At 37.8% G+C, this 72,089-nt stretch overlaps 2 protein-coding genes across 2 annotated transcripts in view; both read right to left on the bottom strand.

The window, feature by feature from the left end:
- Nucleotides 1-24,081: 24,081 nt before the first annotated feature.
- Nucleotides 24,082-25,737, bottom strand: LOC142623800 (uncharacterized). The gene is made up of 3 exons (XM_075797256.1): nucleotides 25,414-25,737; nucleotides 25,174-25,303; nucleotides 24,082-25,046 (listed from the first exon to the last, which is right to left on the bottom strand). Exons 1-3 carry the CDS (start codon nucleotides 25,547-25,549, stop codon nucleotides 24,251-24,253), a joined length of 1,062 nt encoding a protein of 353 aa, XP_075653371.1. The 5' UTR covers nucleotides 25,550-25,737; the 3' UTR covers nucleotides 24,082-24,250.
- Nucleotides 25,738-71,845: 46,108 nt separating this feature from the next.
- The window catches only part of LOC142625331 (secreted RxLR effector protein 161-like), a 501-nt gene continuing 257 nt past the window's right edge, over nucleotides 71,846-72,089 (bottom strand). The window contains exon 1 of the mRNA XM_075799009.1: nucleotides 71,846-72,089. This exon is cut by the window's right edge and continues 257 nt beyond it. Coding sequence (XP_075655124.1) covers nucleotides 71,846-72,089 — 244 coding nt within the window.

The following is a 72,089-nucleotide window of genomic DNA, read 5'->3' as shown; positions in this document are numbered from 1 at the left end:
ACCCAAACGAGTGATGGGCTCAGGCCCAAAGAGCCTTATACAATGAAATTTGTAGAGTATGGGTTTGAAACCTAGGTTAGGGATATTGGAAAGTTGATAAACAGGCTAGAATGCCGCAGTTTGCAAGTAATAGATGAATATGACAAAAAAACCCTCCTCGGACGTAAGCCGAGGACAATTCGTATAGCCTTTCTTTCTCTAAGCAAAAGATTACAATTTTTTAGCTTCTGAAGGAGAGATCCCCTTCTTCTTTCCTTTCTTGTCTTCTTATATCCTTCTTCTTCTTCCCTATTTCATCCACGTGTAACACAGATCTTCTTCTTAGATACTTGTCTCATCCACCACCTTCTTAAAGTCTTCAAATAATAGTTGGAAGGCTGAATACTACTATTCAGAGGTCATTTCTCCATTAATGCGGCCAGGGAGGTAGATGCAGGTCCTTTAATGCGGTGGTAGCAGCTTTTTCCTTAGATATTTCTCACACATTCTTGCTTCTAATGGGTGCTTGGATCACGCCTTTACCCAGTAGATCTTCTAGAATTCTGTCTCTAAACCCTTTAGCAAGTCCCATGACCTCTTTTGGGCCTATCCGAGGAGATACTCCACCTTGGACAACTCCCTCGGTCCCTTGTAGTACGAACTAGCCCGTAGGCTGAGAAGACTCTGATTGAACAGCTTTGTACCCACTAACCAGGCCCAAGGCCCAAACGTGCATTTAAGCATTTTTTTTACCCCCCACAATAGCCCCTCAAAACTTCATTTTTCCCCCCCATCCGAGGAGAGAAATGGAGTTTTGAACCAACAGCACACCCTCCACACACTTTGCAAACCACCGCACATGTAGGGGTCCTTTCGTTCCTTTAAAACCGCCTCTGACGCTTTGAAACCCGGAACACTCGCATTAATGACTGCAAGTTACGTCTTGTTCCACACGTTCAACGGTGAGATACGCATCCAAAGGTCTCAGTTTGTTTTGAAAAATTGGGCAGGATAATTCTGATTTGAGGCTGCCTCCCACACGCCAAAACGCCTAGGAAACCGTATCTCCGTCCAACCTTTCAGAAATCAATCAAATCCAAGAGTTAATCACAATCTTTTCTCTCAAGAAGCTCGTGAAGAATTGCCTAATTATTTCCCGTAAGTTTTCAACTCCCTTTACTCATTTCTTCTTGGCTTCTGTCCTCGGCCAACATCTAGACCCCTCCCTTTCTCTAAACTTTCATTCTCACTCCCACCAAATGGGTATATTTAAGTATTTAGTAGATACCGACGCCGGTATGGAGGGTTTCCAGGCCAAATATCAAATTCCCCAAGATGTAGGCTTAAGATACTGTCCTGTAGAAGCCATAGGTAACGCTAGGAGAGAGGGAGAAGTCATCATCCCCATCATCGCCTTCCTAGAAGGTGGGATGACCTTTCCCATGAAAAACGTAACCAACGAATATCTTCATAACCATAGGTTATGCCTAGATTAGTGCACGCCAAATGTATTTAGAGTCTTAGGTTGTGTCGATGCTTTAAACGAGTAAATGGGTCTGAACCTCACATGGCACGACGTCGTTTACATGTATGAGTGCCATAAGCTTAAAAGCGTAGGATACTACCTTAAATCCAAGTCTAGCATTGTTAGGCTTATATCCTATCTTCCCAAGTCCAACAAAGGCATGAAAGACGACTATCTCATTGCCTCAGGAAACTGGTCTGATAGTCCTCACTGCCCAGTTGAATGGGGAGACCCAGGTGTGACTCCATAGGAGTTAGATTCCCTAACCCATGACTTAATCCCATTATCTTTACCGCTTTTGATTACATTGCGTATTATTGCACTTTCCTTTGATATTTATCGCTAATCTAACCAAGCTCGTCTCCTCGGATGTTTTTCATAGATAAACAACACGTACGTCCGCGTCTAAGCCTTTAAACGTCGCAGACCTCAATCGTGTTCTTCGCTCCGAAGTCTTTGTTAGCGAAGACCTACAAGTGAGAGCAGCCCACCTGATATTAGGATACGATCCTTTGTCAGATGACTTCCAGGAGATTGACAACGCGATCACCGTGGGAGACAAATGACGCAGAAGGATAGACGTTTCTCGACGAGGCTTCCTTTCTGACCATGAACTCCCAGAAGACCCCTCCATCATTCTATACTCTCGCCCCATCGCAGTAATTCCTCTCTCAGCACATTCCCAAACAACAACCGTCCAAGAAGAACCTGCGTCCTTGCAACAATCGCTGGACGAGGAGATTGACCAGTTTTGCCTCGAAGAAGCTGAGAGACCTCGAGAGGACCAACTCGTCATCCTCTCGGACGAAGAGCTCCTGCTTGCAGAAACGTCGGGCATAAAAGGTCTGATAATTGTACAACCCGACTCTAGCTCCGAAGAAGACGATATGTCCACTCTTAGGAAGCTGATGTCGAAGAGGGGCTCGAAAGGCTCTAAAAAGGACGCACGTGAGTCCCAGATCCCTCCATCTTTGCCATCACCCCTTCCTCCCTCCGATCCTAAGCTTCCCATTCCGGAGCCTAAGAAGAAGAGGAAAAATGAGGCTGAGGAGGCAGATGTGGAGAGGCAAAAGAAACTAAAACAGCAACAACAACAACAGAAAGCTGGCAAAGGTAAGGGACGTGCCTCTTCAGTGGAAAGTGGGGAGAACCGTGACTTGGCCGAGGTACGTCGTACACCGGCTAACTGGTCTCCCGAATTGAAGCTAGATGGGGCACCAATCTCTTGCCAATCCAGCATCAGGGCGTTCCAGCAAGGTCACACCCACCACCTGGCTGAGGCTTTGGAACGACCTCTTCTTCTGCCAAAGGACATGGACGCCCTAGACAAGATGAGCCAACTGCATCTTTTTCTCTTGCTCAAAAAGGACTTAGCTTTGGTGAGTGTCTTGCGTTTACCCCCACCTTACTGCTTTCACTACACTTTAACCAAAAAATCGTTCTCATGTACTTTGAATTTGCTTTAACAATAATGCATTTATTTTAATATTTTAACGCAGGCCATTCAAGAAGTCTTTGCTGCCAAGAAGTGGGTGGAAGACTTGGAAGAAAGCTGCAGCCAAACTTGAGGTCAGGCAGGGGACCGAGAAGTCCCTAGGCCAAGCTCTTGCAGAGAACGAGAACCTAACTAAGCAGTTGGCAAAGCAGAAGAGGGAGAGGGATGGTGCCGAGGCCAGCTTGAAGACGATGAGAACCCAGGTGGAGGGGAAACCTAAGCTTCTACGTCAGAAGGACGAGGACTTGTCCAAAGCCCAGCAAGAAAACTCCGACTTGAAGAAGGAGCTTGCAAAAATGAGGGAAAAGGCTCGTACCTTCAAGGACAGCATGGAGGCCACGAAGAAGGCTGCTTACATAGAAGGGGTGGAGGCGAAAGAAAATCAACTGACAGAGGAGTTCGCCAAGCTCTGCCAAGAGTACTACCAGCAAGTGTGGGTGGAAGCTCTAAATGTGGCAAGGATTCCCATAACTTCTGAGTTGAGGAAGCCCAAGAACATTTGGCTTCTGCAGGACATCCAAGTGCTCGAAGAGCTTCCTCTTGTTGCACCTACCCCCGAGGCGGCGCCTCCAACGCACCCGTCCATGATTCCAGAGCCCATTCCAAATCCTAAAGAACCTGCAGGTTTTGACAAAGAGAAGGAACAAGGCGACAGAGCCGAGAAGCCCATGAGCCAGAATGCCGAGCCCAATGTTCCTCCACCAGTGGCAAGAGACAAAGGGAAACAAGTCCATACCTCGTTCGAAGCGGAGCTGAAACAAACATAGGAGGACAGCAAAGCAAAAAGGGCTGCCAGCACTTCCAAGCAGGACCTTCCTACTAAGGCTTAAGGCTCAGGCCACTTAGGACCCCCCCTTTTTTTGTGATGAGTTTTTTTTTTTTTTTTTTGTATTAGGACTTTCATTTTAACTTTTTTATTTCAAAATTTTATCTCCAATGTATCCATTGACAACAATTAATGAGAAATTTGAAAGATTTGATTTTCCCCCAGCTTTTAACCTTCAGTACAACTATACTAATTCGCTTCTTCTTAGCGCAAAATTACACGAGTGGAACAATTAACTCTACCCCCTAATACATAGTAAAGTCTTTACCACATTTCGATTAGCAGTAGCTTCAAATAAAAGTACATACACTTAACGTATATATGTAAATCATGCCTTAAGACCATAATACATGTAGTACAACAATACACAATCTAAAACTGAACTTAGCATTTAGTTTGGGGCATAAAACAATCCATCAAACTTACCGCAGCTCATCAACACATCAATTTCCACGAGGTATGTGGTCCGAGGACCATGCATGACCAAGCATCTGTTTGATATTTAAAAATAGTGAATTGAAATGTTAATTTTCCCAAAGTAAAAGGTCTGAGGACCCGACATAACTAAGGTTCTGTTTAACAATTAACAGGATATCAAATTCCACAAGGTATGTGGTTCGAGGACCATGCATGACCAATTTTTTGTTTGATATTTAGAAATAGTGAATTGAAGTGTTAATTTTCCCAAAGTAGAAGGTCTGAGAACTCGACATAACTAAGGTTCTGTTTACCAATCAACAGGATATCAATTTCCACAAGGTATGTGATCCGAGGACCATACATGACCAAGTTTTTGTTTGATATTTAGAAATAGTGAATTGAAGTGTTAATTTCCCCAAAGTAGAAGGTCTGAGGACCCGACATAACTAAGGTTCTACTTAACAATCAACAGGATATCAATTTTCACAAGGTATGTGGTCCGAGGACCATACATGACCAAGTTTCTGTTTGATATTTAGAAATAGTGAATTGAAGTGTTAATTTCCCCAAAGTAGAAGGTCTGAGGACCTGACATAACTAAGGTTCTATTTAACAATCAACATGATATCAATTTCCACAAGGTATGTGGTCTGAGGACCATACATGACCAAGTTTCTGTTTGATATTTAGAAATAGTGAATTGAACTGCATAAGGATAATTTGAACAACGAACAACAAAAGTGCTTTTTATTAATAATAATACTTTCGTAGGTTGTTTACATTCCAAGGGCGTTGTACAATTTTTTCATCTAGATCAGCTCAGTGATATGACCCTATGCCCGCTACAAAAATGATCCGATATGGTCCTTCCCAATTTGGTGCTAGCTTTCTCCACGCTGGATTTTTGGAAGTACCCATGACTTTCCTTAACACCAAATCCCCTAGCGCTAGTGGCCTTAGCTTCACATGAGCATCATATCCTCGTTTGAGCTTCTGCTGATAATAAGCCATTTGGACCATGACGGCCTCTCATCGTTCCTCAACCAGATCCAAGCTTCTTTCCAAGAGGCCATCGTTATTTCCCGGGCTGAAAGAACTCGTCCTTAATGTGGGAAACCCAGATTCCAAAGGTATCACCGCCTCGGCCCCGTAGGTCATGGAGAAGGGTGTTTCTCCCGTGGATCTTCGTGGCGTAGTCCGATATGTCCACAACACGTGTGGCAATTCCTCTACCCATCTACCCTTTGCGTCATCCAGCTTCCTCTTAAGTCCACTGACTATAACTTTGTTAACAGCCTCGGTCTGCCCATTTCCCTAAGGATAAGCGGGAATGGAGTATCTATTTGTGATGCCCAAGTCATTGCAATATTTCCTGAAAGCTTTATTATCAAATTGCACGCCATTATCTGAAATAAGTGTGTGAGGTACCTTAAATCTAGTGATAATATTCTTCCAGATAAATTTCTTGGAGTCCACATCCCTAATATTTGATAAAGGCTCAGCTTCAACCTACTTGGTGAAGTAATTAGTTCCCACGAGTAGCCACCTTTTGTTTCCCACAGCCCTCGGAAAAGGCCCAACTATATCCAGTCCCTATTGAGCGAATGGCCAAGAACTAGACAAAGGATTAAGGACACCACCAGACTGATGAATATTGGGAGCAAACCTCTAGCATTGGTCACATTTTTTTGCGTAGTCCTGAGCCTCTCTCTGCATATTGGGCCACCAATATCCCTGAGTCAGAGCTCTATAGGCTAAGGATCTCTCCTCAGTATGGCTTCCATAAATTCCATCATGTAATTCTTCCAAAAGTGCCTCCGTCACTTCAGGATGTACACACAGCAGGTATGGTCCGGAATAGGAGCGTTTATACAACTTCTGATCCTCGGACAACCAGAATCGAGGCGCCTTTCGACGAATTTTATCTACTTCAGACTTCTCCTCGGGCAGTACATCGCTTTTTAGAAAAGAAACCACAGGGTCCATCCAGCTAGGTCCGGGCGTTATCTGATGGATATAGACGGCACCTGTGATAGTTGAAGTTGGTTTCAACAAGTCTTCGATGAGGGTAATCCTAGGAAAACACTGAGCTGAGGACGTCGCCAAAGTGGCCAACGAGTCTGCATGCGTGTTTCCACTTCTAGAAACATGCGAAAGGATAAAAGAATCAAACTTGGATTATAAACATTTGACCTGGGTCAGGTACTCTTGCATTCTTGGATCCCTAGCCTTCATGGTCCCCGTCACTTGGCCCATAACTAATTGAGAATCCGAGGACATATGAACTGCCTTTCCCCCCATTCTCCGTACCATGTCCATATCGATTAAGACAGCTTCGTACTCAACCTTGTTATTAGTGGCCGAGAATGCTAATCTCAATGATTTCTCAAAGATAATTCCCTCAGGGGATACCAAAACAAGTCCAACGCCAGATCCCCTCTGGTTTGCTGCCCTATCAACATACGCTTTCCAAATCGGAGGCCCTTTGCCTGTGATCACGCCAACTGATTTTTCATCCATGTGCGATTCCTTCGCAGTTTCTTCTAACGATGGTTCGGCGAATTCTGCCACCAAATCAGCGAGAACCTGGCCCTTCACTGAGGTGCGCGACATATATTTGATATCGAAAGCTCCCAGAATAGTTACCCATTTGGCCACCCTCCCCGAGTAGTCAGCACTTCGCAATACTGACTTGAGAGGCAGTTGAGTCAGAACCACGACAGTGTGGGATTGGAAGTAGTGAGGAAGCTTTTGTGTGGCATGGACTACGGCCAGAATTGCCTTCTCCAAAGGCAAATAACGCACCTCAGCTTCATTCAAAGATTTGCTAACATAATAAACCGGTCTTTGTACCCCACCGTCGTCCTTTATCAGAACCAGGCTGACTGCATGGATAGCTACAGCTAGGTACGCAAACAGGATTTCATCGACTTCTGGCCGAGACATGATGGGTGGCCGGGAAAGATATTCCTTAAGTTGTTGAAAAGCTAAAGCGCACTCCTCGGACCATTGGAATCCTTTCTATTTATTTAACAGTTGGAAAAAAGGTCTACACTTGTCAGCGGACCGAGAAATAAATCTGCTGAGAGCAGTAGTTATCCCGGTTAATTTCTGAACTTCCTTTGGATTCCGAGGTGGTTGCAAGCCCTGAATGGCTCTGACATGTGCCGGATTTACCTCTATTCCTCTATGAGTCACCATGTAACTTAGGAATTTTCTAGAGCCCACCCCAAAAGAACACTTTGAGGCGTTGAGGTGCAGCTTGTACTTCCTAAGTGTTTAAAAGGTGTCGTCCAAATCTTTCACATGCATTGGTACTGTCTTACTCTTCACTACCATATCATCCACATATACCTCAATGGTCTTCCCAAGTTGTGATTCGAACATCCTGGTCATCATCCTTTGGTAAGTAGCCCCTGCATTTTTCAAATCGAATGGCATCACTTTATAATGATAATTCCCCGTAGGAGTAATGAAGGCAGTCTTCTCCTGATCGCCCAACGCCAATGGTATTTGGTGATAACCCTAGAAGGCATCTAAAAAACTCATCCGAGGATGCGCAACCATAGCGTCCACTAGCTGATCGATACGAGGCATCGGGAACGAGTCTTTTGGGCAGGCTTTGTTCAGGTCTGTGAAGTCCACACAAACTCTCCACTTTCCGCTCTTCTTTTTTACAACGACTGTGTGCGCCAACCATTCTAGGTAGAAAAATTCTTTAATAGCCCCAGCTTTTTTAAGCTTAAGCACCTCTTTCTTGACGGCCTCGGCATGCTCTTTCGAAGAACACCGAGGTGGTTGCCTCCTGGAAGCAACGACAGGGTTGACGTTCAAATGATGGCAAATGAAACTTAGGTTAATCCCTAGAGCCTCATAGGGATCCCAGGCAAAAACATCGATATTTTTTTTCAAAAACATCACCAATTCCATCTTCTCTTGGTGTGGTAGCCATATCCCAACTTGAAAGAACCTTTTGGGGTCATCATTTATGAGAAATCTTTTCAAATTTTCACACGTGGCCTCCTCTGCTGTCACCGTACTGGGTGCATTCAGAGTTGTTAATTGCTATAAGTCTTCGACAACCGAGGCCGAGGATTCTGATTTGGCTTGATGCAGCATTGCGGCCGATATGCATTGCTTTGCTACTAATTGGCTACCAAGAATTTCTTCAATCAATCCACTCGAGGGAAATTTTACTTTAACATGTAAAGTCGAGGAGACAGCACCCAGAGCATGCAGCCAAGGCCTGACGACGATGGCTGTATTTGGAGAATATGCGTCAACCACAATGAAATCTACATCGACCGTTTCCGAGCCAGACTATACGGGTAACCGAATCTATCCCTTTGGTATAACAGTCTTCCTTTCGGTATAACAGTCTTCCCTTCAAAGCTTATCAACGGCGAGTCATAGGGAGTGAGATCCTTCAGCCCTAACTAAAGCCCCTTGAATAAGTCAGGGTACATAATATCCACACCACTACCTTGATTGACCATCACCCTCTTGACATCATAATTCCCTATCCTCAATGTGACCACCAGGGCATCGTTATGTGGTTGAATAGTCCCAACCTTATCTTCATCGAAGAATCCCAAAATAGGCGTGCTCCCCTTGATCCTCTTCGGCCTCGAGCCAGACTCCTCGGCCTGGGAATGTGACACCGCCATCACCCTTGTAGAACAGGAACCGGTCCTGCCAGGTGCAGCGAAGATGACATTAATCATTCCCAAGGGCGGCCGAGATGAGTTATTCTTCTGATTGTTTGAACCCGAATGATTTCCTTGTCCGTTGGGTTGATACAGGTGTTGCTTCAATTTTTCCTCACTAACAAGCTGCTTTAAATGGTTCCAAAGGGTCCGAAAATTTTTGGTGGTATGACCCACATCCTGATGATACTGGCAAAAAAGATTCTGATTCCGTTTCGTAGGGTCCCCCGCCATCTTACTAGGCCACTTGAAGTAGGGTTCCTTACGGACTTTCTCTAACAGTTGGTGCACTGGTTCTCAGAATACGGTATTAACTACTTGAGGATTGGCTGAACCAGATTGCCCAGAGAAATCTCTCCTCAGCTTATTATTAGGTACCTGTCCGACCTGAAATCCCTTCTCTCCAGCGGGATAACCTTCGCCTTACCCTTACCTTGTTGTTGATCTTCCTCAACCCTTTTGTACTCGTAGATGCGATCCATAAGGCGACGTACACTTCGCACAGGCTTTTAGGTCAGAGATTTCCTTAAATCATGATCAGTTGGGAGGCCCACTTTGAAAGTGTTAATCGCCACTTCATCAAAATCTCAGTCAATTTCGTTAAACATTTCCCAGTACCTGTCAGAATATGCTTTCAAAGTCTCACCCTCCCTCATGGCCATAGATAACAATGAGTCCAAAGGCCGAGGGACTCTGCTGTATGTAATGAATCGAGACGTGAATGCCCTGGTGAGTTCCATGAAAGAATCGAGAGACCCCGGCTTTAGTCCGTTAAACCATCTCATAGCAACAGGTCCCAGGCTAGAGGGAAAAACTTTGTACATCAAGGCTTCGTTCTGAGAATGTACCACCATCCTCTGATTAAAATGGCTCACGTGTTCGACTGGGTCTGTCCAGCCATTATAGATGGTGAAGGTGGGCTGAGTGAACCGCCGTGGGAGCCTTCCCTTCTTGATCCTGCGTGAGAAGGGGGACTTAGAGGGTTGGTGCAACGCTCGGCTCATAGCATCGTTCCCTAAGCCCCTGGAGGGAAACTTCTTATGCTTACGACTTGGAAGCTCATCCTTCTCATAAGAAGAGGTTTTGCTAGGGGGAGTCCTGGACCTTGGACTGTAACTGCTTCCCCGTGACTCCCTAAAAGAAGGATTAGACGAAGGTGAAGCTCGCCTTTGTCCGATACGACATAGCTTTTTCTTGAGGTGGTCAATCTCCCCCTGCATGGCCTCAGCATCATCCTCATGAGTGGCCCTGCTCCCACCACGCGAGTGGCTTGCATCAGGGTGTGGTGTATGCACACTTCCCTCTTGATCCCTCCGACACTCGAGACGCTCAAAATGATCTTTGCGCTGGGACCCCTGAGACTCTGCATGACGCGAACCTAAGCCTGCCATCATGTTCCAATTCCTTCAACACTCAATTTCCCACAGACGGCGTCAATTGTAAGTGCACAATTTGTACCCGAACCCAAACGAGTGATGGGCTCAGGCCCAAAGAGCCTTATACAATGAAATTTGTAGAGTATGGGTTTGAAACCTAGGTTAGGGATATTGGAAAATTGATAAACAGGCTAGAATACCGCAGTATGCAAGTAATAGATAAATATGACAAAAAAACCCTCCTCGGATGTAAGCCGAGGACAATTTGTATAGTTTTTCTTTCTCTAAGCAAAAGATTACAATTTTTTAGCTTCCAAAGGAGAGATCCCCTTCTTCTTTCCTCTCTCGTCTTCTTATATCCTTCTTCTTCTTTCCTGTTTCATCCACGTGTAACACAGATCTTCCTCTTAAATACTTGTCACATCCACCACCTTCTTAAAGTCTTCAAATAATAGCTAGAAGGCTGAATACTACTGTTCAGAGGTCATTTCTCCATTAATGCGGCTAGGGAGGTAGATGCAGGTCCTTTAATGCGATGGTAGCAGCTTTTTCCTCAGATATTTCTCACACGTTCCTGCTTTTAACGGGTGCTTGGATCACGCATTTACCTAGCAAATCTTCCAGAATTCTGTCTCTAAACCCTTTAGCAAGTCCCATGACTTCTTCTGGGCTTGTTCGAGGAGATACTCCACCTCGGAAAACTCCTCGGTCCCTTGTAGTGTGAACTGGCCCGTAGGCCGAGAAGACTCTGATTGAACAGATTTATACCCACTAACCAGGCCCAAGGCCCAAATGTGCATTTAAGCATTTTTTTACCACCCACAATTATCATTCCACATAAATAAATAAATAAAAAAGAAGAAGTTTTTATCATTAAATTAATCTTTAGATCAAGACAAATCAAGTGAAGAACAATTAAAGACTCAAGAATGCAACAAATAGACTACTAGAAGACTGCATTTTAATTGCAGCTTGATAGGTTGAAAATCACTTGTCTCAATCGATTGAACTTCACATCTCAACCGATTATTAAAATTTGTGCAGATTTGAGCTTCTTCTCTCAGCTTTTTGATCTAAGGTTTTGGTGCAACTCAAGTAAATATAAATACAAATCCTAGAACACATTTATAAATACACAAAAGGGCAATGTTTCTGTACACAGATCTAGAAATTTTCAAACTCTTTTGAAGTATCAACTAGAGACTACATGCATACCAAAAGATTTGGTGACAAAGCAAAGTTGCTGCAAATAGTTTACTATAGTTATTGGTTAAATTTTTAAGAGTGGATCTCAGAGTCACCAACATGAGAGTTTGTGTGTAATAGTTTAGAATAGAAGATGGGCGAATTACAACTTATCTACTTGTGGTTTGGTCGAAATTTAAGTTGTCTACCTGTGGTTTGAAATTTGACACTTTACCCACTTGAGATTAGTTCAGTAAGATTTTTTTAACCCACATCTATTAAAAACATGATTAAATATGTGATTTTGCTTCACTTTGATATTTCTCTCATCCAAAGACACAAAAACATAAAAAATAGAAGATCAAATCAGATAAAAAAAAAAATCAAACAAAACATTGCATAATGAGATTTCAAATCACAGGTAAGCAACTTAAATTTCAGTCAAATCTGAGGTAGGTAAAATATCAAATTTTAAACCACATATAGGCAACTTAAATTTCAATCAAACCACATATGGGTAAGATATAATTTGCCTATAAAAGAGTTTGTGGATCTCAAACGTGTGGTCACGTTAGTAAGTTCATGTAGCAATAGATTTAGGATCAAGTCTATTATATAAACTTCAATTCTATTCTAGTAGATATGTTTTTTTTTCAGGATTATTTAGATAAAATCCCTCCAATTTTTTTACTCTAAAACAGTTGTTTCATTGATTTTAATAAGTCATCAATATAGTGTCATATGTGATATGTGCTTGTGGGATGTGTTAGTCAATAATTTAATTGAGAGCATAATTAATTAATTAATTAATTATTTGACAAATAGCAACCGATACCTAAAATCCAACAATTGTTTTATCTTTTGTTGATGTAGGTGCCCTTGCACAAATCTCAAAATCCAGAAAAAAAATTGTCGTGAGAGTGACTGTTATGAGAGCTCCCACCCTCGCAACAAATAATTTTTCTACTTCCCTTTCCCTTAAGATTGAACCAACTTCTCTATGTCGGCAGAGAAAATAAATACATAATGAGCGATATAGTCAATAATAAAACAAAATTTAGTTCAATTTGAAGTGATTGATTTGAGAATTGGGTTTGTCAAGGGACTTTGAAGCGTCTACATGTATCCAGAAGATCCACCAAAAAGTCTCATCCCATGTCAATTGGCTTTAAAATATAAAGTTGGCCAACCAAACAGAGTTTAGAAAGAAAGTCAAGGTGAAAATTTAATAGGATCCAACTATTAACAACTACAATTGGTCTCAAATATCGGATTAATTGAGTCGCTACATACATGGTTTTGACTTCAAAAGAAAGTAAGTACTCTGTTACCATGAATTTCATCTTTAGTCATCTTGCTGTAACACGCAACACAGTCTTCAAAAGTTCTTTCTTTTTTATTATTTGGCGGTGAATTAATTAGGAATAGAGACGGTTTTATATAAGAAGAAGACTCTCCAGATAAGTTAGAACCCATGGGCATGGAAAACTATAGACTAGAAGACCTAGTGGTACCTATTCTTCCAACATCACCAACTTCTTCCAAATTAGCCTCCAGCCAGCTAGCTATATAATTCTTTACTGACATCGCTAGCATGAACGTTAATCACACTTTACCTTAGGAACAGGGAATGAGAGCATGAAATCAACGGTGACGAAAACCGTATCAAAGCATGTTGCAAGCTGCCATCTAAAGTTGGCTTCGACGTAATCAGGATATCAAAGATTTGGTGCCGCGTTGACAGAGTAAATAAAATGCCTCTTTAACAATTAGGTATCAGTCTGCATCAGACGTGCAGCACAAGTAGTGATTTGGGCCAACATTGATATTATCTCCAAATGAAAAAATACAAAAAAATTTTAACTAAAAGAAATAATATAGAACGTTTTGAAATCGATTTATTTTTTTTGGTTGTAATATTTTAAAAATTAAATTTAGATCTTAAATGATAACTTATCTCATACAAACAGAGAGCACAAATAAGTAATTCAACCACCATCTGCCAATTTTTAACTAAAAAATGTATTTCAACCTTAATAATTAACCATTAAATCTAAAAACAATAATTATGAAAGCAAAAAAGACACAAATTTGGTAGAGCTTTAAAGAAAAATCCACTATAAGCATTCAGATGTAAAAAAAAAGACTCAAATATTACTTTATCTATTTTATCAATCCGTCTAACAACTTAACATTTCAGTTCTTATTTTTATATACAACCAAATAAAATAATATAAATTGTATAATTAAATAATATAAAAAAATATTGTTTCTCTCTCTTCCCTTTCATCTCTCTTCTCTCTCTCTCTCTCCAATAATATATATATATATATATATATATAAATGTTTACAACCCATGAATAGTAGGTCGTATAGTTGCTAAAAGAATATAGCAATACATACCCGGATAAATTTGATTTTTGGGGTGTTAGTTGGTAAAATAGTAACGGGGTTTTTACAACTTCTAATGCTATTAATAGGGATTCAACCTTTTAGAAAATTCACTATAGAAAAAAACAGTTACAATAGCATATTTACAAAACCTTTGCAAATAAATTCTTTATGTAATCTCAGCAAACGTTGCAATGGCCCCAAAGCTCTAGAATTCTTCTTCAAAAACTTTCTATGCGATCTAACCTTGTGCAAAACACCTCAGAACCTTAGTGCTCCAAAAAAAAAAAAAGACCTTTGGATGGTTTCTACCAATGAACTCACTGGCAAAATTTATATTTTCGGTGTTTGGATGAACAACAACTCTAGTATTTTAATATCAGGATTAAAGTTCAAAGCGAAAAACTCTCAAAGAGATAATATGAAAACAATCCCACTGGGAGAAATTGTAATATTATAGATTATGTAAATTGGATTAGATAAGTGTCTATTTCGTCAAGTGTGTTACGTCTTATATGAGATGTTTATTAGGTCGAACATATATAAGTGATTATAAGAAACCCTAATTGTAACTTACCTAGTCCTTTTGGAGAATCACTACAAGAAAAGAGTCTACTAGCGAGGGTAAAATGCCCTCGCAAAAATTCAAATATTGTCGCAAAAGGCTATTTAGCGAAGGCATGTGGCTCTCGAAGACTGTTGTATTTGCTGTTGTTGCTAAAAGTGATTTTGCGACCATATCTTCACAAATAGATAATTTACGAGGGTAATTTACTGTCGTTACTGAACAAATCCACCTTTGCAAATATATTACCAAACGACAAGAAAAGTCGACCACTTTTTAGCGAGGGGGAGTAGTCGTCATTAACAACTATTTGTGAGGACTTTTATACACTCGCAATTAGTTATTTGCGAATTTCAAATTAACGACATACTTTTTAGAGATAAATAATGTCATCGCTAAAATTTATTTGTAAGGGCTTTTAACCCCTCGCAATTAGTTAGGAATAATAGTGACGACATTAAGTTGTCGCTTAAAATGTTTTTGTCGTCACTATAAAATTATTTATGACCAAATTTTTATGTCATCAGTGATAATATTTTATATAATTTTTGAAATATTTTATTATATATTTATTTTTAATTATTTTTTATAATTTTTTTTAACTATCATGTTACGATAGTACAATAATTACTAAAAATTGATCAATTGAAAGATAAAAATTCATATAAGTTTAAACTTTAAAATATAGAATATACAAAGAAATCATGAAATTAAACCTTATTTTAAACTTAAACAACTAGAATTATGACAAGATCTATACTAGTCTTGAAATTTGATCATCTTAAAATTTTGTAAGCATGAAAAATATACGAAAATATTATAATCTAACAGTAGATTTGTCAAAATTCATATCGAATTAAAAAATATAGGGTTAGGTTCAAGTTACACCTGACGTAATTCTAAGAAATGTTACACCACCCAATAACTTATTATTGAACTCATATTTTGAAAATTCAACCATTAGATTACATGTTCTATATGGTCTTAACATGCATGCAAATTTTCATGCCAATCGGATGTATTTTACCTTTTGATCTATAAACTCATCTTTTATGTATTATTTTAAACTACTAAAACTTGAACCTAGACAATTGATTGATGATATGACTATTGATCTTTGATCTCCTTGAAATTTTGTAAGTATGAAAATTATACGAAAATAATGTAATCTAACGGTAGATTTGTTAAAATTCACATCGAAACAAGAAATATAGGGTTGGGTCAAAGTTACACCTAAGATAATTCTAAAAAATGTTACACCACCCACTAACTTATTATTGAATTCATATTTTGAAAATCCAACCATTGGATTACATGGTCTATATGTTCTTAACATGCATGCCAATTTTCATGCCAATTGAATTGAATTTACCATTTGATCTATAAACTCATCTTTTATGCATTATTTTAAATTACGAAAACTTGAATTTAAACAATTGATTAATGACATGACAATTAATATTTGATCATCTTGAAATTTTATAAGCATGCAAAATATATGAAGATAATGTAATCTAACGGTAGATTTGTCAAAATTCACATCGAATTAAGAAATATAGAATTGGGTTCGAGTTACACGTGTTGTAACTTTAAAAAAATGTTACATCACCCAATAACTTATTATTGAATCCATATTTTGAAAATCAAACTGTTGGATTACATTCTCTATATGTTTTTAACATGCATGCCAATTTTCATGCCAATTGGATTTAATTTACCATTTGATTTATAAACTCATCTTTTATGCATTATTTTAAACTACAAAAATTTGAATTTAAACAATTGATTGATGACATGACAATTAATATTTGATCATCTTAAAATTTTATAATTATGAAAAATATATGAACATAATGTAATTTAACGGTATATTTGTCAAAATTCACATCGAATTAAGAAATATAGAGTTGGGTTCAAGTTACTCGTGTTGTAACTCTAAAAAATGTCACATCACCCAATAATTTATTATTGAATTCATATTTTGAAAATCCAACCATTGGATTACATGTTCTATATGTTCTTATCATGCATGCCAATTTTCATGTCAATTAAATGTAAACCATTTGATCTATGAACTCATCTTTTATGCATTATTTTAATGGGAAGAAATTTTTATTCACTTGAGAGAGAGAGAGAGAGAGAGAGAGAGAGAGAGAGTGCAAAAGGCTGAAATTTTTTAATTTTAGGCTACCATTTTGAAGTTGAAAGTGCTATCATTTTTTTATGGGTACAATTGTTTAGAAGATAAGGATAGACATTTCTTATATAAGATGTATATAGAAGGTTTTTTTTTTAGACCGTAAACAAAAGGTTCATCTAAAGAATACAAAGTGCTATATGTTTATGTGTTTCTTTTTATTTTTATTTGAACAAAAAAATATTAATATTTTAATGATTTTTTGCAAAGGTCAATCGTGGCTATCGCAAATAATTTACTATTATTAAGGACATATTTTTAACCCACACAAAAAATAAACTTTTTGCAAGGGATTTTTGTTGTCCCTCAGAAATAATTTGGTGGGAATATTTCCCTTCAAATTTGTTGACATTTTAATGATTATTTATGAAGGTCGATCTTAGCCCTCGCAAATAATTTAGTATTAGTGACAGTATTTTTTAACCGTCACAAATAATACACTTTTTGCGAGAGATTTTTAATTGTTCCTTGCAAATAATATGGACGGAAATTTTTCCTCCAAAATATTAGTATTTGTGACAGCTATAACACATAATTGCAACAAATTTTTTTGTTGGTCACAAATATTTCACATTTTACCAAGTATTTGTGAGTGCTTTATTTTGCTATCACAAATAAGATTTTTTGAGAGGGTTTTTTGGATTAGTAAAAAATTCTTGGTCGCTAATAGGCATTTCTTTTGTAGTGAATATCGTATATGTGAATAATGCTTTCCTCAAGTTTTTGTAAATAATATTAGAGCTAACTTGGTAATGTTGTGTGGCTCGGGTGCACTATTACACAATTTGAGCTCTCACAAGAACATTAGGATTTAAGGTGGGGAGAAGGGGCGGGGTATTGTAATTCCCCAGACTATATGAATTGGATTAAATAAATGTATATTGTGTGGGTATGTGTTCAGCCCACATTGGATGTTTACCAAGTTGAACTAAGATATGTAAGTGATTATAAGGCGCGTCCATTGTAACTTGACTAGTCATGTGGGATATAATGCATATTTTCCTCTAGTTATTATAAAACTAGTATGTAACTTGTGCATATGCACATATACAATTAAAAATAATCACAATTATACAGTTCAAATTATATTTTGTTTTAGAAGATGTTCAAATTATACATGGTATTAGTTTATACTTTTTTAAATCATATATTTCTAAAATATGTAATCGTTTATTATTTCATATATATATATATATATATATATATATATATATATAATTGGTTTTAAACTTTTCAGTTTTTACACTCAATAATTCACTTGTCACAAAAATTAAAAACTTAGATGAACATGTGGCAGAAAATTGGACTCCAATTGAAATCTAATTTAGAATCAATTCAATTTAGACTCTTCGATTTTGTGGAACAAAATTGAGAATCCAATTAAAATCTAATTGTATTTTCTCTAATTTTTGGCTATTAACATATATATATATAAAACTCAAATGAGATGAATTTGAAACTCTTTAGGCAAAAGGTCGTTTGGATCTTAGATATCTACTCTTATATGGTTGCCAAAACCCTCTCTTGTTAGCAATAGATGGATTTTATATATACATATCAAAAAATAGGTTAAGCAGGCAACACATTCAAGCAATTCGCTCCAGTGTGTGTTAAGTGAAGGTCGATACTTGTACTACATATCATACTTTGTATAGCCAATTCTAGGCGAAAATGGGCAAATGCCCATTTCGCACAAAAAAAAAGAGGGCAAATTCCCTCATTTTTAAACTAATTAGGGATATGCCCCTCTTTTGAAACTCGATTTTCTCAAAATTGAGTTTAAAAAAAAAAATTTTGGAGCCCTATAGCGACGTTATAAGCAGCCTATAGTGATATTTTAAGGACCTATAGCGGCGTTTTGTAACTCGACCTCCATGAAATCGAGTTACATGCAAGTTTTGTTTTGTTTTGTTTTGTTTGTTTGTTTTATTTTATTATTTTTTTTTTATACTTATAACTCAACTTCATAGAGTTCGAGTTACAAAACGCTGCTATAGGTCCTTAAAAACGTTACTATAGGCTTCTTAAAATGGCGTTATAAGGCTTAATTCGATTTTGAGAAAATCAAGTTTCAAAAGAGAGGTATTTCACTAATTAGTTTGGAAAAGAGGGCAACATGTTGATTTTTTTTTCTTCGTAAAAATGGCAAAAGCCCATTTTGGCCACCAATTCTTAATACATAAGGGTAATAGTATTAAAAACATGACCAAATGATCTAATCACTTCATAGTCATGAATTGGGATCAAAATTGGTCTATCCTAACCTTTTAAAGGTGAATTTTTTAAATGAATCAAAATGGTCAAAAGCAATAGTTCAACCAATTAAACCATAAACCAATTTTGATTTGGCTTTATTTCTTAAAAAAATAAATTTTAAAAACAAACCAAACTAATTAGTCTAACCGATGCAATCCAAAACATGACTTAAACAGGCTATTTGTGCAATATGGTTTTTAAACTAATTTTTTGTAAGAGTTAAAGGACAAAAATGTTTTCCAACTCATTTGGAAGGTTGCAACCAAACACAAAAACATAAGTTAAAGCATTCACATTAACTCGTACAAAAATTTATGTCAATTTTAGCATAATAACTTGTTTTTCTATGTTACATACTTTTTGTTAAGTAGCTGATGATACACTACTCCTTCGCTTCAAAGCTTATAAGGCAGAAAGTGGGGGAAGTTCTCTTCGATGTGGGACACAAAGGTGTCAAGCTTACGAGATTACAAGGCCAGCCCTTGGTCCGAGGTGAAAATCCTGAGTACCCGCAATAAAAGGAGGATAACTGATGGTACACTACTCCTTCGCTTCAAAGCTTATAAGGCAGAAAGTGGGGGAAGTTCTCTTCGATGTGGGACACAAAGGTGTCAAGCCTACGAGATTACAAGGCCAGCCCTTGGTCCGAGGTGAAAATCCTAAGTACCCACACTTTTCAAAATACACCACATTAGATTATCTTTTTTACATTACGTTTCACTAAAATATCATTTTTCTTAAAATTTTTAATTGTCTCTTTGTCTTTATACGCAACAATCATCATCTACTTTCTTCCTTTATCCCTGAAATGCGGAAAGAAAGAATAAAATACTAAATAAAAAATGATTAGTGTCAATGAAAATTTACTCTATTTTATACTTTATAGTAGCAACTTTACAAATTTACACATCTTTCACTTGACTGATGTGGATGATTTTGAGACTTAGATGTGTAAAATTGAACTCTTTTTTTCTATTTTGCAGATGCAAATGCTCTTATTGTTATAGAAAATTCCTTTTAAAAATACATCATGTTCTAGAAAATGTTTTCCAATAAAAGAAAGGGTGCATTAATGCTTGATTTAGATAGTGAGGGGAAAATTGCATTAACCCTTTCAATTTAGGTCTTAATTTTCCAAAAAAAAAGTTTGAAGAGGACATTGTAACAAGAGCAATGATTCGGGATGTAGTTTGCCGCAAATTCTAGTTCCTTGAAAGCTAATCTCAAGAAAAAAAAAAAAGAAAAAAGAAAAAAGAAAAGAAGAAGCTAATCTTAAATTGAAAAGCTTTGTTGGGGAAAAAAATAATTGAAAGGCTTTCTTTGACTTTTGAGTGACAAGTGCTAAGAGGACAAAATAGTGCCTAGACGCTCTTGTTTACTTTTCCTTCTCTTCATCAGCTTATTGATAAACAATTCAATGAAAGTGATAGTGATTGACTGAGCAAATACTTAAACTTGAATTCTGATAAAAGATAACAAAGACCTGGTCAATTTTGTTTCACTTGGTGCTACCCTCCTTTATCTTTTGACTTGAGAGCATAGACATGTGCTCTCTCTTGAAAAAACTGTGTCCTACAAGACTATTTTTTTTTTTGTGGTGATATGCTTTATAGTTTATATATACCTTTCTATGTAGATTAGTTAAACTTTTATTTTGTGAGAAAGCTAATTCAAGTAGTTGCAATTATGCTCTTTTCTTTCCTTCGAGATTTTCAATGTTACTACATATTTCACTCTAAAAGTCAAATAGAGATTTTTTTTTTCTTTCTAATTGCCTTTACATAAAATTATTATTATTATTATTGTTGTTGTTGTTGTTGTTGTTGTTAGGTTTTAAATATTTAGATATAAATGTTTAGATTCTAAATACTTTGTATATTCTCAAACCGAGAACTAAAACTTATCTAAGAATAGATTATATAGTCTATGAAGTGTTTTAGACATTGCTCAAGTCGATACAAGTCAAAATTCAAGAACATATAAGCTACAAAAAGAAGAATTGAAAAATTGTCAAGCTCGACCGATCGAGAGAAAACTTCGATCGATCTCTCAATTGAACTACGAATCTGTAGAATTTTAAATAAGGTCCAATAGCCCGCGAAACATTTAAGGTTTAAGTCCAACATTACTACGTATATAAGAGAAACTCTAATACACGTTTTTCAAGTCTTGGAGAGCTACTCTTGTGAGATCTGTGAGGTTATTATACCTCCTAACTCTTTCAAGCACCTATCGGAGATCACACGCATATTGCTAGCTAGTACTGATGGAGTAAAAGTTGCAACAAGTTTAAGCTATCTAGCGTGCTAAAGATCAATACATGAACTGGAGGTTCATGTTCAAGAAAGTGCACATCAAAGAAGTTTGAGGGGTTCAATGCTCAATTTGGTAACTGTGTTAGATTTACTATGAATTGGTATTCTTGACTATGAATCTTAATTTGATATAGTGGATTTTTTTTTTGAATAGTTCCCCTTAAGTTTTTTACCTTAAGAGTTTGTTTGTTTGGAGGTGAAATATGATAGATGAAAAACTTTAGAGAGAAAATGGAAAAAAAAAAAAAAAAAATTTGGAGTATATTTGGTTGGGTGGGGAGGAAAAACAATAAATGGTAGGGTCCAAGTGTTTTCTCTCCTTGCCCACCAAAATTTTTCGACATTGCCTCCCTTTTTTTTTTTTTGGATTTCCTAGGAGTTGCCTTCTTCTTCTTCTTCTTCTTCTATTTCTTTTTCTTTTTTTTTTCTTTGTTTTAACTAGACATGATTTTTATTTTTTAATAATTTGGGTGATTTTTTTTTTTGGGTTGTTTGTTACTTTTTTGTTTTCATTGGCTCTCATTTTTTAACAAGGGTATATGAGTAAATTTATATAAACTCACTTTTTTCATCTTTCTATTTTTCCACTCCCAACCAAACAAAAATTGGAGAAATTAAAATCTTTTCTATCCTCTTCCTTTTCCATCCATTCTCCATTTTTTATCCTCCCAACCAAACGGACCCTAAAACGAGTTTGTTTTATTTGTTTTCTAGGATCATTACTTCTTGTGTTATTTATATTTCCTATGTGCATGTTGATTGTGATGAATGTTTCACCTAGATCTAATTAATTGACCTATATAACTACTTGGCTAATAAATTAGGTTAAACACTATGTTTTCCTTCCAAGGGTCTAAATTACAATCATCCTCTGTAAAACCCTTAATAAATAACATGATAAAACTGAATCGCAGAATAGGATATGGGATGCAGCCAACCCAAGGTACAAGGAGCAAATCTTAGTAAATAGGTAGAATTTAAAATCTGAAAATAATACGTAAGTCAGTTGTCAGGCTTAGATTTGTCTTCTCTTTCAAAGACTCTCTGGGTTTCTTGATTTTGGCATGATGACAAATCATAATTCGTTATAAAGACTGATAGTGATACTTGAGTTTGGTCCTCTTGTGAACCGTAAACAGCTATATGATTTATAGACCAGTTTACTATATTTAAGCAATCTCAGTAAAGCAACACGACAGCAATTAAAAAGTTGCCTAATTAGGGTATTGAGCAGAAAATTGGGTCACTGTTTAATATATCATGTAAGATCAAAGATGGCATTGCATTTAAGAATTTCCAACATGGTTATGGATGAAATTTCTGATCTGGTAACTCTACATTGAGACTTAAGGTTTGACTTCACAAACACAAATTTCTCAGTTTTTTTTTTTTTTTTTTTTTTTTTGGGAACTAATTTAAATGCGTTGTTGAAAACAATAATGGGGTTGGGAAATCACATATGCTTATGTAACCCTCACTTTAATGGGGATGGATAATAACTTGAAAGGTATTCATCAAATCTTAGGGTCTTAAAAGGAAGTTGAAACCCCATTTTAATCAAACAAGAGAAGATTCTAAATTTATTTCTTGATGAGCTTGCCACGCAGTCTAGATTTACTAGGATTAGTTCTTCACATTGAATTGTGTATTATTTCAATTAAAATGTGATTGATATGATATGGCATTGAGATTTTAATTAAGTGATGAAGTTACTTCAGCCTTCATAATAAGGATTGTTACTAGTAGTATAACTACGATCTCAGTGAGCCATAGAGCCACAATCCCTTCTTCTACATTGAAAAGATATTTAATTTGAGTACCAGAACCATCTGGAATTCACTCCAGTTGGACTATTTTTTTTTTCTTAAACTTGTACTTTCTTTCTAATAATGCCTGACAAGCTTCGTAAAGTTCAGGACATGAATGAAAGAACCACACGTGGAACACATGAGACGTGACTTTGACCAATGTGGTATTTTGGTATTGAAATTTCATCCAACATGAAGAGATTAATATCAACATACCAGAAATCCTAATTTAATTTTCATCGATGCACCAAACTGAATATATGTTAGATTTTCTTTGCAACCTGATCATGTCAATTAGAATATATATACTTCTACCGTTCTACAGAACAATATGAAATTTGAACCGCAATATAAAATTCCATAATAAATAAACCCCAATTTATAAAATATTAATAAACAAACGAGATAAAGAGATCGATTAATTTGGATTATTAAATTTGATTGAGATGGTACTATATATATTTACGTAATCCATTTCTGTAAACAAAATACTTAATTAAATTGATCACCAGACAAACCTAGCTATAATATAGAAAGTACTCAGAAACTTAAACTTTCCTCATTCTAGTTGGAATTACATGAAAGATAAGATGTGCTGTCACAGATCTGATTGTTATTACAGACATGAAGAAACCAATAAAAGAAAGAAGCCATATTTTGATGCCCTATTTGCTAGAGCCGAGCAAGTCACGGCCAAAATGTCAAAGCACCTTTCCAAACTTTTACTACCTTTTCATGGAGGTTTCAGGAGAACTTTGTGAAAGATACAATTCAACCCATGTGTTGGAGGAGAAAAAAAAAAAAAAAAAAAACTACATAAAGGTACATTCTAGGCTGCAATCAAGAAATGGATGATCAAGGAGACCAGTCAATACGGAACAAACACGACTGTGCTTAAAGTGGCAGGAACACTGGATCCAATTGCAGTGGAACACTGTTACAGTTCCGATTTCATAGTCCTAAGATTCCAATTCAGCAATAATACCCGACCCAAAATCAATTCAGTCCAACAATCATGGTTGCAAAAGAGAACCCCATTATTTAAAACCAATAGCATATATAAGAAGTCAGTGTGAACGTGCCTACTAGCTGCAGAACAATTGAAAAGAACTCTGAATGAGTGAATTCATTAGTTTTTTTTTTTGGTGAAATCCTGAAATCAAATCCTCTACTGGTACAAATATACACCACCCATGTACAGTGCTGCTATTGTATCGGCCTGAAGTAACTCAAATCTCCAAAAGCAGAATCTTGTGGTTGTGGTGTCCCTTCATAGTCTGAAACCAAAGGGGGATAAACATTAACCAAAGAGCTTATGTCTCCCCAGCTAGCGCTTTCACAAGAACTAGTAGTAGTAGTAGTCCCTGCAGTGCTAGCATTGACCATGTCCATTCCATAAAATCCCTCCAACCCATTTAGTTGTTGTTGTGGGTTGTTATAGCCCAACTGTACCTCACATGGGAAATTTTCAAGCCCTTGAACCATGTTTGTCAATTGAGTACAAGTACTGCCAATGGAATTGGTAGTCGTTGACGAAGTAAGCATACTCATTGAGTTTGCATATAGTTGATCTTGAGGCGAGGAAATGATATGATTATCAATGGGATATTGAAGATCAGTGGTGGCGGTGGTGAGGTTTGGTTGTTGATGATTGTCTGAAAATCTTCCTCCTAGTTTCATCAGAAAATTTGTAAGAGCTGCTTGGTCCTCAAGAGGAGGAGGGTATTGGGCTGCACACACTATTGGCACTGCCACAGGGAGCTCTACAGGCCAATATGGGCTCTGGTTCATGACCCCAGGAACCATAAAATTCTCATAGCTCTCTCTCTTCATTTCTTGCTTAGCTCGCCGAGCCTGTGCCTGAGCGTGAGCGTGAGCCTGAGCCTGAGCCTGTTGCTCTTTGCGTTGCTTGCCTAGGAGCTTCTTCTTCAGCCTTGTGTTCCAGTAGTTCTTTATATCATTATCAGTTCGTCCTGGTAATTGACCAGCGATGATGGACCACCTACAAACAACAACAATAACAACAATAACAACATCATTTTCAGTGTGTCTGAGTCCATACGAAATTATTAGTGCACAATATTAGTTAGAAGGGTTGTCAAAATTAACAAGATTAATTAATGATGTACCTGCTTCCAATACTAACATAGAGGCTGCAAATAATGTTTTCTTCTTCCTCAGAAAACCCTCCATGCTTAATGTTTGGTCTGAGATAATTCAACCATCTAAGGCGACAGCTCTTCCCGCATCTCTTAAGGCCTATATACATAAACGATATATATGCAAGCTTGAATAAACTTTATTTGGATTCTAATGTACAGAAGAGAGGTGAAAACCATAATAAACAAGGTTGATTGATTTCTAATTACCTATCTTCTGCGGCAAGGCTATCCAGTTTCCACCTGTGCCATTCTGCTCAATGTAGGCCTTGAGTGTGGCATCTTCCTCAGGTGACCAAGGGCCTTTCTTCACATTGGCTTTGTCACAGCAAGGAGCTCTCCCCATGTTTGTTCGTGTGTTATTGTGAGGTTCAAGTAAGCTACAATTCTCTCTATAATTATAACTTGATGATTGTGTTCAAGATAATGTAATATATATAATAGAGAGAGAGAGAGAGAGAGAGAGAGAGAGAGAGACTATAATAGCTGGAGGAGGAAAGACATGGAAGGGTCACAAGATTTCAAAAAGGTAATGAGAAAAGATGAGCCTTCTTTCTATAATATAATGAAAAAAATTAGGAAGTGGCAGAATGGGAGACCAGGGTTTTTCTCATTTGTCTTTCTTATTCCAGAATCTAAAACATATGTCCGCCATCCACCTTGACTCTCTCTCTCTCTCTCTCTCTCATAGATAGGGTCATTATACATCTTAATTTGTATGATGATCATGATGTGCGATTAATGTGGACCCAAGTTACTTGAAGGTTAAAGAATCAGCCATCAACTTTGTTGAATGTTTCCTCAGTTTTGCCTAGATGAGTAATGTAATGGGCTAGCTAGATATATACGCATGATAGAGAATATGCTTATATCACCTGTGACCTATGAAGAAAGGCTCTCATCACATCATTAAACTACAATGAAAAATTTTAGGCACTTCCAGAGAACGGAGAAAGAGTGTTCTCTTCCTCTCATATTCATGGTAAACTTCACCATAAATTTAATAAGTAAATTTCACTATAAATGTGAAAATTTTTTATGGTACTCTGAGAGTACTCAATAACTACCCCAATAAATATAAAAAAAGAGAACATAATTTTTCATTTTTTAGAGTACTTAAGAATTACTGATAGAGTAGATAGAAGAACTTGTCTAAAATTAGCCTAATTTCCTTCTTTTTTTGAGCTAGGATTGTTTCTCATGCATTTCAAGAATCTTTTTCCGGGTTCATTTTGATTTTGTCTTAGATGAAATATATAGTAATTATTTTAACTCTCTTTACCAAAGTTGTGATAAAATAATCATGGATACCAAATTAAACCAAATATAAACTCGTTGATCTTTATTGGATATGTGTGTCAAGAGAGAGCCACGATGTCTCAATCTTATCAATAAACTATTTTGACTCATGAGTCGCAAGATTTCTTCTTTAGCTAATATTTATAATATAAATAAATGATTAAAAAAAAAAACAAAATGTAAACTTTCAAAAGATCTAGAAGATGAGCCATTGTCCAAGAATTCAATCATGTGGGAATGATAGGAGATTTTTCGTTATGGTAGGTAACCAAATAGCCACTAACACGAAATTACCGTGATATTACTGGGGGATTAAGCCCTCATGGTTTGAAATTAATCACCCAATAAGACTAATTAATTATGGCAAAAGTTTCAAATTATGCAACAATAATAGATGGCTTTTAGATAAATAAAAGACTATATAATAGCCAAGGGTCTACTTAATTTAAATTATAGATTGATCCTTTACAGCAAAAATTATGGGTGTAGCCAATTATACTAATGACTACACATGCCATTTGGGACCCAAATATTTATTAAATAAAAGACGTGATGAAGATGTAATGTACTAGCTAGATTACTAGCAGTCAAGATTAACAACAAAGCCCACTGTCACGTCCATTGCGTCACAGATTAGACCTTCATTGTCTCTCTGTTGGGATTTTATACCGTGCTTATGAACATTTTCAATGAACTTGAAGCTGGGGGCCTTGATTTACCTGGGAAAGATATGAAAAATGAATTTACAGTGGCTGACCTGATTCTTCGATGAAAGGAATAAAAGTCAAAGGTGGCTTTATAAAATATTAAATGTTTGTTGGTTTTTCACTGTTTGGACTTTAGATTTGCCCTTTCAAATACGCCTAGGGCTAGGGATACAACTTTGTAAATTTTACTGTATGTGTACGCGTCTTGACTTTGTTAGTTTTTATCAAACATTTATCATAAAAGTTACTAAAAATTATATTTTTTATAAAGAGAAATAATATATTCATAATATTTTTACAATAAATTATAAGTGGCAGATTGTTACTAGTTGTTATTATTAGAGCAAAAAAGTAATTTTCATGTTAGGTTCAAATTTGAATCAATAACAACTAACCACTTGTGATTTGTAATAAAAATGTTGTAGACGTAACACCTCTATATAAATAAGTTATTGAAAACTACAAAATATCCAAATAAAAACTATAAAAGATTTACAAATGAATAAAACATTATCAATAAAGAAAAAACAATTCAACATTTATTTATTATGTTTTTTCATATGTTATTAATCATATTCATTATTACATTAAATTGTAAATTTTTTAGGGTAAAATTTGTAGACTTATATTTTTTTATAACTTTGTCAGTTGTGATTGGTGCATAATAAAAAATGTGTCACTATAAGTGATATTACTTCAACCATAATTTGTTGAGAAAAATTCTGTATACCTGGCCCTGGTGTTTTATTTTTTACTGCATGTTTTCTTATATATATGTGTATGTATGTATGTAGTTTTGGGTGTGTTTTCAGAAAGTAAGCAGCCAAGCACACGACTTTTCCAACTCCGACAGAAGGATTTGGTCTTCCTGGGTAGGCCAAAGTTTCTCTCATTTAAGGTTTTTACTTTTTCCTTATTTGGCCCAACTTAGTTTGATAAAGTCTTTGGGAAAGTGCTCCAAGTCTTATACAGCTCAAGGCCACTATATTCTTACTTTTTTTTTTATAATATATTTTTTCACAATTATTGATTTATATTTTATTATCAATGTAAAATTTTACATTATAAATAAATAAATATGAAAAATGCTAACAAATACCTTTAAAATAATGGTTAATAATTTATTTAAAGAAAATTTTTATGGGAAAAGAAAAAAAATTAATTAATGTTTTGACAAACATTTTCAATTTCTCATAAAAGTGATGTCAAAATTTTTCTAAAATGAATTATTAACCGTTGTCCTAAGGACACCCGTTAGCATAACCCAATAAACATATACAACATTATAAACATTTGTCAAAATGCTGCAATATTATATACATATGCATAAAAGTGTATAATTTTATACCTATTTACTTAGTTTATAACGTAAATCTTACATTGATAATAAAATATAATTTTTTTTTATTTTATGCCACATATGGTAAATGCGAACAAAGAGCGTTCACACTTCACACTAAATTGTACTAATACAATACTAAAAGCCGTTCCCACTTCACGCTAACCTCCCCAAATTTCTAGATAAATTGTAGTTAAATTATTTTTTTTTCTATTTTAGTAAACCCAAATTTCTCTATTTTTATTCAAGAAATATTAATTTTATTCATTTTTTAATTATAAAAAAAAATCACAACTTCTTTACTCTCATTCTGTGAAAAAAAAAAATCCCAACTGCATTTTTACTTTATTATATATATATATATATATAGAGAGAGAGAGAGACACACACACATATACATACACTTATTGGTATAAATATCATCCATTTGCATGTTTTATCATCCAATTAGCAGGTCATTGACTAATGTTAAGACACTTAGTGTCCGTTTAAAAATAGCTTATTTAGTTGAAATTGAAAATTTTTTGTTGAAAATATTGTAAATAAATGTAAAAGTTAGCTGAATACTACAGTGGGACCATGAATAGTAACAAAAGGTGCATTGAAACCCATAAAGATAATACAAAAAATAAACTGAAATTATAAATAAGATAAAATTCTCAGCTTGTCCCAAACAGACACTTACTTATACCACAATTTTAAGATGACTTTACCAAAAGAGTAATGCTAGAGACAAACTGTTTTACAATATTTTTACAAACGGCTGATGTGCCAAATTCTTACTAATTTTAATATGAGTTCATTACTAACATCACATTTTTACTTGCAATTACTATTTGGAAAATACTAAATCACATTAGCAGTTTGTAAAAATATTGTAAAATAGTTTGTGTCTGTAACGTTACTCTTACCAAAATATTAGAGAAACAAAAATTACGAGTAAATCTTGTTAATTATCATTACACACGCACTCTCACACGAAAACTAAAAAGCAAAAAAAAAGAAAAAAAATTCTTGTTAATTGTCATTGTGCTCTAAACCTATTTTTAGTTCAAAATATTGTTACATTTTTTTATTATAATTCCAATACATGATCTGTCTTCGAGGAACATTAATTAGTTCTGCGGTCTGCCTTGTGCTGTCAGAAGTCAAAACATGTGTTTATGTTCAGTGTAATTATTAGGTACTTTTGGAGTATGGAGAATGATGTTTTTTCCTCTTACATTTATAGTGAGGTCTGCTCATTAAATTTATGGTAAAGTCCACTATGAATGTGAGAGGAAGGAACACAATTTTTCTGTACTTCAGAAGTACCTAAAATTTTTCCATATATATATTTTGATCTGTTCAAAAATCAAATTGATGAAGTCAGACCATACATATACATGCCTCGGTCTACCTCAAGTACTACTCACCATAAAAAGAGAACCTTCCTTTAATGAAACCATATATGTAACTGTAGGGTTGAGGCAAGTGTCTCCATGAGGAAATCAAACAATCGTGTTGAAAATTTCTGATCATCTTGAAACACCCTGTAAGAAGATCAGGAAACAATTTGAGAGATTCTTAAACTACCTTTATTCATGATTTCACACCTGCACCATGCTAATGGAAGTATGGAACTACGTAATTTGACTCTCTCCCTATCTCTCTCTTAGACAAGGCTGAAAGGCTAGCAGCTCCTCAAACTACAGAAGCAAGTATGACACATAAGTGAAAAATAGCCATGGTTAGAGCATGTATATACACAAAAGCTGCAGGAGCAACAAACCAAAATGAAATCCACTTGAATATATTAATATATGCTCAGCGTTCTTAGCAGAGATGGAAAATAAAAATAAATGAAGAATCCTTAACAGATTTCGCTTACTCCACAATTTTACGAAAAATTATTGTGTACTTCTGGAATACCATAAATGTGTACTCCCTCCTCTCACATGAATGATGGGTCCCACTAATTAAATTCATGGTGGGACCTACCATTTATGTGAAATAAGAGAGTACATATTTATGGTACTCTAGGAGTACCTAATAATTTTCCCAATTTTACAGCTATAATAACTACCAATGCTTTTTTTTTTTTTTTAACATCAATAATTGGAGTGAAAAGATTTGAAATCTGAAAATCTCATTTGAAAACAACTAAAGGTTTCAGTTAAGCTAAAAGGCTTAGGGCACCAATTTTTTGTAATGTACACTACCTTGCTAGTTAGCAAATAGACAGTAATCATCCATATAGATATAGTTAAGAAAGAGTAATACTAGAGACACAATATTTTTTAAAAGCTTTTTCATAATCATTGACATGATTTGTTGTGATTGAAGCAATGTCACTTTTACTTAGATCCATCACTTTTATATCACTAATCACAATAGGTTATGTTAATAGTTATTAAAAAAAAAATGCTGTTTACCTAAACTTATTGGTTTAGAAATCACCCATAAAGAAGAGTTCATATATATCATACCTTTGGTTAGTCGTTCCATTTTGTTTTGAATGGCAAAAGAAACTGGCTTGAAACATTGCTTCAACCAAATTACTTGTTAAAGTGCTGCACACTTATTTTAAAAAATGTTGTTGGATTATAAATTAACCATAATTAATTAATTCAATTACCTAAGTTGTTTAATTATGTCAAAATACATGCAATATCGTGGAGACACAAACAAATCACCAAATAATCTAAAGTACAACGAAAAATAGTAATAAGCAATAGATAGAGTAGCGGAGGTATCGGATCAAGTGTCATTCCCAGATATTGGCTACAATTGAAAAGGTCTTATCAATAAAATTTCCATTTATCCGAGATCTAGGCATAGGTAACAATCCATTCTATAATTTTTTTTATTTTAAATACCTCTTGCGAGAAAATGATCCCACTCTTGGACGAAATGATAAAGGAATACCCGGGAACACATCTAGAAAAGCTTTGTATCAGAATCTACAACGAAATGATCCAATTGATCAAGATGCACAATGAAGATTGTATCCATACGATTTTTCACTTCTCGACAAATATGATCTGTTTCGTTATTCTAAGTGGTTATTCTATGCTAGGTAATGAAGAACTTGTTACCTGCCTAAACCAAGCAAGATTCCAAAATCAATCCATTACCAGCAAGATACGGCTCAGCCAAAAAACGTGAGCGCCTACACGAGCTGCAAAGCTATGGAACTTGGGTGGGGGTCTTTTGTCGAAATGTAATGGCCTTATTTTTTATTTTTATTTATCGTTAATTTAATGGTGTATTAATTAAATATAGTATGTATACCTGAATCAGCATATTTTTTTTTGTTTTACGCCTCGTAATTCTTCCTCAGCTGGGCTTGGGTAGAATAGCAGAGGAGAGAAGAAGATGTACATGAAAGCAGTAGTCCGCATGGGACAAAGAGGAGAAGAAGTAAGCCAAGTAAGCAGCACGGGAGCAAGCAAGAGAGAGCAAAAAAAACAAGGCCAAGCCTCGCCCTATAAATGACATGGTGATTTATTGACTAATGGAGAAAATCTCTCACAAGGCAAAAATTTCACTAGGTAATTTTCAAGTAACCACTCTCAAGAATCACTAATCAAAATCAAGAGATTACAAGTATAAAAAATCTTACCCCAAATCTGGTCTATCTCAAAGTACCTACCTATAGTAGAATGCTTACGTCAATCCCCAATTGGTCTTGATTTTGTAAAGACTTCTTTCCTTTGCACGAATCCCAGTACATGACTAATTCCTAACTCCTAGCAACTTGAAGCTTTTTGTTGGATGCAAATTTCTTCAATACACTTGTAGAGAAGGAAGCATTTGGTCACAAAACCCTAATGCATATAAGAACGTAGTAGCTTCACAATATATAGATTTTCTAATTGAGTTTCTATGTATGATGATGGCTATAAAATAAACATTTTATATCCCCTAGAAGTTTAGTGAACGAAACCCTAAAATTCCAAGTCATTAGGGCCAAAAAACAGAATTGGAATTTCTGGATCTGCAACACTCAATGATCGAGTATTGTCGAGCTTGTATCGAGGTCCACTATTTTCAGCTTTTCTTACTTGTTTCTTTGTGCAGTCTTCATCATGTCTTCAATAATACAACTTGTTTTCCTTAAGAGACATGCTTCATGATATTCTAGAATGCACTTAGAACTATCCAAATACAAGTACAGTACAGTACATTTTGTCAAAAAATATGTCTACTATATTAAAATATGACCCTAACACATGTCATGTAAGCATGACAATAGCTTGCTTTGCTTCTAATGCTCTGTGATTAAAGGCCAAAGGCATTAAGATGTCATATTGCTTTGCATACATGTTATTGAAAATATTTTTATTTTTATTTTGAAAATTTTTGAATTTTTTATTAGGATCTTTAAAAAAAATTTAAGAGTTTTTAAGTTAAATTAGATTTATTTTTTTAGTATATTAATTTGAATCTTTTGAGATTATTCTTCCATAGAAATTAAGTTTTCTCAAGGAGTTAAATTTAATCCTATGTTGCAAAACGAAATTTGGAGGTTTATTATCCATAAAATTTTGTTTGTTTCATTTTCTTTTATTTGGTGAATTTCTGAAAGTTCTTAATCTATTTTAGTTAGCTAAACTTAATAAAATCACTCATAAAATAAAGTAACCACACCTCACCATAGGTGAAGGTGAAAAAACCACATTGCACCATGTGGTTCAATGTTAAGAAAAATGTACAAAACCGTAGCAGACCACACACACACTCACATCTAGGGCAAAATGGATAAATACCCTTAATTTTAAACTATGTAGCAAGATATCCCTCTTTCCAAACTATTTAGCAAAATCCCCCTATTTTAGATCTCAATATAATCAAGTTCTGTGTAAAGCTCGATATCCTCAAAATCGAGTTCTATGTGTATTTTTAAGTAGAACTCGACATTAGTTCCACTTAAATTTTTTTTTTTTAAATTAAGTGGAAAAATATGCATAAAATTTGAAATTACTAATGTTGAGTTCCACCTATAATTCGATTTTGTTAAAATCAAATTCAAAAAATATGAGTATTTTGCTAAATAGTTTGGAAAGTGAGTTATTTTGCTACACTGTTTTAAAATTAAAGGCATTTACCCATTTTGCATCACATATCTTTATATGTTTTATTTTATATTAAATACATATTATCTAAAGAGAGGTGCTACGTCCACAACATTTTTACAACAAATCATAGGTGGTTAGTTGTAATTGGTTCAAATTTGAACCTAACACTAAGATTACTTTTTTGCCCCAACAATAACAACCAGTAACATCCTGCCACTTAAGATTTGTTGTAAAAATGTTGTGGACATATCATTTCTCTTATCTAAACTATGCATTTCAGACTTATTAAATATTTATAATATATTAAAACCAGACCGCACCATGCCGTTCTAAGATTTTCAGAAAACCGTAAAAAAAAAAAAAAAATCGCCCCACAATGCATCTATTAATATATAAGTATTATTTTATATTTAATATAGATTTTATAAATATTTAAAATATATTAAATATATTTAGTAAATATTTGTAATATATATGAAAATCGATCAAACCACACCACATCACATGGTCTAAAATTGAACCGCATTGCATGGTGAACGATTTATAAAGTAAGGTGTGGTGAGGGCTTTGAAAATCACACAATGTAGTGCTAGATATGACCCAAAAACGCACCATATACAACACTCCTACTCATAATATATTATGTTAATTTGTTAAAGACCAATGTAACACAATTAATCTATTGATTTTCTAGGAATTGAAAATTTGTAGTTTTATGTTTAATCCTTTATTTGTTAATATTGTAAATTAATTGAAGAGTGAAAAGAAGAAATATTGGGCTATGCAATTGTGGAAAGTTATTTCAAACCGGTTTTTAAATTTGTCAAATTAATATTCTAATTATCTCTTTATTTGGAGTATAAGATTCCAATATCTAGAAAAATACTTGAGCGTTGACTATTTCCAAGTGAAGCCATATACATTATTGAAATTGGCCCTGTATACTCACTGGTAGAATTAAAAATAGCTATAATTATATAGATATGTGTGTGTGAAACTTGTATACCATCATAGTATATATAGAAATATAATAAATTTGTGTATCAAAAAAAAAAGAAATATAATAAATTTGAATTGAGTCTTTTTATATTTCATAAGTTTAGTTTATGAATTTGCATGTAAATATAGACACAAAATTATAATATAATTAGAATTACACTTGGTATGAAATTAGAGTATATATAGTGGAAAATCTAAAGACACTTGACATCAAATTATAGTTTAATCAAGAACCACCACAATTAGATACATATATTTATAAGTTTTTGCCTTATAAGTAACAAACTATAAAAATTCACAATATTACCTAAAAGACTAATAAATTTTGAATTCAATATTTTGATATTTTATAAGTTTAGATATATGAATTTACATGTATATATGACTTACACAAAATCAAAGAATAATTGAAATGTCACTTGATTCAATTAAAAGAAAACTTGACGTCAAATTAGTCTTTGTATATTTCAGAACTTCCCATAATATAGTTCTAGATGTCAAGTTTTTTTTTTAATATGTTGATTATAATACTTTTCAAAATATTCTTCATGCTTGAGATTGTTTGGGGATGTGGGGGAAATAATGTATAAAAAATTAGAAATATCGATCTTAAAATTTTTTTTTTTGTACATTTTTTGTGTGGGGGTCTATTCTGCTGTGAGTTGAAGAGTTAGGTCTGGCCTATTATTCTAGCAAGACCTTACTAAAGGACCAGTCTTTGCACAAACCCAGTGTCCAAGAAACAAAGACAACAACCATTAACAAATGCGTACATATTACTTCATCAATGTTAGCTCATGTTCATGTATTTGAGAACAAATATCTTGTGTCGAGAAGATAAGTTACAACGGGAAAATTAACCAATGACATGACTAATCTAAACAGTATAGCAGAATGTAAGAATGACATAGCAGAATATAAAATGGTAAATCTTTTTGTAAGAAGTAGACCACAAAGAATTTGAACCCCAACTTGGACAACCTTATTATTGGGCAAAGCCATCTAGACTGTGCATTCTGGGGAATGGGCCTAGATGGTTACTTGTTGCTGCTTTTGGGATTTTAAAGAGTGGATTTGTTGTAAGAGGGAGGGAAAAGATAGCCTATTGATGCATGTCTTTATGCCGCGTCTACTCTCTTTTCTTTCTCATTCACTCTTTCTCTTTTCTCTGTTATTTCTCTCTCGGTTCTTTCTGTTTCTTGCCTTAGTTGCTATCCCCATTCCATTTATAGCTACTGTTCCTATTTATATTGGTTCAAGCTTATGGAATTTCTCTATTTTACCCCTATGGCTCACCAACCATTTTTGTCTTAGTTGCTCAACCTCCATTACGTCTGGGTATGCCCAATACCCTCTCTCTCTCTTCCACTACCCATTCCACAATAGATCCCAATTCATTTTGTTCTACCATGAGCCTTTCCCCCCCTTGCTTGAACGGATAAGGCTTTGGGTCTTTCTTCACTTACCTATTTGGCATGCATCAAGTGATTCTAACCGTTTACCACTTATTTTGGGTAAAGATGCTATCCTATCAAAGCATCTCCCAAAAGAGGCCCTAGCTGAAAACTGAAATTAGGCCCTTTTCCCCCCTCCACCAAACCACACCCTCTGTAAATCCCTTGACTGTAGACCCACCTCCCTTGCATTGACTGGGTACAGTTTGGTGGTATTTCGACCATAGTGTGGTTATTCCACGACTCTCTGTTTTTGTTTTCTTTCTTTTCCCACGTTGTTTCTGTCGTTGCTATTCAACTTTGTCTTGTTCTATTCCTGCGTCATTTTTGCACGTGCTTATCCTTTATGGAGGATAGCATGGGCTTGTTAGGTTTGCCCCATTTTTACCCTTTCTTGGGCTCATGAGGTTGCTTGCTGCTACTTTCTACCAGGTTGGCCTGTTGGGCCTTTCTTCTTTCCCCTCTTTTACTTGGGCCTTTTCAGCCCTTACTTTATGTCGTTACTTACTATTCTTATTATTTGGGTTAAGGTAGCTTGACACTGGTTAATTAATTTAATTACCTAAGTTGATTAATTATGTCAAATTACATGCAAATTGTGGAGGCACCAATAAATCACCAAATAAACTAAATGCAACGGAAATTAAATAGACTTAGTGATTTGTTGACAAATGAGGAAAATTTTTAGCAAAGAAAAAACCCTAATGGGTAAATTTAAGGTCACCCTTCTCAAGAATTTACTAATCAATAATCAAGCGGTTACGTATGAGGAATTTTACCACTACCTTAGTCTATCCTAAAATACCAACCTACAGTTGAACTTTCACTCCAATACCCAATTGGACTTGATCTTGTAGAAGTCTTCTTTTCTTTGACGCACTAATCTCCAATCTGTGACTAACTCCTTTACACGAATCTCAATACGTACCTAACTCCAGCAACTGGAATGATTGTTGTTGACTACAAAGTTCTTCACTCCATCAACAATGAAGATCATGAAGCAATTGGTTACAAAACCCTATGGCGTACAAACGCAGTAGCTTCTCATAGAGAAAATTAAACTCTTGGTTTGTATCCGTGTATGATGGCTCTTAAAATAAGTCTTATATATGTCTAGGGTTGTGAGAAAAGAAACCTTAAACAAATACATCAGCTTAAGCTAAATTTCAGATTTGAAATTCTGAAATCGTAATTCTTGATAGATCAAGTTTGTGTCGAGTTTCCCATTTAGTCTCGATAGTAGCTATCTATCTAGTTATCTGTCAAGTTTTAATAAAACAGTTTTTCTTCACTTGTTTCTTGGATCAATCTTCATGTCTTTAATACTCACACTTGATATGTTTGAACAACATATTTATTGATGTATTGAACCCAATTTAGATCTACCCAATTACAAGTAAAATGTGTTTTGTTAAAGGATTAGCCAATGACATACAAAATATGACTCACCCTAACACTTATTACGTTCCTTTTTTCACTTGTTATTGACCTTTCCTGTTGTTAGGTTTTTTTTATTATCAAAAGTAGGCATCAACAGTCCGTATATAATATAGCACTCGTTTTACGATTTTGTTTATTTAGACCCCTTAAATCAAATTGTTTAACCTAATTAATTAACCAAGTTGATTATTAGGTTTATTATTCAGATCTAGATTAAACACAAATAAATTATATCATGCAAAGCAGCGAAAAATAAATAACACCACGATATGATGACCTAGGAAAATTGATGAAACAAACCGTCTCAAGGTGAAAACCTGATGAGGATTTAACCTAACTATCCTCAAGGTAAAGTAAATCCACTATAAGAGAATTGAAGTTTTTTACAATCAAATTTAACTATAAATCTATTGCTACCTCATGTAGTAACAAACTGACACGACCACATGCAAACTCCAAATCCACAGACTCATTCTCTTTTTGGATTTACACCAACATAAGCACCCTTGCTTGTGACTTTAAAATCCAACTCAAAGGTTTCAGCTCACCTTCAATAATGATTTTGATGCTGCAACTATGTTCTACCAACGCTTGATTGTAATTCTGGCTCCAGTAGATTCTTATATAGTTAGAAGATACAAAAATTCTGAGATCTCACAAAGAGTATCACACAAGTCTTCCAAAATTCTGAAAAACGTAGTTAGAGTTTCCCTTTTATATGCGAAGAAGTTGTAATGAAACTCTAAATGTTTTTTAGGGCTTGGGCCTGGTTTAAAAATCTGCAGAATTTTTGTGCTTGCGATTTTCGATCGGTCGAGCAAGGCAAAAACACACTTCTTTTTCTGCAGTCAGCTGGACTAGACATGTTTTGTTCTTAGTTTGTCAACACAATAAAAACATAATTCTAAACATTTAAATCTAAATCTTTAGAACCTAACAATTTTAAATATGATCATCAACAAAAAAAATTTGGACATTAGGTATGAAATTATTAACGTTGTGTACACGACTATACAAGTGTGTGAAAGCAAATTTCCCTCAATTCACTTTGAGTTAAAGCCCTGCATACTAGTCTTAAAACATGTCATGTGAGCATGACAATAGCCGAGTGCCCCGTGCTTCCACCATGATCTGTGATTAAAGGTGAGAGTCACTTCCCATATTTGACTGCTACTGAATTTTTTATAAGAAAGTAATCCAACCTTGTCTCTCAGCTTATCTTTTATCGTCAAGCAAAAGGTGTATATATTAGTCAGCTACGCGGTTTCTTCCTCGTTGGTTTAACTTTAGTTAAAAGCTAGATTTATTGTAAAGGAGGTCAAGGTCAAAAGAACCAAGACAAAACAAATGGAGATCAACTTTTGAAGTTTCAGTGATAATGATACCTCTTTTATTCATGAAATTCTAGAAAAAGTGTAATATATGTTGATCCCTATTTTAATATTGTTTGTGGACTAGTGGTAATAAGACAAAGGAAAGGAAATTATATAGGAGAAATAAACCATGAGGCAAAATAATCTAGATAACTTCAGGTATTTGAAAACTACATATTTGTTCCTTATTAAATAAACCTGGGCCTTGTGGAAGTAGGCCCAGATATTATAAGATAGAGAGCGTGAGGTTCATGTGAAAGAAAACAATGTCATGTACTTTCTTTCTAACGTGACCAAGAAAAATCTGAGAGATATTTTGCTTTCCCACTCCCCACTTTTCTCCTCACACCATTTGGACTCTAATGTATGAGAAGGTATTTTATGTATTCATTGTTCTTCTAGCAACGCATGAGTTCTATATGACTATGAAACTTTTTTGTCGTGAGATGGATGATGTATGTATCTGATACATAAAATAATTATTAGTAAAGTATTCCAATTAGGAGTAATTAATGGACAGAACTTCCATGAGTCCTTCTCTTCTTTGGTGTCCCGGAGAAAATTAAGAGATTCCGAATTTCATCTACCATAGTATCAACCAAGGGATTTCGAGTAATAGGTTGTGGTTGACAAGATTAAGTCTTGCTAATCTATTACAAGCCGATGTGTTCCAATCTTACAGCTTCTTGTCACTGACATGCGAAATACATGTTATACTTCTAAAACTCACTTTGTAATGATAATAACATGATTGTCCCCCCTAAAACTATGTAATTAACAAAACTAGAATTTGTGTATGAGTTCACCATGTTTGTAGGAAAGAAAACCTACCTTTTATTTTCCTGAATGTAGAAGACTATAAATAAATATTTTAGGTCCTTTCCAAGAAAAGGCTGGGAACAAATATTTGAGACTTACCACCAAAACTTGTGCTGCGAGCAAATTCTAAACTGATTTCCAGTTTTAGTGACCAATCTTATTCCAAGTAGAACCCAACCGAAATGAAGAGAGCAGGGATAGCCCAAAGAACTCTATTCCAAACTTTTAGAACAGACCCAAACTAAATTAAATCGGAACCCAGCGCCCATGAAAGGCGTCTCTGTACAACTCAGGCCCGCGAGTACAATTTGTCTGGGTGTGACAGCACTAAAATCTTTTCTGTCGTGTCAAAATCTCCCATATTTGATGAAAGGGATTGGTTAACTTGTGCCTAAGCATACATTAATTAAAAAAATTTACGAAAAAATAAAAAATTGTCAAAAAATTAAGTTATTTTTTCATATAAAATTTGCTAAAATGATATACTAACCCCTAAAACTATAAACTGAAGTAGGCCAAGACTTGCTAGATAGGCTAAATCATAGATTTAACCTAATGATAGGATGAACAGTTTAAAGATGCCACTAAATTGAAGGTAGTGGATGTCACTCAATGCTACTAATCGCAGATGTCACTCCATGCGACCAAGTCACACTTGATTGTTAGGAGGAATCACACAACTCCAAAGCAAGGACACTTGCAAATGATTTTTTGAATAGATTCTTTCTACTTTCTTCTGATTTCTTATTGATAATTATAGGTGAATACATTGCATGTGAAATAAATATTTTCAACTAAATACTTGACATTTCCAATACAGATGACAACTCCCTAAACTAACTTCACATTATCCTATGATCAGATTTATTAGGTTGGAAAAACTACCAATAAGACTCATGAGTAACTTTGATTGAATAATAAAGATTAAAAAAAAAAAAACTAAACTAAACTAAACTAAACTAATAAAAAAAATGACACATATTACCCATATGGCTGCCATATAAGTTACTACTATGCTCCTGCGACGTAAACTGTGGTCAATGGGAAAAGACCTGATATTGCAACTTCCTTCCATAAAATGGGGTGCAATGCAAGTACTTGATCAAGTAAAGTTGTATACAATTATTTCAAGCCGTCGCTTTCTAGTTGCTTGATAATAAATCATCCTTCTCTTTTTGGTAACTGGTGAAGTGCTCAGTTCGATACAGCTTTCCTTCTTCTCTTTTGAGCAATATAGAGTGAAGCCGCATGGTTAGCTATATTCACCAAAATAGTGAGTCTGTAGCAGCAAAGCTACATATAGAGGATATAAGGAAGCACAAATTCTCGATAGGTGAGAAGCATCCAAGTCCATTAATTGTAGACCTTCAAAATGCAGAGGCTAACCTCTTCTCCGAGCTCTATATCAAGGAGCTAATAGAAGTATTGCAGTAGAGCAAGTGATTGCTGATCAAATGCAAACACAACAACCTTCAGTGCCTAAACTTTTGAGTAGCAGAAGCAAAGGAAAAAAGCTTAAACAAGATAAGAAAGAAGCTACATAAACGACAGTGTAGTTTTAGTTAGTGTTTTAATTTCTAACATGGTATTAGAGCCACATTCTAGAATTCTCTAAAATTCTAGGTTTCATTGAAATTGGGGAAATTACTTTGATTTCCTTTTTTTTTATATATATATTTTTTTATCATTGCTATTCCACTAAGCATTCTGATTTCATCACCATTGTTGCTTTTCTTAAAGTTTTTCATCTTTAACACTACTTTCTTTTCAAAGTTCTTGAAGTTCTTCAATGGCAATTAGTACAGCAAGTGCTTCTACTTCTGAATCTTCATCTTCTTCTTCGCAAGATTCATGCAATCCAAACGATCCTCTGTTCTTGCATCATGGAGAAAATCCAAGTGTTGTTCTCACTTCTTAGCCACTGATTAGGGGTGAAAATTACCCTGCCTGGGCAAGATCAATGAGAAAATCTCTCATTGCCAAGAATAAACTTGGTTTTATAGATGGTTCTTTAACCATCACTTCACCTTTGATTGATTCACCAGAAGCAGCTCAAGCTTAGATTCAAGTTGATAATATGGTTGGCACATGGATCATTAACTCTGTGTCTCCAAAGATCCAAGCAAGCATCATATACGGGGACACTGCTTTGGAGATTTGGATTGATCTCAAGGACACTTTTTGTCAAGGCAATGGACCTAAGGTGTTCAACATTCAGAAGAAAATTGCTGAGCTTTATCAATGTGAGCAATCCATCACTAATTACTTCACTCAACTCAAGATTTTGTGGGATCAATTGCAGAATCTTAGTCCATTTCCTCTTTGCACTTATGGAAAGTGTGCTTGCAATATCTATCAAAGGTTGGGAGATCTTCAAGCTAAGGAATCAATGATGAAGTTTCTTATGGGCTTGAATAATACTTTCTCTCAAGTCAAGACACAAATTCTATTGATGGATCCACTTCCATCAATCAACAAAGCTTACTCTTTGTTTATCCAAGAAGAAATGCAGAGATTAGTTGGAGGCTCTCTTCGAGTTGAGTCAACTGCCTTGGCTACAAAGGCATATAATTTTGGTTATAATTCCAAAGGAAAATAAAGGCCCTTTTGTACTCATTGTGGAAAATTGGGTCACACAGTTGACAAATGCTACAAGTTGCATGGTTTTCCCCTAGGATTTAAGTTCAAGAATAACAAGACTGCTATGGTACATCAAGTTTCATCCAATCTTGATGTATTTTAAGGGAATGTTGCTGCCACAAGCCAAGATTTCAATCCTGTTGCTGTTACTGCACAAACACCAGCTTTCACACTTGACCAATACCAACAACTTCTAGCTTTGATTGGTTCTTCATCAATTACAACTCAGCCAGCTACACTAGGCCAGGATTCTCACATGGCAAATATCATTGCCTTACCATCCAACACTGTTGCAAGTAACCCTACTCACCTTAAGCATTCTGTGTTTTCTGCCAAAGTGGTTAACAAAAGAGTTTATGGAGTTGAAACATGGGTAATTGACACTGAAGCCACTGATCACATTGTTTGTTCAATGCATTTAGTAACTTCGTTTACTGATTTTCACATACTATGGTTGAATTGCCTAATGGGAAAGCTGTTGTTGTTAATCATATTGGTATCATAAAACTTTCCTCTCATATCACCCTTACAAATGTACTTTGTGTTCCCTCTTTTTCATTTAATTTGTTGTCAGTCAGTGCCATGACCCATTCCCAACCCCTTTGTCTTGTTTTCCTGTCCATATATTGTTTTATACAGGACCTTACCTGTTGGAGCGCGATTGGAATGGGCGAAATGCATGATGGTCTTTACCTATTACAAGGATCAAGCCTCTCTCAAGCTACTAATTCACTTGAAGAATTCCTTACTAGGCATAAGTTTAGATCCCGTACTGCTGCTTCTACTTCTACTACCTCAAATAACGTGTATTCTCTTTGGCATTCCAGATTAGGACATCCATCTGATGTAAAACTTCATTCATTAAGTCATATGTTTCCCTTCCTTCATAATTGTTGTAATGAGGATTGTACTGTCTGCCCCTTAGCCAAACAGAAAACGCTTCCTTTTCCCTTTGATAATAAAAGATAGATTCATTGTTTTGATCTTGTTCACATGGATGTTTGGGGTCCTTTTTTTGTTTCAACTGCTGATGGTCATAAATATTTTCTTACTATTGTTGATGATGCATCTAGGGCAACTTGGGTTTTCCTTTTAAGGTCTAAATCAGAAGTAAGGCAATTGATTCCTTCTTTTTACACTATGCTACAAACTCAGTTTGGAATCAAAATAAAAACTATTAGAACTGATAATGCCTTGGAATTCAATTTTATTTATTTTTACAATTCCAATGGTGTGGTTTATCAACAAAGCTGTGTTTACACTCCATAACAAAATTCTGTTGTGGAGAGAAAACATCAGCATATTCTTTCAACTGCTAGGGCATTACAGATTCAATCTAGTGTTCCTCTTTTTTTTTTCGGTGACTGTGTTCTTACTGCTGTCTATCTCACTAATAGACTACCTTCTACTTTTCTACAAAATAAAACTCCATATGAGGTCCTCTTTAATCAAGTTCCTTCTTATTCTCGTCTCAGGACTTTTGGTTGCCTTTGTTATGCAACTAATGTCAATCCTCATAAGCATAAATTTTCTCATAGGGCTAGAAAATCTGTGTTCCTAGGTTATCCTTTTAATGTCAAAGGATACAAGCTTTTTGATCTAGACTCACATTCTTTCTTTATATCTAGAGATGTCATTTTTCATGAAGATGTTTTTTTCTCTCTCAGAATGTGGTTCCATCATCCACTTCCCTTATTCCTTTACCCAATATACCTATTGTTCCATCTATTTTTCTTGATTCACCTTTTAGTTCTTCAGTTTCTGTTCCAGCATCATCAATTGTATCTGATGATTCTATAATCCAAATTCACCATGATTTTGATGAGGATATTCAGGACTTTCTTGATGAACCTGAACATCCTGATCCTACCTTCATCCATAGAAGGTCCACTAGAGTTTCTAAGCCACCTTCATACCTTGAGGCTTATCATTGTAATCAGGTGACATCTGGTTTGGTTTCAATTTAGCCCCATTCAGGTACTTCTCATCCTATTTTTTCATATATTTCCTATGCCAATTTGTTACCCATATACAAAACCTTTTGTTGTTCCAAATCCACTTTCACAGAACCGAAGTATTATTCACAAGTAGTTGGTGATCCCAAATGGCAAGCTGCCATGGATGCTGAAATTGCAGCATTGAAGGCTAATAATACTTGGACATTGACCTCTCTTCCACCTGGTAAGCAACCTATAGGTTGTAAATGGGTGTATAGAGTCAAGTACAAGTCAAATGGATCCATTGAGAGATACAAGGCAAGGCTGGTTGCCAAGGGATTCACTTAGAAAAAGGGTTTAGATTATATTGAGACTTTTTCCTCTGTGGCCAAAATGGTGTTTAACAAGTGTGTGCTTGCAGTGGCTGCTGTAAAAGGCTGGTTCCTTAGCCAACTTGATGTTAATAATGCCTTTCTTCATGGTGATTTGCAAGATGAAGTTTATATGGCTCCTCCACTAGGCTTCCACAGCAAGGGGGAGCAGGTTTGCAAACTCAACAAGTCACTATATGGTCTCAAATAGGCATCTCAGATGTGGTTCTCAAAGTTTTCAACTGCCTTAGTTAAGTTGGGGTTTACTTAGTCCAAGGCAAATTATTAACTATTTACTAGACAGCAGGGTGAGTCTTTTATTGCTTTGTTAGTCTATGTTGATGATATTTTGATAGCAAGTAATGATAAGGAGCAGGTTGAATAGTTTAAGGTCTTGCTGGATCAGAAGTTCAAATTGAAAGATTTAGGGGATTTTAAGTATTTTCTTGGCTTGGAAGTGACTAGGATAGCCAAGGGTATAACCCTTTGTCAAAGGAAGTATGCATTGGAAATTTTGGAAGATGCAGGTTTACTTGGTTGTAAGCCTATCAAGGTCCCTATGGAACAAAACCTAAAGCTTAGCAAGTATGAGGGTGACTTACTTGATGATCCAAGTAAATTTAGGAGACTGGTTGGCAAGCTGTTGTACTTAACCATTACAAGACCTGACATTACTTATGCAATGCATAGCTAAGTCAATTCATGGCTAAATCAAGGAAGCCACATTTTGAAGCTACTTTAAAGGTGTTGCATTATTTGAAAAATGAACCAGGCAAAGGTGTATTCTTTTCAACAACATCAGAACTTCATGTGAAAGGTTTCGCTGATTCAGATTGGGCATCTTGTCCAGATACAAGGAAGTCAATCACAAGTTCTTGCATATTCATTGGAGATTCATTGGTTTCTTGGAAATAAAAAAAACAGTTCATTGTCTCGAGGTCTTCTGTAGAAGCTGAGTATAGGGAAATGGTTGTTTCAAACTGTGAAATTGTATGGATTTTGTATCTATTATAGGATCTTCAAGTTGGTCATAGCAGAGAAGCCTTATTGTTCTATGATAGCCAGGCAGCTCTACACATAGGGTCCAATCTTGTTTTTCATGAAAGGACCAAACATATTGAGATTGACTGTCATGTAGTGAGGGATAAGGTGCTAGCCAAGGTGATCAAACTAATTCATGTTAAGACACAATGTCAACTGGCAGATTTATTAATTAAGGCCTTGAGCTCTAAGCAATTTTCAAATTTGTCATCCAAGATGGGACTAATTAATATACATCAATCATCAGTCCATCTTGAAGGGGTGTATCAAGGAGCTGATAGAAGTATTGCAGCAGAGCAAGTAATTGTTGATCAAATGCAGACACAACAACCTTCAGTGCCTGAAGTTTTGATTAGCAAAAGCAAAGGAAAGAAGCTAAAACAAGATAAGAAAGAAGTTGCATAAACGACAGTGTAGTTTTAGTTAGTTTTTTAATTTCTAACACTCTATACCAAAGACGTTCCTTTCCTTATAGAGCTCATACAGCTCTCTCTCTCTCTCTGTCTCTCTCTCTCTCTCTCTCTCTCTCTCTCTTTGTGTTGTGAAGTTTGTTTGTTTTGTGTTATAAAAGTTGTCTTATTTCGATGATGGTATGCTTATAATTGTTGGGTTTTCCATGTTGGGTGGATTAGAATGTAGAAGACAACGAGTACTTAGAAGGAGTGAAGCCGATGCTAGACTTTGTACTGGTGAACGTAGAAATAATAGGAATTGGTGCACCAACGACGCTCTTGGTGTCTCACAATGAAGTTAGGTCCTGCGTCATAAACTGTGGTCAATGGGAAGAGACCTGATACTGCTACTTCCTTCCATAAAATGGTGTGCAATGCAAGTACTTGATCAAGTAAAGTTCTATACAATTATTTCAAGCCGACACTTTCTAGTTGCTTGATAATAAATCGTCCTTCTTCTCTTTTTGGTAACTGGTGAAGTGCTCAGTTCAATACAACTTTCCTTCTCCTCTTTTGAGCAATATAGAGCAAAGCCGCATGGTTAGCTATATTCGCCAAAACAGTGAGTCCGTAGCATCAAAGCTTCATATAGAGGATATAAGGAAGCACAAATTCTCAATCGGTGAGAAGTGTCCAAGCCCGTTAACTGCAGACCATCAAAATGCAGAGGCCAACCTCTCCTCTGAGCTTTATACCAAAGACGTCCATTTCCTTATGGAGCTCATACTGGTCTCTCTCTCTCTCTCTCTCTCTCTCTCTCTCTCTCTCTCTCTCTCTCTCTGTTGTGTGAAGTTTGTTTGTTTTGTGTTATAAAAGTTGTCTTATTTCAATGATGGTATGCTTCTAATTTTTGGGTTTTCTGTGTTAGGTGGATTAGAATGCAAAAGACAACGAGTATTTAGAAGGAGTGAAGCTGACGCTAGAGTTTGTACTGACGAACGCAGAAATAACAGGAATTGGTGCACCAACGACTCTCTTGGTGTCTAACAATGAAGTTGGGTTCTCTGCATGCAACATCGATTCCCTTTGTGGCATGCATTGGAAGATCCACCAAAAAAGGCCAGAGATACGAAGGCTTTATAGGGGAAAAAGGTAAACACATTTTCTATAAATGTTCTGAAAATTTAATTAGTCAATAGATTTTTTTTGGCTTATACATGAATTGATATATGAATTATTGTATATCAGATGAGAATGTTTGTTTGATATGTGTAATTAGTTTGTGTATAGGATTTTTGGGTTTCAAACACTAAAAAAAAAAAAACTAGGGTTTTTTTTTAATTTGTTTCCCTTGGACTTGCGAAAGTTTGATCTTGGTGTACAGATGCTTTATCCATTGATAAAACAAAGAAAGAGTAAGAAAGGGGTTCTACACTCTACACTGTAAAAAGTTTCTACCGTTCATAACTTTATGTACTTGCATTTGCATTATGAACTACTTTGATTGCCCCCACTAACATATTGTATCGAGTGAAAAAAGTACGAATTTCATATCATAGATATGCATTGACTATATTTATGAATCTTACAATACATAGTTGTGTATCATATAAATTATATTGTATCATAATTTTTTTTTTTTGGTTAAAATTTTTGCTTTGATCGGAGTCCAACAAATTATTAGACTATTTTTATTGCAACTATTTGACAATGTTTTTTATTTTCAGAAAGAATTATTGTACAAGTTGATTAAGTCTAATAATATAACATGCATGTAAATGAGTTTTTTTTTTTTCCCTCTCTTTTTCTCATACAAAATTTGTACCACGCACCTAGCACCTAACACTTCGTTTTTATACTTGCAAATTTCTATGACATTATAATTATCTTTTTATTTTAGTTATTATTGTTATAGTTTAAGTAGATAAAATGCAAAGAATAAATATAAAGAAAATTTTATTAAAATATAAGAACAAAAGGAGATAGTAAAATTATAGACAATGATTGAAATGGGTGTGTGTGTGTGTGTGAAGAAATAATTTTGCAAAATGATAAATATGATAGTAACTGTAAGTGCACAATTGCGCCTGGACCCCAAAAACACACGTGGGCTCAGGCCCAATGAGCCTTAAACAATGAAATTTGTAGAGCGTGGACTCGTAATTTAGTCTAGTGATATTTGAAACTTGATGAACAGGCTAAAATATTACAGTGTTTGCAAATAAAAGACAAACAGGGCAAAGTAAACCTCCTCGGACGTAAGCCGAGGACCAATTATATATTATTTCTCTTTTCTTTCTCTCAAAGGTCACAGTTCTTAATATTTCTCCCTCCCTCTTCTTTGCCCTCTTTCCTCCTTAAATACTTCTTCTTCCCTCCTTATCCACGTGTAACACAAATCACCCTATTAGACACCTGTCCCCTCCACCACCCTCTAGAAGTCTTTAAATTATAGCAAGAAGGCTGACTTCTACTATTCAGGGGTCACTCCCCCATTAATGCAGCTAGGGAGGTAGGTGCAGGGTCTTTAATGTGGAGGTAGCAGCCTTTTTCTAAGATATTTCTCTCACACCGTTGCGTCTAGAGGGTGCTTAAATCCCCCTCTTAACCAACGGTTTTTCCGGAACTCTGCCTTAATCTTTTTGGCGAATCCCAAGGTCATCGTGGGTCTGTCCGAGAAGATATTCGTCCTCGGACGAATCCTCGAACTCTCGACTCATGGGCCGAGCTACAGTTCTAAGAGGCTTTTAGTCTAACACAAACTAGCTCCCATCAACAAAGCCCAAGGCCTAAACACTTACTTAGGTCCTTGTAGTCCCCACAATAGCCCCTCAAAACTTTATTTTTCCTCATCCGAGGAGAAAAATAGGGTTTTGATCCGACCAGAGCTCCCTTCACACGTTTCGTACATCACCATGGGTGTGGGGGTCGTTTCATTCCTAGAAAATGCCGTTTGGCGCTTCGATTTCCAGAACGCGCGCATTTATGACTGCAAGTTACACCCTATTCCCTACGTTCAACGGTGAGATGAACATCCAACGGTCCTTATCACCTCCTGAAAATTTGGGCGGGAAGAATCTAATTTCGAGGCCGCCTCCTGCACGTCATGACGTTTGGAAATCTTCGCCTTCATTCATTTCTTCAGAATTCAATCACATCAGAGTGTCAATCATCATCTTTTCTCTCCAGAAACCCGTGGAAACTCGCATAACTGCAAACTCGTAAGTCCTTACTTTCTCTACCTTTTTCTCCTCAGATTCTGTCCTCGACTTCCTTCTTAACCACATTCCTTCTTGAAGCTTGCCTTTTCCTTTCTCTTAGATGGGTAGATTTAAGTGTTTAGTTGATACCGCCGCTGGGATGGAAGGCTTTAGGGCCAAATATCATATTCCCAGCGACGTGGGTTTGAAATATTGTCCGGCGGAAGCCGCAGGTGGTTCTAGGAAGACGGGAGAGGTTATTATCCCCATGATTGCCTTCATAGAAGGTGGGATGACCCTCCCCATAAGGAGCGTAACTAAGGAATACCTTCGCAACCACAGGTTGTGCCCAGACCAATGCGTACCTAATGTTTTTAGGGTCTTAGGAAGTGTCGACGCTCTAAACGAGCAGATGGGCTTGAACCTCACTTGGCATGATGTCGTCTTCATGTATGAATGCCACAAACTTAGGAACGTAGGCTATTACATTAAATCTCGGTCTAGTGTAGTTAGGTTAATTTCTTGTCTGCCCAAGTCTAATAAAGGCATGAAGGACGACTACCTCATCGCCTCAGGCAACTGGCACGACGACCCTTACTGCCCAGTTGTATGGGGAGACCTAGGTGTGATTCTTTAGGAGTTAATTTCTCTACCCCGAACTTCAATCTCAAAATCTTCTACTGTTTATTTCCTTTTACACATTGTCCATTTCGATTTCCCATATGCATTGCCGATCTGACCATACTTGGCTTCTTTGGTATTCTTTCTTGCAGATAAGCAACTCGTGCGCCCCCGTCTGAGCCACTGCAACGTTGCTGACCTAAACCGCGTACTTCGCTCAGAAGTGTTTGTGAGCGAAGACCTGCAACTTAGAGCAGCTCACCTAATACTAGGGTACGACCCAATATCCTCGGATTTCCAGGAGATAGAGAACGCGATTATCGCAGGAGATAGGAAGGGTAAGAGGATAAACGTAGCAAGGCTGCACTTTCTTGCCAACTACGACATCCCCGACGATCTCAACACCATCTTGTACTCGCGGCCCATCGCGGCAATCCCTTTCTTGACGCACTCTCAAGCAACTGCTGTCCCGGAGGAGCACGTGTCCTCTTCGCACACGTTGGACGACGAGATAGACCAGTTTCAGCTCGAGGATGTCGAAAGACCCCGAGGAAACCAGTTTGTCGTGCTCTCAGACGAGGAAGAAGAGCCTACCGAGGCCTCCGGAGTTGCAGGTTTAATAGTTGCCCGGCTTGACGACGATTCCGAGGAGGAAGAAATGGACGTGCTCAGCGGCCTTCTAACTAAGAGAGGCGAGAGAGTTGCCCAAAAAAGAGCGGGAAGGTCCCAAGTTCCTCCAACCTTGCCACCTCCCCCTCCTCCAGCTGATCCTAAACCTCCAGTTGAGGAGCCCAAGAAGAAAAGGAAGGGGGAGGCCGAGGAGGCTGGTGGCGAAAAACAGAAGAAGCCAAGACAGCAGCCACAACAAGCCCAACAGCAGAAACTGGACAAGGGCAAAGGACGTGCCCGTTTAGTTGAAAGTGGGGAAATTAGGGATATGGCTGGCCGAAGTGCACCGAGCACCGGCTACCTGGTCTCCTGACCTGAGATTGGACTGAACACCAGTCTCTTGCCAGTCCAGCATTAGGGCACCCCAGCAAGGCCACACCCACCATCTGGCCGAGGCATTGGAACGTCCCCTTCTGCTGCCCAAGGATATGAATGCCTTGGAAAAAATGAGCCAGCCTCAACTGTTCCTTTCTTTAAAAAGGGACTTAGCCCTGGTATGTTTCTCTCCGTGTGTACACTTCGTTCTTTATAATATCTGGCTATTTGTAAATGTTTTACTACTCCTAACCCTTTAATACTTTGTCATAGGCCGTTCAAGAGGTCTTTGCTGCTGAGAAGTTCATGGAGGATTCTCGGAAAAGGGCTGGAATGGAGCTGGAGATTCGTCTGGAGACTGAGAAGTCCTTAGGCCAAGCCCTAGCTGAAAACGAGAGACTCTCCTCTCAGTTGGCCAACTTAAAAAGAGAAAGAGATGGCGCCGAGGCCAATTTGAGAATGATGAGGACTCAAGTGGAGGGGCAGCGCAAGCTTCTTCATCAAAAGGATGATGAGCTCTCCCAAACCTAGAAGGAATGCTCGGACTTGGAGAAGGAGCTTGCGCGAATGAAGGAGGAAGCTAGCACCTTCAAGCATTCTCTAGAGGCTGCAAAGTAGGCAAGTTACAAGGAAGGGGTAGCTGCAACGGAAGACCAGCTGACAGAGGCTTTCACAGCCGTGTGCCGAGAATACTGTCAGCAGGTCTAGGGGAAGCCCTAAACGTAGCAGGAGTTCCTTTAGCCTCCGAGCTGAGGAAGTCCGAGAACATTTGGCTTCCCCTGGACATACAGGAGATAGAAGAGGCTCCTGCTGCTGCTCCTGCCCCTGAGACAGTTCCTCCTGCTCTTTCTCCTGTGATCCCAGAGCTCATTCCGGATCCTACAGAATCTTCAGGTTCCAATAAAGAGAAGGAAGGGAGTGGGGGTGCCGAGAAGGGCCTAAGCCAAAGTGTGGAACCTATCATCCCTCCAACCACTACAACAGACAAAGGAAAACAAGTTATGTCTTCCTTGGAGCTGGAATTAAAAGACACTGAGGCTACCAGCACTTCTCAGCAAGACCCTCCTCTGAAAGCTTAGAATCATGCATAGGGCTTCTTTTTCTCTGTACTTAGAATTTTCCATGTAATGATGTATATCGACATAATTAATGAAAGACAGTTTTATTTGATTTTGATCTGAATTGTGTTTATTTCATCTTTTCATCTTTATGCTTACCATAAAAGTTCTCATTAGCACACAGCGAAAGAAAGAATGAGATAAATAAGTCCACTTTCTGGTTTAGCTGGTAAGCAGTACCTCATTTTGCAAACCCATGTGATGCTTAGGACTTGTAACCTAAAATGCTAATTTTAGTAAAGTGTGGGGTCCGAGGACCCTACCTTATCAAATTTTTGCCTGACACTTAAAGATATATAACTTAAGACTCCATTTTAACCACGGTTTTATTCAACAAACAATCAGATATCAATCTTAACAAGGTATGGGGTCCAAGGACCATACTTAACCAAGTTTCTATTTGATATTTAGTAATATATTAATTTCCACCAAGTATGTGATCTGAGGACCATGCATAACCAAGTTTCTGTTTGACATTTCAGAACAGTAACTTACGATGTTAATTTCCCCAAAGTAGAAGGCCCGAGGACCCGGCATAACTAAGGTTCTGTTTAACAAATAATAAGATATCAATTTCCACTAGGTATGTAGTCCGAGGACCATGCATAACCAAGTTTCTGTTTGACATTTCAAAACAGTAACTTAAGATGTTAATTTCTCCAAAGTAGAAGGCCCGAGGACCCGGCATAACTAAGGTTCTGTTTAACAAATAATAAGATATCAATTTCCACTAGGTATGTAGTCCGAGGACCATGCATAACCAAGTTTCTGTTTGACATTTCAGAACAGTAACTTAAGATGTTAATTTTTCCAAAGTAGAAGGCTCGAGGACCCGACATAACTAAGGTTCTGTTTAACAAATAATGAGATATCAATTTCCACTAGGTATGTAGTCCGAGGACCATGCATAACCAAGTTTCTGTTTGATATTTCGAGAGTTGTAATTGATAAGTCCATATACATTTATAATTTAAACCACAAATGACAAAAGTGCCTTTTATTAATAATAATAGCTTCGAAGGTTGTTTACATTCCATGGGCGTTGTACAACTTTTTCATCTAAATTAGCTAGTCGATATGACCCTGTGCCTACTACAGAAATAATCTGATATGGTCCTTCCCAGTTCGGTCCTAGTTTTCCCCAAGCTGAGTTTCTTGCAGTACCTACAACCTTTCTCAGAACCAAATCCCCAGGCGCAAGTGGCCTGAGCTTCACATGGGCATCATACCCTCGTTTAAGTTTCTGCTGATAATAAGCCATTTGAACTATAGCTGTTTCTCGCCGTTCCTTAACTAAATCTAGGCTCTTCTCCAGGAGGCCGTTGTTATTCTCTGGGCTAAAAGTACTCATCCTTAGTGTGGGGAAACCAGACTCTAAAGGTATCACTGCCTCGGTTCCATAAGTCATAGAGAATGGCGTTTTTCCTGTGGATCTACGCGGCGTAGTTCGATACGTCCACAGAACATATGATAGTTCTTCCACCCATCTGCCCTTCGCATCGTCCAGCCTTTTCTTGAGTCCACTAACTATAACCTTTTTAACGGCCTCGGCTTGCCCGTTTCCCTAAGGATAAGCTGGAGTGGAGTATCTATTTATGATGCCCATGTCACTACAATATTTCCTAAAAGCTCTACTATCAAATTGAACCCCATTGTCCGAAATGAGTGTATGTGGTACCCCAAATCTAGTGACAATGTTTTTCCAAATGAACTTCTTCAAATCGACGTCCCTAATATTTGCCAAGGGCTCGGCCTCGACCCACTTGGTAAAGTAGTCGGTGCCCACGAGTAGCCACCTTTTGTTTCCTACTGCCCTCGGGAATGGCCCCACTATGTCCAATCCCCATTGAGCGAAAGGCCAAGGACTGGAAAGAGGGTTAAGGACTCCTCCAAGCTGATGTATGTTAGGAGCGAACATCTGGCATTGATCACACTTTCTTGCATAATCCTGAGCTTCTCTCTGCATATTAGGCCACCAATATCCCTGAGTCAGGGCCCTATGGGCTAGGGACCTTCCCCCAGTGTGGCTTCCACAAATCCCCTCATGCAGTTCTTCCAAAAGTGCCTCCATTGACTCGGGGTGCACGCATAACAGGTATGGTCCGGAGTACGATCGTTTATACAGCTTCTGATCCTCAGACAACTAGAAACGCGTTGGCTTTCAACGGATCTTGTCTGCTTCAGACTTGTCCTCGGGAAGAATGTCGTTTTTCAGAAAGGATATCACAGGGTCGATCCAACTAGGTCCAGACCTTATTAAATGGATACGGGGTGCACCGACGATGGCAAGAGCTAGCTCTAGCAAATCTTCAACAAGGATAATCCTAGGCAATCCCTCAGCCGAGGATGTCGCTAAGGTAGCCAAGGAGTCTGCATGTGTATTTCCACTTCTAGGGACGTGAGACAGGATAAAGGAATCGAATTTAGATTGTAAACGTTTGACCTGAGTCAAGTATCCTTGCATTCTGGGGTCCCTAGCCTCCATGGTCCCCATCACCTGGCCAACCACTAACTGAGAATTCGAGCACACATGAACTCCCTTTTCGCCCATCCTATGCACCATGTTCATACTGACCAAGACTGCTTCGTACTCGGCCTTATTATTAGTAGCCGAGAATGCCAACCTCAGAGATTTTTCAAAGAAAATTCCCTCAGGGGATACCAGGACAAGTCCGATGCCAGATCCTTTCTAGTTAACTGCCCCATCAACATACACTTCCCAAGTGGGAGGTCCTATGCCTATGATCACGCCAACTGATTTTTCATCCATATGTGATTCCTTCACAGCTTCCTCCAACAATGGTTCCGCAAATTCTGCCATCAAATCTGCAAGAACCTGGCCTTTTATTGAGGTGCGCGGCATGTATTTGATATCATAAGCTCCCAAAATAGTTCCCCATTTAGCCACCCTTCCAGAGTAGTCAACGCTGCGTAAAACTGACTTGAAAGGCAGTTGGGTCAAAACCACAACAGTGTGGGACTGGAAATAATGAGGAAGCCTTCGTGTGGCATGAACTATGGCTAAAAGTGCTTTCTCCAAAAGTAGGTAACGCACCTCGGCGTCATTCAGAGTTTTACTAACGTAGTAGACCGGTCTTTGCACCCCACCGTCGTCCCTTATGAGGACTAGGCTGACCGCATGAACGGCCACTGCCAGATATTCAAACAGGACCTCATCTACTTCAGGCCGAGACATAATAGGTGGCCGGGAAAGATATTCCTTAAGTTGTTGGAAGGCTACAACGCATTCCTCGGACCATTGGAACCCCCTCTACTTATTCAAAAGTTGGAAGAAAGGCTTGCATCGGTCAGCCAACCGAGAAATGAACCTGCTGAGAGCAGCGATCATTCCGGTCAATTTTTGAACTTCTTTAGGATTTCGAGGTGGCTGTAAGGTTTGAATAGCTCCGACTTGCGCTGGATTCACCTCTATACCTCTATGAGTAACCATGTAACCCAAGAACTTCCCAGAACTCACACCAAAAGAACACTTCGAGGCATTAAGACGCAACTTGTACTTTCTAAGTACCTGAAAAGTGTCTTCTAAATCCTTCATGTGTGCAGATATTGTCTTACTCTTCACTACCATGTCATCCACATATATCTCAATGGTCTTTCCAAGCTGCAACTCAAACATTCTGGTCATCATCCTTTGGTAAGTAGCCCCAACATTCTTCAATCCGAACGGCATCACTTTATAGTGATAATTCCCTGTTGGAGTAATAAAGGCAGTTTTTTCCTGATCTTCTGCTGCCAGTGGAATTTGGTGATAACGCTGGAAGGCATCCAAAAAGCTCATCCGAGGATGTCCGACGGTGGCATCCACTAGCTGGTCGATGCGCGGCATCGGGAATGAGTCCTTTGGGCAGGCTTTATTTAAATCTGTGAAGTCCAAACATACTCGCCATTTCCCACTTTTCTTTTTGACCACAACCGTGTGCGCCAGCCACTCTGGATAGAAAACTTCCTTAATAGCCCCAGCCCTCTTGAGCTTGAGCACCTCTTCCTTAACGGCTTCAGAGTGCTCCCTAGAGGAACGCCGAGGGGGCTGCCTTCTAGGAGGAATAGCAGGATTAACGTTTAAATGATGACACATAAAGCTTGGGTCAACCCCCAGAGCCTCATAAGGGTCCCAGGCAAAAACATTGACGTTGCTCTTTAGAAACTCCACCAATTCCATCTTCTCCTGGTGTGGTAAACATACCCCAACCTGGAAGAACCTTTTGGGATTATCTGATATCAAAAACTTCTCAAGGTCTTCGCATATGGCCTCCTCTGCTGTCACCACGTCGAGCGCATCCAGAGTCGTTAATTGCTATAAGTCTTTCACAACCGAGGTCGAGGACTGCGGTTCGGTCTGATGCAGCACTGCAGCCAATAGGCATTGCCTGGCCATCAATTGGCTGCCGAGAATCTCTTCAATGCACTCCCCCGAAGGGAACTTAACCTTAACATGCAAGGTGGAGGAAACGGCTCCTAGAGCGTGCAGCCAGGGCCGGACAAGGATGGCTGTGTATGGGGAATATGCATCGACAACGATAAAATCCACCTCGACCGTCTCGGAGCCAGATTGCACGGGCAATCGAATCTGTCCCTTTGGTATAACGGCTTTCCCTTCAAAACTTATTAACGGCGAGTCGTAAGGGGTGAGGTCCTCTAATTTCAACTTTAGCCCCTTAAATAAGTCAGGATACATGATATCTGCGCCGCTGCCTTGATCAATCATTACCATTCTCACATCATAATTCCCTATCCTCAGAGTAACCACTAGGGCGTCGTCATGGGGTTGGATGGTCCCAACCTTATCTTCCTCTAAAAATCCCAAGATGGGCACATTTAGCTTCAATCTCTTCGGCTTGGAGCCCTCCTCCTCGGCTTGGGAGTTCGAAACTGCCATCACCCTAGTAGGACATGAGCCAGTCCTGCCAGGCGCAGTGAAGATAACGTTGATCGTTCCGAAAGGAGGCCGAGATGAGTTATTCCTCTGATTATTCGAGCCAGACTGACTGCCCTGCCTGCTAGGTTGGTACAGGTGCTGCTTTAACTTTCCTTCGCTAACAAGCTGCTCTAAGTGATTCCGGAGGGTCCGACAATTCTCGGTAGTATGACCCACGTCTTAATGGTACTGACAAAAGAGATTCTGATTCCTCTTGGCAGGATCCCCCGCCATCTTACTGGTTCATCTGAAGTAGGGTTCCTTACGGACCTTCTCCAGTAGCTGGTGCACCGGCTCTCGGAATACAGTATTAACTGTCTGAGGTGCCGCCGAGCCAGACTGCCCGGAGTAATCTCTTCTCAGCTTGTTGTTGTGATACATGTCCGACCTGAAATCCCTTCTCTCCTGTGGGATAACCTTTGTCTTACCCTTCCCCTGCTGTTGGTCTTCCTCGACCCTTTTATATTCGTCAATACGGTCCATGAGGTGACGTACACTCCGTACGGGCTTTTTAGTCAAGGACTTCCTCAAGTCATGATCAGTTGGAAGGCCCACTTTAAAAGTATTGATCACCACCTCATCAAAATCACCATCTATCTCATTAAACATCTCCCAATACCTGTCGGAGTATGCTTTCAACGTCTCGCCCTCCTTCATAGCCATAGACAATAGTAAGTCTAATGGTCGAGGAACTCTGCTGCATGTAATAAACCGTGACGCGAATGCTCTAGTTAATTCCCCAAACGAACTTATAGACCCTGATTTAAGACCGTTGAACCACCTCATAGCAACAGGTCCCAAGCTAGAAGGGAAGACTTTGCACATCAAGGTCTCATTGTGAGAATGCACAGCCATTCTCTGGTTAAAGTGGCTCACATGTTCCACCGGGTTGGTCCGGCCGTTATAAATGGTGAAGGTGGGCTGGGTGAACCTCCTGGGGAGCCTCCCATTCTCAATCCTACGTGAGAATGGCGATTTGGAGAGCTGGTGCAACGCCCGGCTCATGGCATCGTTCCCTAAGCCCCTGGAGGGGACCTTCCTACTCCTATGACCCGATAGGCCATCCTCTTCGCAAGAGGATGTTCTGCTGGGGGGCGACCATGACCTCGAACTGTAACTACTTCCCCAGGATTTCCCGGAAGAGGTACTAGATGAGGGTGAAGCACACCTCCGCCTGACGCGACGCAGCTTCTTCTTAAGGTGATCAATCTCCTTCTGCATGGCTTTAGCACCATCTTCATGGGCGATACTGGCCCCTCCATTGTGAGTATGACTCGTTCTAGGATACTCAGTGTGAATGCTACCCTCTCAATCCCTCCGGCACTCAAGACGCTTGAAAAGATCCTCAGGTTGCGATCCCTGAGATTCTGCATGGTGTGAGCCTAAGCCTGCCATGGTGTTCGAGTTCTCCCACGCTAGATTCCCACAGACGGCGCCAATTGTAAGTGCACAATTGCACCTGGACCCCAAAAACACACGTGGGCTCAGGCCCAATGAGCCTTAAACAATGAAATTTTTAGAGCGTGGGCTCGTAATCTAGTCTAGTGATATTTGAAACTTGATGAACAGGCTAAAATATTACAGTGTTTCCAAATAAAAGACAAACAGGGCAAAGTAAACCTCCTCGGACGTAAGCCGAGGACCAATTATATATTATTTCTCTTTTCTTTCTCTCAAAGGTCACAGTTCTTAATATTTCTCCCTCCTTCTTCTTTGCCCTCTTTCCTCCTTAAATACTTCTTCCCTCCTTATCCACGTGTAACACAAATCACCCTATTAGACACCTGTCCCCTCCACCACCCTCTGGAAGTCTTTAAATTATAGCAAGAAGGCTGACTTCTACTATTCAGGGGTCACTCCCCCATTAATGCGGCCAGGGAGGTAGGTGCAGGGTCTTTAATGTAGAGGTAGCAGCCTTTTTCTAAGATATTTCTCTCACACCGTTGCGTCTGGAGGGTGCTTAAATCCCCCTCTTAACCAACGGTTTTTCCGGAACTCTGCCTTAATTTTTTTGGTGAATCCCAGGGTCATCGTGGGTCTGTCCGAAGAGATATTCATCCTCGGACGAATCCTCGGACTCTCGACTCATGGGCCGAGCTACAGTTCTAAGAGACTTTTAGTCTAACACAAACTAGCGCCCATCAACAAAGCCCAAGGCCCAAACACTTACTTAGGTCCTTTTAGTCCCCACAATAACATTAACTAAGATTGAGTTGATTAGACAAGATGATGAATATAATGAGAAAGAAATTATTATTTTGGATTATATGTAATGAATTATCACTTTTGAATTTAATCAATTTGAATGATGTTATAAAAATATTTTAATTTGATTTATTTAGTTATTTTTGTTAAATATTATTTCATAAATGATGTTTAAATTTATCATTAGTTTAATATATTTTTAAATTATAATGAATATACTTTTATATATGTTGTTAAGTTTTAGACCCTTGAAAAACACAGTTTGTTTAACCTAATTTATTAGCCAAGTAGTTATTTAGATCAATTAAACCGATCTAAGTTAAACATTCATCACAATCAACCAGCACAACGGAAAAGTAAATAACACAAGGATATGATGACCTAGGAAAACCAATGAAACAACTCGTTTCAAGGTAAAAAATGTAGGGGGAACGATCTTAAGAGAACAATCCACTATATCGAATTGAGATTTATAATCAAAAATACCAATTCATGGTGAATCTAACACGGTTACCAAACTGTGCTCTGAACTCCCCAGACTTCTTTGATCTAGACTTGCTCTCACATGACCCTTCAGTTCATGGATTAGATCTCCCACATAGACCTCAAGTCTATGACTCTAAGTCCTCCCTTGAAGGTTTAGATCCAGCACTCTTGATGACTAGTGATGATGCAAGAAATCAGCAATTGAGCTCCTTGTCGTAGCGGATGGACGAAGCTATGATTGCGGCCATCTTTGTTGGAGAAAAACCTGCAAAATGAACTGGGTAGAAGGGTAACACGCCGGTGTGGCATCAGCCCAAACCGCCTCCGATACTTAATTCAATAAAGGAGAAAGATTTTTAGAAAGAAAGGATTGGAGAGTGATTTTCGTAGAGTATTTGTGTGTACCTTTAACTTCTGTTGCCTTCTCTTTTATAGTTGTGTGCCTTTTTCATGGGTAATGAATAGCTTCATTTATGCTCAACAGCTAATGCGTTACAAAATCTTTGTCTGAAGTTTACAGCTCACTCTGTGACTGTTGCTCCGTCCATTACGCTTTGTCATCAATGAACATAATAAATGTGTATCGTCTTCTCTTGGTGATTGACGATTTTAACTAAATGACAGTCATAAATTTCTAACTCATCAGTTGCCCCTTGTTTGAATTTTGTCTATTAGACGAGATGAAAACATAGCCTTCTAATGCTTTGTATTCCGTGTAAGGGGCATTTATGACGAGTTGATATTTGACTCGTTGATGGCCACGTGTACGGTTAAGATGCGTCTAACGTGCAAACATTTCTCGGTTTTCCTGCATGCGTTTTGGCAACTTATTTCGTAGTTTTCCCTCCTGTTTCTGTTCCTTTGCAATCTTTCCTTGTTTAGTTTTCAGTTTAGGGCTTGTCTCTTCTTCAAGCTTCCTTTCTCTGTTCTGCGTTCCCTAGTAAGTTCTTCGTGCTCCTGTCTCTTTTCTTGTTCTTCCATGGTAGATTATTCTTCTGTTAGGGTTGATTGTCCTTCAATAGCCTTTCTTTTTGCTCTCCTAGGTTGTCTGCTTGAGGTTATGGAAGGAGAGTGTTTTGAGTGGGTTAGCTTCTTCGTGGAGGAGGACTGTCCATATAGGTTTGTTCTTTCCTTTCTATTTCCTCTAGCTTCTTATTCTGCCAACGTAGCTAGGTTTCTAAAAATGTTTGGGGAGGTTAGGTCCAGTGAGTTGGAAACAGGTTTATCCTCGTCGAATGATCGCGAGTTTCTTGAGGTTACTTCCTCTTCTACCCCTTACAAAACTTCGAACATCCCTTATGCCCTCTCAGAGAAAGATGAGAAGCAGATCAGGGATAAGTTTCAATTTCCTGACTTAGTTAAGATCAGGATTCCAAGTGACGAGGATATGGCCTGTCACTCTTATGCTGATGAAGTCTGTTTCTACGAGGTGGATTTCACCAGTGGTCTTCATCTTCCCGTTCACCCTTTCATTAGGGAACTTTTTGCGTACTTGCATCTTGCTCCGGCACAGTTAGTGCCTAATTCTTGGCGAATCGTCATTTCTTGTATGGTGGTGTGGATGTCCACCAATGACGGGGAGGTCATCAAGAAAGATGAATTTCTTCATTTTTACCGTTTGAGAAAGTCCAAAGATCCTGGATACTATGAGTTTAAGCCGTGGGATAGGGCTTCTAGGTTAATACTTGACTATCCCTCTTCCCTTTGAAATTGGAAACCAAATTTCTTTTTTGTCTCTGGCAATGGTTGGGAGTTCGTCCGTAGTGAGGACTTGGACGATACCCCCAAGTTTTTTTGTGGTTAGGGAATTCTTGTGTCTGGTGCGTCTTTCTCATTTTTTCTTGCTGTTTTATTTGCTTTTTGTTGGTGATGATGATGTGTAGTATAGTTGTCTTTGTAGTTCCCCAACACCCTTGTCTGAAGAAAAGATATTACGTCCGTGTTGAGAAGGTGAAGGAGTATTTGGAGACCGTCAAAGACTTTGATGAACTCGAAGTTGTAAATAGAATGAGTGTTCCATCTTCTTTTCTCCCTTGAAATCTTGAACCCCCCCCCCCCCTTTTTTAAAGTTTCTCCTTCCTTTCAGGAATGACGACCAGATTTAGCAAACAAAAATTAGCTGAAGCTCAAGAGAAGAAGGCCAAAAGCGGCCTCGCCAGTGGCCTATCCAAGAAACGTTCGAAAGGAGGTGATGCCTCAAAAGAGGATCCTGTCATGACTCCTCCTCCTACTCATTCGCCTGCCAAGCATCCTACCTTCCCTACCTTGTCTTTAGAGGTGATTACCTCAAGGGAAGAAACGAGGAAGAAGAAGAAGGTGGTTGGCAAGACTTTTCTCCAACCTTTCTGGGACGATGCTGACACTACTACTTTAAAGGCTCATGAGGCACTCTCTATGGCCGACCTAAGTCCTTTGATGGCAAAGTCATCTAGCGAGGTGATGTCGTCTCATATCCAGAAGCTTGTTCAGGTATATATTGATAATGTAGGTTGCCTTTCCTCTTTTTTTCTTTACTTCGCTTTTGCTAAGAGAGGTTTTTTGTAGGCTTAGGGAAGTCCATGTTCATTTCTAGGAAGCTTCTAGACTTGGAGAAAAGGGTGGCCGCATTTGAACCTACAATGAAATCCCTTTCTGTTGAGAATGAGACACTCAAGAACAAGGTTGCCATTCTTACTGACAAAGAACGTGTGGCAGCCTTGGAAAAGAGCTTACAGGTGGAGAAGGACTTCTGCAAACTAAAGGACAAGCAGATTGGTGATCTGGAGTTAAAGTTGCAAAAGCTGGGGTCACGGCGGTGTAAGAATTCAAGGACTCCGACCCATACTCAAACGAGCTGTGTGGGTATTACATGGAGGGCTTTGAACTTTTTAGGAGATAAATGGCCAAGCATCACTCGAATTTGGACCTCTCTAGCCTCATCATGGATGAAGTTGAGAAGGAACTGCTAGCTGATCATCCCTCTGAGGTCACAATTGAGAATATGATTGGAGAAGCTGCGACCACAGCCAAGGTAACAAAAGAGGCCGTGACCACAACTCCTGCAGACCCTATCCCTAGCGAACAGCAACTTATATGTTTTTTCTTTCCAGTTCTCCTTTTTTTTGTAAGATAAAAACAATATCTTTCATGAGCTCGTTGTTTTGAGCAATTGAAAAATTTCTTTGGGCCCGTGTGTTTTAGGCATGCATTTTCTTACTGACAATGACAACTTCTCTTATGAATTGTTGACATGTAGTTTTTTTTTATAAGTAAATCTCTGTTGTGTTCGTATGACGATTATGGTTGTGTTTAGGATAACCTCATGCTTTAGTTGTGTTTGAAGCAACTTTTCATGCTTTCATTGAGTCATGTTTGAATGACGATGGTAACAACTTTATTACGTTTAGCTGTGTTTGAACAGCTTTTTGTTGAGTCACATTTGAATGATGATTTAGTTGTATTTAGACAACTTTTTTATGTTTGGCTGTGCTTGAACAACTTTTTATTGGGTCTCGTTTGAATGAAGATTTCATTTGTGTTTAAAAAACTTTTTATGTTTAGCTGTGTTCAAACAACTTTTTATGTCTAGCTATGTTTGAACAGCTTTTTATTGAGTCATGTTTGAATGACAATGTTAGTTACGTTTCAACATCTTTTTATGTTTAGCTATGTTTGAGCAGCTTTTTATGTTTAATTGTGTTTGCACAGCTTTTTATTGAGTCATGTTTGAATGACAATGTTAGTTGTGTTTGAACAACTTTTTATGTTTAGCTATGTCTGAATAGCTTTTTATGTTTAGTTGCGTTTGAACAGCTTTTTATTGAGTCGTGTTTAAATGACGATGTTGGTTGTGTTTGAACAACTTTTTATGTATAGCTATGTTTGAATAGGTTTTTATTGAGTCATGCTTAAATGACGATGTTGCGCTGTGCGTATGACTTAAAGTCATGTTATTGGAGCGTCTCTTTTTGTTCATTCATGTTTGAATGACAATCATAATAGTTGTGTTTGAACAACTTTTGATTTAGTCGACTTTGGTAGTTGTGTATTAACAACCTTGATGGCTATGACGATGTTGGCTGTGTATAAACAGCTCTTGATTTGGAGTGATAATGACGGAGATTCTTGGGACATCTCCCAAGAATGGCCACCTAAATATTACATATGCTTATATTACATATGCTTTTGCTGGTAAATAACTCATGGATGATTATTGATAAATACACATGAATAATGCTCTTGTGTTTTATTGATCTATGAATGACGAAAGTAATAACTGACGTACATATTAAGATGAAGATTGAGCATCTTGAAATGAAAAAGATTCCAAGTTCGAGGCAATTTCTGGCCGTCTAAAGACTTTAGGTAGTAGGATCCTTCCCTAGAGTGACGGATTACTTCATAGGGGTCTTCCCAGGCTAGTCCTAATTTTCCTTGGGATGGGTCCTTCGTTGCTTGTGGTTTCTTCCTGAGAACAAGGTCTCCTATGTTGAATCTTCTTACCTTGACTTTTCTGTTGTAGCATATGGCCATTGCTTCCTTTTGTTTGGTCATTCGCTTCTCGGCTTCCTCTCTAACTTCATCAATTAGATTTAAGTTGCTGTTAAGCTCGTGCTAGTTCTTCTGACCCTCATAAGTTTTGACTCGGAGGCTCATCAATCCCACCTCCATTGGTATGACGGCTTCAGTGCCAAATGTTAGTCTGAATGGCATTTCTCCTGTTGGACTTCTTGTGGTCATTCTATACGCCCAAAGGACATTGGTAGTTCTTTAGACCATGCCCCCTTTGCCCCCTCAAGCCAAGTTTTGATAATTTTGAGCAGGCTTCTGTTCATCACTTTTGTCTGACCATTAGCTTGAGGATGTCTTGAAGAAGAGTAGCGGTTCTTGATTCTTAAGTCTTGGCAATAATTTCAAAACTTGGGATTGTCAAACTGCTTTCCATTATTTGATATTATGATGCGTGGGACTCTAAACCTGCAGATGATGTTTTTCCACACAAAGTTGGTGATTTCAGCCTCTGTTATCGTTGCTACTAGCTCTGCTTCTACCCATTTTGTGAAGTAATCAACTGCAACGATCATAAACTTGAGTTGCTTCTCCCTAAAGGGAATGGGCCCATAATGTCAATCCCCTATTGGACGAAAGGCCATAGCGAAGATATGGTTGTCATTGTCCCTCATAGTCTCGTCTAGACATTTGCAAAGCATTGACACTTATCGCATGCTCTGACGAGGTCATGTGCGTCCTTCTGTAAAGTCAGCCAGTAGTATCCTACTCTAAGTGTCTTTCCAGCTAAAGACCTTGCTCCGGAATGATTTCCACAAATTCCTTCATGTATCTCGCAGAGCACATAATCCGCTTCTTCTGAGTTAGCACATCTTAAGTATGGTAGTAAATAACCTCGTCTATATAGTATATCGTCAATAATGACGAAGTGGGCTGCTTTGATTTGTATCTTCCTTGCTTCTATTTTATCTTCTAGGAGCCATCCTTCTTTCAAATATTGGACGATGGGAGTCATCCACTCGTTTTGCTCTTTTACTTTTAGAACATGTTCACCTTCTATTCTTGGTTGCCCTCTTATCTCTATACATAGCTCGGAGGGCACATTGTAGTCGTCTGACGAGGCCAATCTGGCTAGGAAGTCAGCTTCTACGTTTTTAGCCCGAGGGATTTGCACAAAGTTTAGGCTATCAAAGTGCTGCGAGATTGTTGGATGATCTTCAGGTACTTCTGCATTCTCTCTTCTTTAGCTTCATAATCTCCCTTCGCCTATCCAATTATGAGCTGAGAATCAACTTGGACGATCAGATTCTTTGCTCCGAGAGCTTTTGCTAGACTTAATCCTGTTAGCAATGCTTCATACTCAGCCACATTATTCGTTACGGAGAATTGCAGTCCAACTGCATACTTCAATGTTTATTTTTCTAGAGATATGAGCACTACTCCTACCCCTCTAGCTTTCTTCGTCGCAGACCCATCTGTTTGAACCGTCCATGTTTCCATGGGGAGTTCTTCTTACTTGTAGGGATAGGTGAATTCTGCGATGAAATACGCCAGTACTTGGGCTTTGATTACTGCTCGAGGTTGATATTTGATGTCAAATTGGCCCAGTTCGATTGCCCATTGGATGAGTCATCTTGCTGCATTTATCCTATTCATCATCTTTCTTATTGGTTGGTTTGTCATGACAACGATGGAGTGTGCTTGGAAGTAAGGACGGAGTTTCCTGGAAGTGACCACCAATGCAAAGGCTATCTTTTCCATCCTTGGGTAATTTGCTTCTGCTCCCTAGAATGCCTGGTTGGTATAATAGACCTACTTCAAGACATTTTCTTCTTCTCTGATTAGTGTCAAACTTACTACAGTGTTAGACACTGCTAAGTAGAGGTACAGTTCTTCTCCCATCACGGAGCGACTTAGCAATAGTGGCTTCGTCAAATACTCTTTTTAATTTTGCAAAGGCTTCTTCGCATTCCTCAGTCCACTGAAAGGCCTTTTTCAAGACCTTGAAGAATGGCTTGCACTTATCCGTTGCCTTGGAGACGAATCTGTTTAGAGCTACAACTTTTCCTGTCAAGCTCTAAACCTCCTTCACCGTTTTTGGTGATTTAAGCTCAATTATTGCCTACACTTTTTCTGGATTTGCCTCTATGCCTCGTTAGAACACCATGAATCCCAAGAATTTTCCTGAAGAAACAACAAAAACACACTTTGCAAGTTTTAATTTCATATTGTAATGTTCTGAAGGTTTTTTTTAGATCGTCCAAGTGGTTGGCTTCGTCCTTACTTTTCACCAGTATATCGTCTACTTATACTTCCACATCTTTCCAATTTGGTGAGAGAACATACGGTTCACCAATCTTTGGTATGTGGCCCTTGCGTTTTTCAATCCAAATGGCATAACTTTGTAACAGTACAACCCTTGACTGGTGACGAACGAGATCTTCTCTTGATCTTCTTCGTCCATAAGGATCTGGTTGTATCTAAAAAATCCGTCCATGAAACTTAAGAGCTTGTGTCCAGCAGTTGAGTCTACCAGTTGATCAATCCTTGGAAAGGGGAAGCTATCCTTCGAGCAGGCCTGGTTCAAGTCTGTGAAATTAACGCATATCCTCTATTTGCCATTACTCTTTTTTACCATTACCACGTTTGCTAGCCAATCTGGGTAGAAGACTTCCATGATGAAACCAGCTTTCAGTAGTTTCTTTACTTCTTCAGTTACTGCTCTGTTGCACTCTGATGCAAATATTAGCCGCTTCTGTTACACAAGTTTTCATTCTGGGTTGACGTTGAGATGATGCTATATAATATTCCTATCAATCCCAGGCATATCCTCGTGTTTCCACGTGAACACATCTTGGTTTGCCCTCAAGAAGGAAACCATCTTCTCTTTTTCCAGAGTCGGAAGTACTAATTCTATCGTCAATACTTTTGACGAATCTCCTAGGACGACCTCAACTTCTTGTTTTGTTTCTGCCAGTTCGAAGATGGGCTCTAGTTCATTGATCACCCACATGTGGTTCTCCCCAAATGTTAAGGCAGCTTGGTAGCACTCTCTTGCCAAAACTTGATCTCCTCTTATTTCTCCTACCCTATGGGCTGGTGGAAATTTCACTTTCACGTAATATATTGACATGGCTGCTCTTAGCCTATTGAGTGCAGGTCTTCCCAAGATGATGTTGTATGTTGAGGGACAGTCAACTATGAGGAAATCAATTTCCTTGGTGATCTGTGCTTGGTAAGTGCCTGCAATTATGGTTAGAGTGACGATGACCTTAGGGACGATTCTATCCCCAGTGAAGCTCACTAGAGGAGAGGTGAAAGGCCTGATCCTTCTCTTGTCTAGTTTCATCTGCTGAAACGCAAGTAAGTAAATGGTGTCTGCTGAGGTTCCATTGTCAATAAGTACCTGGTGGATGTTGAATTCTTCTACTCTAAGCATAATTACCAGTGGATAGTCATGGGGTTGTCTAATGCCGCGATCGTCTCTCTCTGAGAAAACGATGTCAAGTTCATCACTCCTTGGCATCTTCACTAGAGGGAGCCGTGAATGGACACTATTTATTTCTTTCTCATTGGCTTTTTTCAAGGACTTCAACGTTCCGCCTGCCGCCAATCCTCCTAAGATTGTCTTTGTCTCTCATGCAGGAGGTTTGCTATCTCCTACTTCTCGATTTTTGTCTTTATCTTCCTTCCGTTGGTACCTGTAAGGCTCTGTTTTCCTAACATGCCTTTGTAACTTCCCTTGCCAGATTAAAGTCTCCACCTGGTCTTTTAAATATCTACACTCGTCGGTGCGATTCCCATGGTCCTAGTGGAATCTGCAGTACTTGTTCTTGTCTTTTCTTTCTGTTGGAGCACTGATTGGCTTTAGCCATTGCAGGGAGGGATCGTCCTTTATCTGCATCAACATTTGCTCAATTAGCATTATTAAAGGGGTTAAGTTAGTGAACTTTGGCCTCCTATCCAGAAGTTCCTTCATTTTTCCTGTGGTCTGCTCAACACTTCATGTCTCCTTCTTCTTATCGTGGTTATTGCTTTTTCCTTCGTCTCTCTTCCTTTTTCCTTTCATTTTTTTTGCAAGCACCGCGTCTTCTGCATTCATATACTTCTGAGCTTTTCGAAGTAATTCCGCGACTATTTTTGGCGGGCTTTTGGTGATGGAAAAGAAAAATCCCCGAGTGGCAACCCTACTTAGAAAGTTGTTAGGATGACTTGGTCTTTAGTTTCATCTACCTGCAGTAACTCTTTATTGAATCAAGTCATGTACTATCTTAATGATTCTCCTTCTGCCTGCTGAATGTTGAGAAGATGACCAATGGGCTTCTTGTGTCTCTACCCCCCAATGAAATGATGAACAAAACCCTTGTTGAGTTGTTCCAAATCTACAATAGTTCCTAGGGGTATCTTGCTGAACCAAAGCCAGGTTGCTCCTTTCAGTGTCGTTGGGAATGCCTTGCACATCACCTCTTTAGGGGTCATCTGCAACAACATCAATGTCTTGAATGATTCAATGTGATCCAAGGGATCCTTGGAACCGTCATACGATTCCAACTGTAGGAGCGGACGGTTCAGCACTTCAGTGGTGAATGGTGAGTCCGTCCTTTGAATCATCCCATCCAAATTCTCCCTACCATTGTCCTTCATGGAACTTCTTAGTTCGTTCATCTCCTTCCTCATGGTGCAAAGCTTATTCTCCATCCTAGAGGAATCTTCTCCAGAGATCCTATCTCGCCCGTGGGCCTAGGAGTTTGATTCTTTTTCATTTTGGTTTTCGCCTATTCGCCGACATTTTGTGTTTTGGGACTCCATTGTCTTTTGCAGCTCTTCATTCAAGTGAGTCAGCTCTTCCACATTAGCCAGGAGGGCCAAGGTTTGTTGTTGTTGCATAGCTTCTAGCTATTGTACAATTTTTGTTTCCATCTCGTACTTCGAGGAACTCTTTTGTCACTGGGAAAGATGGCTTGACTGATTAGCGATTCCCACCGACAGCGCCAAACTAATGATGCAAGAAATCAGCAGTTTAGCTCCTCGTTGTAGTGGATGGACGAAGCTATGATTGGGGTTGTCTCCGTTGGAGGAAAACCTGCAAAATGAACTGGGTGGAAGGGTAACAAGTCGATGTGGCGTCAGCCAAACTGCTTTCGACGCTTAAGTCAATAAAGGAGAAAGATTTTTAAAGAGAAAGGATTGGAGAGTAATTTTCGTAGAGTATTTGTGCGCACCTTTAACTTTTGTTGCCTACTCTTTTATAGTTGTGTGCCTCTTCAATGGGTAATGAATAGTTACACTTATGCTCAACAACTAGTGCGTTGCAAAATCTTTGTCTGAAGTTTACAACTCACTATGTGATCGTTGCTCCATCCGTTACGCTTTGTCATCAATGAGTGTAATAAATCCGTACCGTCTTCTCTTGGTGAATGACGATCTTAGCTAAATGATGGTCATAAATTTCTGACTCAGTAACTGGTATGTAGCAACTTCAAATCTATTGGTTTTAATGTTATGTAGATTGAATTCTGATAGTGACTTTGAATGGAGAAGACATAGAACCTTTTAGATTTCAAAAGAGAAGCTCCAAAGTCATAACAAAATGCACCTTAGGGTTTCCTTTAAATACTATGTGAATTAGATCTAAAACCCTAATCACTTGATGGCCAATAGGCTGTTGGGCTTTAATTAAAATTCTATCGAACCATCTTCTCAATCAGTCGGGCTTGGCATGTTTTGAATTTCTAAACTTACAGCTTCTTTGTTCTTGTATTCTGACTTGCAGGACCTTCAACATTGTCTAATATACCCTATAGAATCTAAGATCTATATCTAAACAAGTTTTTTTCTCAGGGTTTGCCAATTGTTCTAAACTTTTAAAACCTAACATATGTGTATCTATAATTTTTATTAATTTTATCTAGTATTTGTATGTATCTTACAATACATGTTACGATATGAAACAATAGGGGAAAAATATTCACCGTATAATTCAAGTTTTGACAACCATGCTTCTTAGTTCCCACTTAAAGAAACTAGCCTCTTTTTTTTTTATTAAAAAAAGAGCAATGATTACTGCACAGTATCTAATACACACTGCTACTAAAAGCATAAAGTATGTACATTCTTAAAAAAAAATGTGGAAATCTGGCTTTACAAAATGTGAACATTGTGTAAACTAATGTACATCAACAAATGTAAAACAATTTATAGTTATATTTTAGAAAAAAATTTGAAAATAATAATAATAATTGAAAGTTCAATTAGCGTATAAAACACCAATGAACGTTTAGATCTCCAATATTAAAATTACCAACACAAGCTTATACACAAACCATATATGTGCGAAATGATGAATATAAGCTAAACCCAAATTGGTAAAACACTATAAACCTAAATTAATCACCAATATAGCAGTAATTAAAAGGCAAAGAGTAAGGGAACAGAGATGCAAACAAAAAGATAATACGGCGATGTGTTATCGAAGAGGAAACCGAAGTACTTGACAAAAAAAATCTTTACCGTCCTCCAAGTGGTCAAATAATCCACTAGAGAATAAAGTTGGGATACATGAATAGCAATAGACCCTCCAAGCCTAATCTACCCGATACACCTAAGCCCTCTAAGCTTCTTGCTCCAACAGGGTTACGCCGAACCTTGTCTTCTCTAGCTTATCGGATCCCGCAATAAGCCTATTGCATCAACCAAACGAGTTGGTCCTTTCTAAACTGCTTCCCAAGCACCAGAATACCTCCTCACTAATATGGGTATGGTGAGATAAGGATTTGGCTAATAAACCTCTCAAGGGTATGTCAATGGAGAGGGTAAGAGTAGAGGAATTTGGAGAATCAAAAGATTAAGATTGTGGATAAGTCAATCTTGTTTTTCCCTAAGATTTCTCTCTCAAAATTCTCTATGGAAGCTCTCTACATTTCATGGGTATAAGGTTATTTATAGTAGGATACGTGAGGAATGTGAAAAGACATTTTTCATCCAAACAAGGCATTTTGGCAACTTGGCCTCATGACTGGAACTAGTCGCGACTAGGGGACTAACTCGCCAAAGAGTTGCGAGAGCTTCTGAGTAAGCTCGCGACTGACTTGACCCGCGAGTGAGTCGCCAAAACAGAGTTGCACAAATTTTTGAACTTTTTGAACTTTTTCAAAACAAAATACTTCCAAAAACAACTAAAAATACTCAAAAATATTTTTGTGTTTGATCAACATATAATTGAGCATGTGTAACACATTTAATCAAGTACAATCACACAAATGAATAAGGCATTCATTGAACATAGACAAGTGTGATGTGTGTGGACATCAAAAATGAGATAGTCCTTAGTCTAATATGAAGCTTCAATGATCAATTCAACTAAAGCATACACAATTAGCACTAGGAAGAGTGACCAATCTCAATTATAGAAATATACATATATGAACTCCTACATAAGTAAAGATTGATCAAAAGGACCAAACACTTAAAGCATTTTAAAACAACAAACAAAATAGTCAAAACATGCTACACATGATACCATTAAAGTAGTGTGTGCTAAACACAAGTGTAAACAAAGCAAAATAGATGAGTAAAGCACACATCACACATGAGATTCAAGAAATTGTACCAATGCCGATGGTCTTACGGAGTGATTCAAACAGTGGACTATCGACGGGTTTGGTGAAGATGTCCACCTTTTAATTGTCAGTATGTATGAACTCAAGACCAACTACTTTATCCTCTACCAAGTCTCAGATGAAGTGGTAACGTATCTCAATGTGCTTGGACTTTGAATGTTGTACCGGATTCTTCGAGAGGTTTATAGCACTGGTGTTATCACAGAATACACATATTGTATCTTGAGGAATCTCGTAATCGTGAAGCAACTTCTTCATCCAAAGAAGTTGTGTGCAACAGCTCCCAACTGCTATGTACTCTGCTTCCGTTGTAGACAAGGACACCGAATTTTGTTTCTTGCTCATCCATGAGACAAGG

This window comes from Castanea sativa, chromosome 2, assembly GCF_040712315.1.
Source record: "Castanea sativa cultivar Marrone di Chiusa Pesio chromosome 2, ASM4071231v1".
Classification (NCBI taxonomy): Eukaryota; Viridiplantae; Streptophyta; class Magnoliopsida; order Fagales; family Fagaceae; genus Castanea; species Castanea sativa.
Note: the sequence above shows the minus strand (reverse complement) of the source record. Positions and strands in the feature narration are given on the sequence as shown.

Coding starts and splice junctions, on each gene's coding strand:
- LOC142623800 (XM_075797256.1), bottom strand. CDS start 25,549: ATGGGGAGAGCTCCTTGCTGTGACAAAGCCAATGTGAAGAAAGGCCCT. Junction 25,304..25,413: donor AGCCTTGCCGCAGAAGATAG/GTAATTAGAAAT, acceptor TTATGTATATAG/GCCTTAAGAGATGCGGGAAG. Junction 25,047..25,173: donor TATGTTAGTATTGGAAGCAG/GTACATCATTAA, acceptor TGTTGTTTGTAG/GTGGTCCATCATCGCTGGTC.